This window comes from Physella acuta, unplaced genomic scaffold, assembly GCF_028476545.2.
Source record: "Physella acuta isolate Inbredline_101_S28 unplaced genomic scaffold, ASM2847654v3 ptg002125l, whole genome shotgun sequence".
Taxonomy (NCBI): domain Eukaryota; kingdom Metazoa; phylum Mollusca; class Gastropoda; family Physidae; genus Physella; species Physella acuta.
This window is the reverse complement of record NW_026733626.1, coordinates 2160-74248: the sequence shown is the minus strand read 5'-3', so window position 1 is coordinate 74248 and position 72089 is coordinate 2160. Positions and strand designations below refer to the sequence as shown.

At 38.1% G+C, this 72089-nt stretch overlaps 1 protein-coding gene across 1 annotated transcript; it reads left to right on the top strand.

Moving 5' to 3' along the window:
* Positions 1 to 30827: 30827 nt before the first annotated feature.
* On the top strand, positions 30828 to 48352 carry LOC131932272 (uncharacterized). Its single transcript, XM_059289136.1, has 6 exons — positions 30828 to 30998; positions 37178 to 37409; positions 41458 to 41574; positions 42673 to 42751; positions 43485 to 43658; positions 47768 to 48352. The coding sequence occupies exons 2-6, from the start codon at positions 37209 to 37211 to the stop codon at positions 47866 to 47868; spliced, it is 672 nt and encodes a 223-aa protein (XP_059145119.1). The 5' UTR covers positions 30828 to 30998; positions 37178 to 37208; the 3' UTR covers positions 47869 to 48352.
* Positions 48353 to 72089: the final 23737 nt, after the last annotated feature.

Sequence of the window (72089 nt, the reverse complement as noted above, 5' to 3'; positions counted from 1 at the left end):
TTGACTTTGTATTTTGCGAAACTGGAGTTGTATTAAAAATCAGTCAGTATACTACTTCCCTTTCTTTTGGTGTAATGCGTTTATTATGTAGGTTTCTAAATGTATCTTTAATGTCTATTATATTGTGTTCCCTGGCCCAACTAATTCTCGTGTATAAGGATGTTGCTTGTTGTTTGATTAGGATGTCGTATATTTTTTGTGTGTCTTCCCCAATAATGCTTTTGTTTCCTTGGAATATTGCTAGCGTTTCTTTATAAAAGCTGCCTATGTCATTTCCCCCATAGTGTGGTGTTATGATGTTTAATTTTAAAATGCTCTTTATGTTTAACCCTATGTAGTATTGTGCTAATGGATAATAATGTGATTCTATCCTTATTCTATCCAGATGTTTTAATCGGAAGGTGTTTATTTTAGTATGAATGTCGTGTAGCCCTATACCTCCATTTAATATGTTTTGTATTAAGGTTTTGTGGCTAATGTTTCTATTCGTGTTTTTGAAAATGAATTCTCTAATGTGCTTGTTTGTTTTTTTAATAAATAAGTTGGGTATTGTAGAGTTCGTCGCTACGAAAATTATTTTTGGAATGATATATCTGTTTACTAATGCAGCTCTGGCAAAATGGTTGTATTGCAGTATTGGTATTTTTCCAGATTGTGATTTATTTTATTTTTCAGTGTGGCCCAAGTTTCTTGGTCGTTTTTTTGTGGGATCGCTGGTATAGGTTATTCCATAAATTCTGAGCTTGTCAGTTATTGTTATGTCTATGTGATAGTTATCTTTACCTTTCCATTTACCTGTACCCATTACTTTTGATTTTTCTGCGTTTATTTTTCCACCGCTTCCTTTCCCAAAGTTGTTGCATTTTTCTATTACAATCTGTATTGCTTTTTCTGTTTGTACTAAGAAAGTAGTGTCGTCTGCGTATGCAAGTATTTTCTTGCCTACCGTGTTTGGAATGTACAGTCCTTTAATCGAGTTGTCCTGTCTAATGTTTTCTAGGAGGGGTTCTAAGCTAAGGATGTATAGTAGGGGAAATAAAGGACAACCTTGTCTAACTGATTTCTGTATGTGAAAAGCGTTTGTAACACTGTTGTTTATTAATAAATGACTATGTGCATTGTTATATATTATTTTTATCCATTTTTTAAAATAGTGTCCTAGGTTGTAAGCATCTATTGTTTTTATTAACCATGTATGATCTATTCTATCGAACGCTTTCTGTTGGTCGATGCTAAGAATCGCTAGTTGTGTGTCTTTCTGCGTGCTATAATGTATGATGTCTCTGATTAAGTGCGTGTGGTTGTGTATGTTTCTACCTGGTATGCTATACTGTTGATCGGGGTATATTAATTTAGATATGAAAGGTTCGAGTTTCTTAACTAAAGTTTTTGTCAATATTTAATAATCACTGTTGAGTAAAGATATAGGTCTGTAATTTACAATTTTTGTCCTGTCCGTATCATTTTGGGAATGAGTGTTATATATGCCCTGTTAAAATCTGTAGAACAATCCTCTCTTTCATGTATGCCCTGAAATGTAGCGTGTAAAAGGAGTATTAAGTCATTTTTGAAGGTTTTGTAAAATTCACTGGTTAGTCCGTCTGGTCCTGGAGCTATATTTAGTTTTAGTCCGTCTATAGTCTTGGATATTTCCTCTTTAGTAATTGGCGCGTTGAATTTAGTACAGTCATCGTTGTCTAGCCTTGTTGTGTAATTAAGATAATGTTCTTGTATTTCATAGTCTGTATCTTCCTTATTGAAGAGGTTTTGATAGTATATAGTAAACTGAAGTTTTATACTTTCCAGGTGATTTGTTATGGTCACGTTGTCATCTGTTATGCTACATATCTGTTTACTGCTGCAGTTATGCATGTAAATAATTTAAATGTTGGATCACTTACGTTAAAGCAGCAATCAGTAATTGGAGCTGTCACATCTTTACCATTTAAAAAAGTATAGGGCTAATAGTTTCTATTTAAAACGATTTTCAATTTTTAATTTAAAAGTTGATATCATTTGAAAATTAGAGCGTTCTTTTACATAGACGTCTATTAAAAATATGCAGTTTTACATTAATTTAGTATTTGTTTACTACAACTGATTTTATAAAACTATTAACAGCTATCTAAAGCAAAATATTTATTGCTTCCCTTTGTTAATTTGTGTTATTTAATGGGAAGTAACTAGCTAAATTTAATTTTTAAAACTATATATTTATCTAAATTGAAACTAATATGTGTATGCAATGTTTTGTAAATCTGCTTTCATGTCGTCGCTCTATTTATCTATTTAAATAATGTATTAATTCTTCACATGTCAATAAGAACATGATACGAGTATACTAACCCTCCCCACCCTTCTCCCCATCCACCCCTCGTACAAGAGGCTTTCTAAGGCAGTAAGGTGATTAAGGTCTTAGAATATGTTTTGTGACAAAACGATTTAAATCATCAAATTCTGTAGGTTTTCTGAGCAATTGGAAATACACTTCCGTTTACTAGCGGTAATCGCTTATAAGTTGACAGAAATCTACTTAGATGAGATTACAATTATGTATGAAATTTCGACCAATTAACTGAAACGGTATACAACTTATTGGTACTTTAGAAATCTGAAATGCAGTAAATTACCGTTTCCGGATATCGGAAGGTCACTCAAAAACCAAGTATAGTATAAGTATAAGATATGTTATTTGCACATGAAATTCTTTCTTCCTAACTGCCGTTTCCGGTTAGCAAATACAGCTGAAAATCTTTACCAAAACTATAAACTGGATCAATTATTGTTGTAAGAAATTTCGTCAACATAACTAAAACGGTACTTAAGTTATCGTTTTTTTCCGACACACACACACACACACATACAGTTATACCTAAGTTATCGTTTTTTTCCGACACACACACACACACACATACAGTTATACTTAAGTTATCGTTTTTTTCCGACACACACACACACACACATACAGTCATAACTGTTAAGGCAAATTTTTTCAACTCCAGAAGTTGTAAAGTGTCGAGATATGTCAAAGCCTCGATTTTAATTGCTTGCTCGATTACACTACTTCCTCTACACTCCGCATAATGGAAAATGGGAAGATTTAAAATGGCGAAGAATGTCAAAATCACAATAGGATAAGTTGCATGATTACAATACTTCTTTTACTATGTTTACTAAAAAATTTAAGGTGACTGCTTTCCGTTGTCGTTGTTGTTGTTCTTTTTTTTAATTACTTACAAGCTATATTTTTATAGTCTTTAACATATTTTAATGTTAGAATCTATTATTGCAAAATTCCCGTTACTATTTAGATATATTTCTTTTTTTTTTAAATTATCAATAGGTTATTACTTTCTCGTATATACGAAGTATAGAGAAAGTCTCGTAGTCGTGCAAATAAAAAAATCGAGTTTTTACAAATCTCGACGTTTTACGCTTCACTGATAAGGAAACATATAATTTTGCAATCTAATCAAACATCACTTTTTTACTTTCTCGTATATACGAAGTATAGAGAAAGTATTGTAATCGTGCACAAAAATCACTTGAAATTTTAACAATTTTCACCGTATTACACCTCAGTCCTTCATCACATCCGAAGTATAGAGGACTTATTTTAATCGGGCCAAAATTATCAATCCAGATTTATCAAAATTAAGAGGTTTTATGCGTAATCCAGTCTGAAAAACTGGGCTCTGCAATTCTGTCCGTATGTCTGTGTGTGTGTGTGTCTGTGTGTCTGTGTGTCCGTGTGTAAACACGATAACTTGAGTACCGTTACAGCTAGGTTGATGAAATTTCATATATAAGTATTTTATCAAAATCGTAGATCCGTATCAACTTTTGAGCGATTTCCGATAACCGGAAGTTGTACTTTTTCTACTTTGAATTTTTCAAAAGCCTATAACTTGAGTACTATTTCAGATAGATAAATGAAATTTCACATGTAAGTATAAGATCTAATTCTCTATCTTCTGTCAAATTTTGAGTAATTTCCGTTGCCCGGAAGTACTAATTTACGCTACTTCCGATTTCTCAAAAAACTAATATAAATTTTTAAAGTACTAATAATATTGTGCACTATTATGCACTTTTTTATTTGGCGTTCACTTGGTGTGCAATCTTTTGTCTACGAGATTTTATTCTATTTTAAAAACTTTAAGTATTTAAAATGGATAAAAAAATCATATCTATAGCCCAACTTCCCATCCCGTTATTTTATATAAGAATATTCGAGAAAGTTTAGGGGAGATCACTCCCGGTTTATTTTGAAAATATTTTATTCACCAGTCCACTGTTACAGTGGTGCTCTTGAACATTATTAAATCAAGAATTTTAAAAAATAACAGTTTCATTTGTAAACTAATGTTCAGATTTTAATTTAATATGCATATAAGCAATACAAATTATCAGATATCTGAAAACTTATGTTTTTAGAAATATACTCTATGCATTAACAAGTAATATTTTATGATACCTGCATTTCTTTATACTATAAACAAATGATAGAGCAAAAATATAATTGATTCCCTTATTATCATTATGTCATAAATGGGAAGTAACCTAGTAATTTTTTTTTTATTTTTCACTTTAAATGATATTAAACAATGTTACATTATATTATAGTGATTTATAGTAAAACTTGTTTAACTCACGGAATAGCATATAATTTTCTGGTTCTTTTTGCCGTAAACAAGATAACTAAAAGTGCTGCTAATATTTAATTTGTATTGTTTCTTTAACCAGACTAGTAACTCATTTTAACTCATGAAAATGAAATACTTTCCAAAATGCTCCTTCTCGTTTTTCCGCCCGACCTCAAGATCTTCAATCAGCTGTCGACTGGGTTGCCTAAAAAAAAAAAAAAAGAAAAAATTTAAATTTAAAAAAAAAAAAAATAAAAAAAAAAAAAAAAAAGACTGGGTTGCCTAACAACGCTAGCGGATGGTTTATTTTACAGTGACCCCCCACACCACTACACCAATCACCACGCCAATTGGTTGACTTGTGACAACCCCACAAGTCACTACACCAACTGGTTGACTTGTGATGACTTGTGACAACCAGTTGGTGTAGTGACTTGTAGGGTTGTCACAGGTCAACCAGTTGGTATAGTGACTTGTAGGGTTGTCAGACGAGAATAACGTTATTATTCCGTCTTTATAACGTCCATTTTTAGCGCAATTTCCATTCTGGAGAATTGCGATTATTAACTCGTCATTTCTGGGAATGGATGGATGGATGGATGGATGGATGGATGGATGGATGGATGGATGGATGGGTGGATGGGTGGATGGGTGGGTGGGTGGGTGGGTGGGTGGGTGGATGGATGGATGGATGGATGGATGGATGGATGGATGGATGGATGGATGGATGGATGGATGGATGGATGGATGGATGGATGGATGGATGGATGGATGGATGGATGGATGGATGGATGGATGGATGGATGGATGGATGTCCGCAGCTTTAAGTCGTATCTCCTCCTCAACGAAGCAATATCGAGGGCTAGTTCCGATTTCCCGGAAAAGCCAAAAAAACTCGAAAAATGCAGTTTTTGGCCCATATCTCGGCAACCAGACGACTTAGCGACTTGAAACAATTACCAATCGATTCCTGCCATAATTTAGAACAATATTGCCGAAGAAAGTGTTCAAAAATATCCTTTCGTTCGGTCACAAAAAAAAATTTAAAATTACATTATACATAATACATTACAGTACTATATAGCAAAGAAGGCAGTGGAAGGCGAAGGAGGAGGGTAAATCATGTGACCTGGCTGGCTTAGCAGCGAACTGCGCGAGAGGGTAAATCATGTGACCTGGCTGGCTTAGCAGCGAACTGCGCGAGCAGTTCTATATAGCAATATAGATAGCGCGATAACTAAATACCCCCTACACGTCCCCAAATTTTTTAAAATCTCGTTAATAAATATTTTTAGCGCAATTTCCATTCTGGAGAATTGCGTTTATTAACCCGTCATTTCTGGATGTATGAATGTATGAATGAATGAATGGATGGATGTGTGTCCGCAGCTTTAAGTCGTATCTCCTCCTCAACGAAGCAATATCGATGACTAGTTCCAAAAGCAATTATGTTAAGAAAGTTACGAGGATGAACATAGGCTATAAAAATTCCGGGTTTCTTTCATGGATTTCCCGGAAAAGCCAAAAAACCTCGAAAAAAAGCAGTTTTTAGCCCATATCTCGGCAACCAGACCACTTAGCGACTTGAAACATGTACCAATCGATTCCTGCCATAATTTAGAACAATATTGCCGAAGAAAGTTTTCAAAAATATCCTTTCGTTCGGTCACAAAAAATTTTTTGAATTAATTAAAATTTGGACCGAATTAGTAGGCATTTTTTCCAACCACACCACACGCGTCATCACGTTCAATAGCTGCACCATCACGTTCTATGGCTTCGTCATCACGTTCAGTAGCTAGGCGCGCAATGGTTTTTAGTCATGTAACTCTATTGTAAATAAAACATGTAAAAAAAAATTCATAAAAACCGTTTTAATAACAAGCTTTTATGTAATGATGCACTAAAAAGTAGAAAATAAATTATAGACTACTATTTAAATAACTATAAAGAAAAGCGTGGGTCACTTTAGTATCTATTGGATACCTTTACTAATGTTAAGGAAGACACCCACGCTTTTCTTTATAGTTATTTAAATAGTAGTCTATAATTTATTTTCTACTTTTTAGTGCATCATTACATAAAAGCTTGTTATTAAAACGGTTTTTATGAATTTTTTTTTCAGTACTTTACATGTTTTATTTACAATAGAGTTACATGACTTAAAACCATTGCGCGCCTACTGAACATCACGTTCAGTAGGCGCGCAATGGTTTTTGAACGCAGCCATTACGTGATGGCGCAGCTATTGAAGGTGATGACGCGTGTGGTGTGGTTGGCTAGATATGCCTACTAATTCGGTCCAAATTTTAATTAATTCATTAAAAATCAATTAGGCATCCAATTAAGTCAAATTTAGTTTCAGATTGCATTGTCTTCATGTCTTGACCCACGTGCCAAATGTGAATCGTATCGGTCAAGTAGAAGTTTCCGAATTTTCACTCCTGCGTTTCCGTCAAGACTGACGACAGAGGAAGTGAGTTAAATAAAAGCTTGTAAAAATACTGAAATTTTTTTTAAATAAAAAACGTTTTAATAACTAACCAATGGTTTTACTAACCCTGCTCTTGATTTACGCTACGACAGAGCTATTTTTAGATAACATAAGGAAATTGCGCTAAAATTGTCACTAGACTTTTTAATTAACTTGTTTCTATTTTGTTTTGAATTATTAAAACTACTTGTGTTGCATTATTTATTTGCTGAATATATGATTATTCTCGATTTAAAATTGTTATGGATAACATAAGGAAATTGCGCTTAAATTGTCACTAGACTTTTTATTAACTTGTTTTATAGTAACATTCGATTTGCTAAATTTGGAAAGATCAGGAAATTTCGTGTTGTACAAAGAGTAGAATTTGATTCATTTTCGGGTTTAAAAGATGATTTCACTGTGTAGGTGGGAGGACAGGTTAAATAAAAAACAGCTTTAAAGATTTTCAGCTATTTGTGTTTTAATTGATGTTTTAATAGTCCCTTTTTTTATTGTAACGTCTAGGATGTACTGTTAAACGTTTTCCACACCTTGTGGAAATTCCCCATGATATACTGTATTTTTCCCCTTTTATTTAATTTTTACTTTAGCCTATATTTGTAATGCAAGATTTAAAGCCAGTAATAATTATATTCTTAGCATTATATAAAATTAGTAGTTAAAAACAGTTTGTTTTTTTGTTCTAATTTCAGAATTGTCAGCCATAATCAGCCCAAAACATCTGCTTAAGTGTAGCTTAAGACGTGTAAGTTTTGTAAACGGTTGTAGAAAAGATACTAAGTTGTTAAATGGGCTTTTTTCTTCTTCCAGTGATGAAGAGTAGCTGCCCCCATACACGTCTTCATAGTTTTCTGCACATTTTCAAATTAGCTTTTTTAATTTTTTTATTACAGTAGGGTGTGGAATTGCCCCACCTTCCTTTTTTTTCGTAAAAAAAAATAAACATCAAAAAACTGTTTTTGTTTTGAAAATTCTATATGTATTCTTATACCATCATATACATATATCGTGTGCAAGTATACACCTTATAAAGTAATGAATTAGTGCTTATACATGATTTTATAAATAATAATAAAAGTAGGGTATGAAATTACCCGGGGTTATTATTTTTTTTAGTTAAGTGAGAGTTCCCAGTCTATGTCTTAGCTTTGCTTGAAATATTTCTTTTAACTCGATGTCAATGTATTTTGTAAAATAAAATCTGAATTTATTCCTTATTTCCCATATCGTCGATCTATAAATAGCCGTTGCTACTAGTCTGCTTTCGTCTTCTGTTTTTTAGCTAGTCGTGTTAATTAAGTTAAGTGTGATTGCTTTATATGTTGTGGCTGTTTGATTGGTGATTTTTAATATTTTCGCAAGTCTTTCTCAGTTTCCTGTATATTTTGTTTACACGTTAGACATGTTTTTTTTTTGTGTGTGTGTTTTTTTCCGCTTCAGACATACAATTTACAGCGTCAGTTTGCCTTGCATGTTAGCTTTAGTATTACAGTTTTCATCATCGGTTTGTGAGGACAGATTTATAATAGTAATATTTCTTTCTTACTTGTAGCCTACTTTCATTCATTTAAGATCTAATACAAAGCGTCTAGACCAGGGGTTCCCAACCCCGTGCCCGCGGGCGCAATGGCGCCCACCGAACGATTCGTATGTGCCCGCCTCTCACTATTCGACAGAGACAGAATTTTTTTCATAAACATTATTGAAAGGTTGAAGGGGATGGAAATCGAAAGTTTGAGGGGGGAGGGGTTGCAAATCGAAAATTTGAGGGGGGTGCAAATTGAAAGTTTTGTCTCCGGGTGACGGGAAGGGTCGCTACGCCTCTGGGAGGAGTTAGTCAATTTAAAATAGGTGGTGCCCGCCACCCTACCGATATTTTAGAATGTGCTCTAGAGCAGGGGTCTCCAAACTACGGCCCGCGGGCCTGGTGCGGCCCGCGAGGTCCTCTCATCCGGCCCGCGGAGATCTTTTTGTCCACGGAAAAAATGTTTGTTGGTGATGGCTGAGGAACTTTGCTAAGAAAAATCACATGTCTGGAAGAAACTGGCCCCCGAACTGAAATTTTATAGTTGATGTGGCCCTCGGACTGAAAAGTTTGGAGACCCCTGCTCTAGAGCAAAAAGGAGGTTGGAACACCTGGTCTAGACTCGAGATCTAAATATTAAAATTTTTTTTTTTTTTTTTTTTTTTTTTTTTTTTTACTTTGAAAGTAGGGTTGATATTTTTATTTTGGCATCAGAAGAACCAGTCAGACAAACTCTAGTGTCCAGTGAGGGTGACCAATCAACTGTGACCACTGGTGACTGATGGGACTTGAGCTCCATGACTGGGGTGGGACAAGCACCATCCATTATTTTAAAAACCGAGTATATTGCAGTTTTCCAAAATTGACTAAGCGAGGCTTTTGAAAATTATTTAATCAAGAATTTTAAAAGCTGATAGTTTTGTGTGTAAACTAATGTTCAAATTTTAATTCTATGTACATAAAAGCAACACAAATTATCAGATCTCTAAAAATAATTGTTACTAAAAATAATTGCATGCATTGAACAACTAATATTTTATGATACCTGAATTTCTTTGTAGTATAAACAACTTATAAAGCAAAAATATAATTGATTCCCTTATTAACATTAAGTCGTAAATGGGAAGTAATCCTACTAATTTTTTTTAATGTTTCACTTTAAATGGTATTAAGCAATAATGTCAGATTATAGTAATTTTTCATAAAGCTTGTATAACTCAAAGAAATAGCTTATCATTTCCTGGTTCTTTCTGCTGTAAACGAGATAACTTACACATGGGTCTAAAAAGTGTTAATAATATTTAGTTTGTAATATTTATTTAACCAGACAATTAACTTATTTTTACTCATGAATTCATTTCCAAAATGCTCTCCCTCGTTTCTCCGCCCGACCTCAAGATCTTCAATCAGCTGATGACTGGGTTGCCTCACAAATAACGCTACCAGGTGATTGACTTAGCGGGACCCCCTCACACCACCACACAAGTCACTACACCAACTGGTTCTTCTTCTTCTTCGTTCTTAATTACTAGTGTTGAAAGGGGGATCGAGATTTATCTGCCAGTGGGTTTGAACTCGAGACTTTTTGTTCGAATTTATCAACCATGAGCTTTTTGCCGACTCGACCACGCCTCCAACACAATTAAGCGTTACGTGTCAACTGGTTATGCGCCATTGAGGCCATTGACTCCGATTTCAGCCTGCTTTTCTTTTTGGATTTGCTTCCATAGCCTTTGTCCAACCAAGAACAAACTACAAGGCAGCAGTTGTTTAATTTTGGAGTTGTCTCTCCTAGAAGAGTGGCTGTCCCCAGCTAACGAGCCTCACCTGCCCGAGTTCGCCATTTTAAATCTTCCCATTTTCCAGTATGCGGAATGTAGAGGAAGTAGTGTCATCGAGCAAACAATTAAAATCGAGGCTTGACATATCTTGACACTTTACAACTTCTGGAGTTGAAAAAATTTGCCTTTACAATTATAACTGTATGTGTGTGTGTGTGTGTGTGTGTGTGTGTGTGTGTGTGTGTGTGTGTGTGTGTGTGTGTGTGTGTGTGTGTGTGTGTCGGAAACTGGTTGACTTGTGACAACCATAAAAGTCACTACACCAGCTGGATGACTTGTGGCAACCACACACGTCACTACACCAATTGGTTGACTTGTGACAACCATAAAAGTCACTACACCAACTGGATGACTTGTGGCAACCACACACGTCACTACACCAACTGGTTGACTTGTGACAACCACACTAGTCACTACGTCAATTGGTTGACTTGTGACAATCATAAAAGTCACTACACCAACTGGATGACTTGTGACAACCAAACTAGTCACTACATCAATTGGTTGACTTGAGACAACCACACAAGTCACTACACCAACTGGTTGACTTGTGACAACCACACAGTTCACTACACCAACTGGTTGACTTGAGACAACCACACAAGTCACTACACCAACTTGCCGTGACAACCACACAAGTCACTACACCAACTGGTTGACGTGACAACCACACAAGTCACTACACCAACTGGTTGACTTGCCGTGACAACCACATATCACAACCACCCTCCTATCTAGCACTGACAGAACTACATTGAATGAAATCCCACGTTGTCTCTCAATGGATTGGTCACCATGTATTGTTTACAATTTATATTTGGATCACCTCGTTTCCTGTCGGACATCTGCATAATCGTGTTATCGGCTCGGTGAATAGGGAGGTTGTAGATGTATGCATGTGGGTGGGTGGGTGTAGATGTGTACATGATGTAGGAGGGTGGGTGTAGATGTGTACATGATGTGGGTGGGTGGGTGTAGATGTGTACATGATGTTGGAGGGTGGGTGTAGATGTGTACATGATGTGGGTGGGTGGGTGTAGATGTGTACATGATGTTGGAGGGTGGGTGTAGATGTGTACATGATGTGGGAGGGTGGGTGTAGATGTGTACATGATGTAGGAGGGTGGGTGTAGATGTATACATGATGTGGGAGGGTGGGTGTAAATGTATACATGATATGAGGGGGTGGGTGTAGATGTGTACATGATGTAGGAGGGTGGGTGTAAATGTATACATGATATGAGGGGGTGGGTGTAGATGTGTACATGATGTAGGAGGGTGGGTGTAGATGTGTACATGATGTGGGTGGGTGGGTGTAGATGTGTACATGATGTTGGAGGGTGGGTGTAGATGTGTACATGATGTGGGAGGGTGGGTGTAGATGTGTACATGATGTAGGAGGGTGGGTGTAGATGTATACATGATGTGGGAGGGTGGGTGTAAATGTATACATGATATGAGGGGGTGGGTGTAGATGTGTACATGATGTAGGAGGGTGGGTGTAGATGTGTACATTATGTGGGAGGGTGGGTGTAGATGTGCACTTGATGTGGGAAGGTGGGTGTAGATGTGTACATGATGTGGGAAGGTGGGTGTAGATGTGTACATGATGTGGGAGGGTGGGTGTAGATGTGTACACGATGTGAGAGGATGGGTGTAGATGTGTACATGACGTAGGAGGGTGGGTGTAGATGTGTACATGATGTAGGAGGGTGGGTGTGGACGTGTACATGTTGTGGGAGGGTGGGTGTAGATGTGTACATGATGTGGGAGGGTGGGTGTAGACGTGTACATGATGTGGGAAGGTGGGTGTAGATGTGTACATGATGTGGGAGGGTGGGTGTAGACGTGTACATGATGTGGGAAGGTGGGTGTAGATGTGTACATGATGTGGGAGGGTGGGTGTAGATGTGTACATGATGTGGGAGGGTGGGTGTAGATGTGTACATGATATGAGGGGGTGGGTGTAGATGTGTACATGATGTGGGAGGATGGGTGTAGATGTGTACATGATGTGGGAGGGTGGGTGTAGATGTATACATGGTGTGGGAGGGTGGGTGTCGATGTGTACATGATGTGGGAGGGTGGGTGTAGATGTGTACATGATGTGGGAGGGTGGGTGTAGATGTATACATGATGTGGGAGGGTGGGTGTAAATGTATACATGATATGAGGGGGTGGGTGTAGATGTGTACATGATGTAGGAGGGTGGGTGTAGATGTGTACATGATGTAGGAGGGTGGGTGTAGATGTGTACATGATGTGGGAGGGTGGGTGTAGATGTGTACATGATGTGGGAGTGTGGTTGAGATGTGTACATGATGTACACATCATGGGTGTAGTTGGGTGGAGTAGGAGGGTGGGTATAGGAGGGCTGTATAGATGTCTACACAATGTAGATTGTTTGGTGTAAGAGAATATTGCAGCAAATGTTCTTGTAGTAGGATAGTTGTAGGGGGGTGGGTGTAGGGGGTAGATGTTGTAGGATGGTGTAAATATCTAAACAATGTAGGTGGGTTGGTGTTGTAGGGTGGTGTAGGTGTCTACACAATGTATTTGGTTTGGTGTGTTAGAATATGACAGCAAGAGCTTTTATAGGTGTGTTGGTGTAGAGCAGGGGTTCCCAACCCTGTGCCCGCGGGCGCCCTGGCGCCCGCTGAACGATTCCTATGTGCCCGCTTCTCACTATTTGACAGAAACAGCATTTTTTTCATAAACATTATTTACGTTTTGTAAATAAATTTCTCTGTGTGTATGCAATTTGAAAAAAATGCCAAATAATTTTATTAGTTTGAAAGATTTTTGTTTATTATTTATTAATGCATTATGACTATAAGAAAATAAGAAAATAAATTATGAGAAAATGACAAGTTATGGGGTGCCCGCCACCCTACCGATATTTTAGAATGTGCTCTAGAGTAAAAATAGGTTGGGAACCCCTGGTGTAGAGTATATGGTATAGCATGTTTTAGAAGGAGGGAGGTAGACAAAAAACATAACAGCGTATATGTATAAAGGAATTTGTTTATCACTGAGTATGTGAGCATATGTTCATGTAGGTAGGAGGTTGTATGTAAACTAATTTTTAGAGGGGGTGGTGGTGGTGGCAGTCAAATAAAATAATTAATGTTCTTGTCCGAGGGAGAAGGTCACGATAAGGGTAGGATTTGTTTAATAAAAAGCTACTGGTCTACGCGGAAAACAATTACTAATTCTACTGTCCAAAAACTCATGCATTTTGTTCTTGAGATTTCCGGTAGTAAGACATTTTATATTGAGATAATCTTTCTTTGATATTATTTTGTCTTCGGAAATGTTTCCATTTCATTTTGTACCACTTCAAACCATTTTTTATTACCATAGGGATTTTTATAAAAAATATTTTAAAATTTTCTAATATATTTATTTTTGTTAATATAGTTATTTTTGTGTTTCCTTACGTTTTCCTTCGTTCCCTTTTTTATTTTCATGATTTTTCTTTCCTGCCCTTTTCTTGTCTTTACACAGTGGTGTTTTTATCCCGCCTCTAAATGTGAACAGTATTGAATTTGCTGTACAAACAGACGTTGGCGTTTGTTTGGTGAGCTCTAAAGCGCCTTAGCCTGCACTTTGTGTGAGGAAAATAAACTGCAAGAAAACTTCATCTTTCATGTACACAACGTAAAGCTTAGAACACCCAGATTTATTCCCCCATCATGTTCACGGAGGAAATCAAACAAAAAAAAAACTCCAGACATTCAATAGGTCCCAAAGTGTTTAGAGTTTCTGTTAAATATTTAATCAAAAAGAAAAACTCAAGATATTAAACAGGTATCAAAGAGTTAAGTGCTTTTTTAAATATTTGAACAAAAAGAAAAAAAAGAAAAACTCCAGATATTCAACAGGTATCAAAGAGTTTAGTGTTTCTGTTACATATTTAAACAAAAAGACAAACTCCAGATATTCTATAGGTATCAAAGAGTTTAGTGTTTTTGTTAAATATTTAAACAAAAAGAAAAACTCCAGACATTCAATAGGTCCCAAAGAGTTTAAACTTTCTGTTAAATATTAAATCAAAAAGAAAAACTCCAGATATTCTATAGGTCCCAAAGAGTTTAGAGTTTATGTTAAACATTTAAACAAAAAGAAAAACTCCAGACATTCAATAGGTCCCAAAGAGTTTAAACTTTCTGTTAAACTAGAGTGACTTCCCTTTGGTTCCAGACCAGGCTGCTATTTTGGGTTTCTTTTCTCTCCGTCTTTTCCCCGGCGCCGTGCGGGTGCTGAGACGGAGCCGCTGAGAGCCGGACGGTGTCTGTAATCCGGGGATCAAGGCGCAGTCTGGGACCAGACAGCCTTGGAAGCGAGTCTCTTATTTTGGGGAGTCTCTTAAACAGTGGGAATAATTCCGATTTGCCGGCAACGGCATTGGGTTCATCGATCAGTTAAAGCCTCTCTTGATGGGGTCAAGGTTCACGGCCTTGAGTTTAAAGTGCAACCAGTGTTTCTTCCAGAGAGGGTGGGGGGGGGGGGGGACTTGATAATTTCGGTGGGGGGGGGGGGGTGGACACTGGTAAAGTATATGATTTGTATAAAAATTCCATTTCGTTGGGGGGGGGGGGGCGGGGGGGGGGCGGCTCCCCCCCCCCCCGACCGAAGAGATGACTGGTAGATACTCTGAGTGCAACGGTTTTTCTTTTTTAATTTAAATATTTTTGGATGCTTTTTTTATGAGATCGGCTTGTGAGGACTGGTACAGATTTACAATAATAATACTTCTTTCTTACATGTAACCTACTTTCATTCATTTAAGATGGTTAGCTTATACATAGATCTGATACAAAACGTCTAAATACAATTTTATTTAAGTGGAGCCAAGAAAAGTAAGTTATAATTATTAATATTTAAAAAAAAAAAAATTCTCGCCTCAGACATGCAATTTACAGCGTCTGTTTACTAAAAAAACAATAACTAATTTGCAATCTCTAAAAGTAAGTTTCTGCTCCTTCTTCATAGTCAACCGTGACAACAGTTCACCGTCTACGCACAATGGTCGAGCGATCACTAGTAGTTAAACTTGTTATCTCCCCTGTTATTAATGAATATAGTTACTACCCGCCCAGTAGATAGCGATCTCAAAAAGACAGTTGCCTGCCCTTTTTACGTGGTCAAAACTCGGGCAACCAACCGTGACCAAACAACATTCAGCGTGAACCATATACAGCTACTTGGGAAATTGTGTCCAGCTATTTGTCTCCCCTTATATTATTGAATATTGTTAAATATTAGCATTTAATCTTGATTTATCTCTTTATTTACTAAACCGTGTATCTAGATTTTAATGATTAGTCCAATGTCTAATTAAATTTTAAAACAGATATTCATGCATTGCCTTCGAAGAAAAAGATATCCGGAAAATCGGAACAAAATCGTTGCATTAGAAGTCGGTCACATTTGATTTATCTTATGTTTAAATGCGGTGGGTGTGTTGGTTTCAACAAACAATAAACTGAGTCATTAATGTTACAGAGAGAATGCTACTTGCAGCTGATGTTTTTCACTACGAAGCGGATGGTAATAATTATTTAACTTTAGGGAATATTTTTGGTAATAAACATGATGGAGCTAATGACATCAGTACTCGCATAAAGCGAGTTGAAGTAGTACAATATTCATGTTCACATTTTGAAAATCTTATAGATAACTTTTGGCTACGACAAATGTTTTATTTAGGATAACTTAGTTTTAGAAATTGTAATGTCCTTTAGTTTGTAAGACCTGGGTTTTGTTAGTACAATTTTTTTTTCGTTTTTTATTTTTTTTATTTTCTGATAAATAAGTCTCAAAGTTACAATAAAACTTACAACTTCTTCTTCTTCGTTCTTAATTATTTGTGTTGAAGGGGATCGAGATTTATCTGCCAGTGGGTTTGAACTCGAGACTTTGTTCGAATTTATCAACCATGGCTTTTTGCCGACTCCACCACGCCTCCAACACAATTAAGCGTTACGTGTCAACTGGTTATGCGCCATTGAGGCCATTGACTCCGATTTCAGCCTGCTTTTCTTTTTGGATTTGCTTCCATAGCCTTTGTCCAACCAAGAAAAAACTACAAGGCAGCAATAAAATTCTAGGCTTAGCAGTATAGGGATTTGGTTTACCAAATTTACCTCAATCAACTGCATCCATTATATGAACCTCCTTGACTAAGTCCTCTGTGCTTCCTGTGGATCAAAGGGCAGCAACCACACCTCTCCACCTGACTCTCTATTTTGGGCAGCTCCCTTTTATCTGTGCCCACTTAGGCCCAGAGGTCTGTCTCTTCTTCGACCGTTCTTCTCCATGATCTCTTTAGTTAATCATCATCGACTTGTTCTTTTGTTGTCAACTTGATAAATCATAAACGTGTTGGTCAGTAAAAAGTAAATGAAATTCTCTTTTCGAACCTGACGGTCCATTATGCTAGTGAAGTAGAATATGATTGTCAAAACGTTGTTCTAACAATATTTATTTTGTATTTTATATTTAACCTGTTTATCAATCTATATGTCGTAAGCCGAATTGTCGTAAGCCAATATATCGGTAGTCCATATGTTGGGAGCCCATTTGTCGTGAGCTCATGTGTCGGGAACCAATATGTCGAGAACCGATTTGTAGGGAGACAATACGTCTGTAGTCCATTTATCCAGAGCCTAAATGTCGGGAGCCAAAATGTCGGGAGCCAATTTGTCGAGAGCCAATATGTCATGATCCTACATGTCAGGAACCAATATGTCGGGAACCGATTTGTAGGGAGACAATATGTCGGGAGTCGATTTTATCGAAAGCCTAAATATCGGGAGCCTATATGTCAGGAGCCTACATGTCGCGATTCAATATGACGGGAACCCTTTAGACGGGAGACAATACGTCGGTACTCTTTTGACTGAGCTATTTTGACTGGGTCGTTTTGTGTACACATGTTTAATATGTATCTAGTGACAAAGGCTTTGTAAGCCTTCGAGCTACTACTTGACGTTCATTGCAAAGATCATCAACATCGATATATTTCTTAGTGTAATGCATCATCGAAGTTTCTAAATGTTTGCAGTGAGTAAGTATAACCACAGATGTATTTTTGTTGATATTGTATAGAATATTATGTTGCAAACTCGCTTAAATAGAACTCACATCCGTGTCCCATTTAGTGTAGTTAATTGGACTTTGAATATTTCTGTGTCGGATCTTGTGGGGTGTGTGGGGAGGGGGAGGGAGTATTCTTTATGACTGGAAACTAATGTATAGACTACCACAACACGAAGATACAAATCTACATTCCACCACAATACGAAGATATAAATCTACATTAAGATGGTTATATACAGAATATTAGAACACGAAGATAAAAAATTTATAAATACTATTTTTGTGCAAACGAGAGGAATGTAATATAAGAAGGGAAATAAAAAAAACCCTCCTTAATACAATATCCAATGTCTCGGAAAACACCTCCCCCACACCTCCCCCCCCCCCCTCCCAATGCGGGCGGTGTACAGAAGTTCTGGGATTGTGCCGAATGGCTGTGTTCTTTATGAGCTCGTAACCCACAAAATTAATGGAATTTCTTCAACTTTAGACAGGGGAGTTGTAAGCCAGATAGACAAATGACATTGACAGACACGAGTTTCCTACTGCTGATTGATAAGAGCTTTAATGTATGTACAAAGTCAAATTTGCGTATGGCTAGCAGTTTCCTATTTAAACTACAGTCCATGCTAAATCAAAACTCTTTAGAAAAGAAAAAAATAGAAGACATTTGAGTTTTAACTTTGGTAAAATGTTTAATTTTACAACAAAGTATTATGTTTTTAAAACTAATGTTTTATTAATTCATTTTACATGTTTTGAACACAAAGTATAGGTTGTTTCCCTTAGTTTTAAAAGAGTAAATGGAAAGCAACTAAACTAATTTATAAACAACGTTAAGCATTTATAACATTTTTTTCTCTATATTAAACAACTTTCAAACAACTACTAGATTGATTATTTAACAATGAAAGTTATATATGTAGGGTACATATACATTTTAAAATATGCTTTTATTTAGTAAATTATGAGTATGCATTTATTTTGAAAACCATGTATTAACAAAATTCTTTAATTTTACAGAGACTGATGATTGTAGTTCTTTTTTGTTATAAGTCAGCAAGCTAGTTAATTTGATCTTATTCGAGGCTTCAACAATAACAAAATATTTTGGCAAAAATAGAATGTAACTAATAGCAGCAGTACCTGTAAATATATAGTTGACACAGTTTAATAGGTATGTGCAAGGTCCTGAGATATTGTCAGCAAATGGTATCGACTAATATGTATTTTTAGACTGTTTTAATATGAAAATATAATCACTGAAAATATACCGTTGGGACTAAATTAACTCGACTATTTCACATTTCCGTTTACGGATTGTTCGTCTGCGGACAGAAGTAACCAGCTACTGTTTTCAAAATTGTGTTATTAAAACAGAAATTTATTAGTCGATAGTCCTGTGCTTTTTAGAAAATATTTAACTAATTAGAATTACAATTAAGAACGGTTTAGAAAAATAGATATGACAATTAAGTTGAGTTAATCTATTGTGTGGACTAAAGCCCGTATAGGGATTGTGTGGTTAGCTTTCAGACCAGCATTTTCAATAATCTCGACACGAAAAGATGAACTCACACGAACCCAGAGACATTAAATAGATACTTTCATACAGCGTGGCACAGATTCAAGCAAATATGTACTTCTTGTGTGTACGCTTGTATGCGAAATAAATTATTTTAAATAAGATCGGGCCTATTTACTGTACAATAAAACAGCTGTTACACTTTTAATGCATGCATCGCAAAAAAAGGAATGTTAGCAAACCAAGCCTACAATGTCACAAAGAAATAAATCATTCCGTAGACTAGCATACCAAGCCTACATTGTCACAAGGAATAAATAATTCCGTAGACTAGAATACCAAGCCTACATTGTCACAAGGAATAAATAATTCCGTAGACTAGAATACCAAGCCTACATTGTCTCTATGAATAAATTACTCCGTAGACTTGAACTAGAAGTGTAAAACCTGATGTACTAAAGTGATATGATAGGCTTCAATAATATTTACAGCTGAATATTTACGATTCAATAAAAAGCACTTGAACAATAAGACGGGATTTGTTTGATCTGGTAACGTGTGTTTTTTATCATTCCAGCGCTCTTGGAACAAAGCAAAATTCAAGTCGTTTCCATGTGTTATATCAAAATTATGATCATCATTTTTTCCTATTCGTGTTAAGGATTCATTGGGCATATGAAGGAGAGTTAATTTGTTTTAAACACCTCGGCATACAAGGGGATAGTGTGGCCAGCACTATGTCCAGCTGCCATTGTTTCCCTTACGTGAGAAAGGTACCCATCAGTGAGGTCCTACAGGCTTGAACCGGGATACGAACTCGAGAATTTTGGGTTAGGAGTCGAAAGCTCTACCCTTCGAGCACAACGCCCCCGTTATTTCAAAATATAAGTATGATATCGTAATTTTCCTTTATTAACAATATCTCCATGGTCACGTTTTACAATTAACATATTAAATCATATATACATTGAACCAACTTTTAACATATAAGCAAGATGATCGGTTGATTTGTTTAGTTACTCCCAGAAACTAAAATGTAGTATTAGAGACCATTTAGCTACTGCCCTGTCAATACATCACCCTCAATATCACCCCTCCCCCTCCTCCCACTTCCCAAACATCTCTCCCCTTCTTATACCGCCATTGAATCCAACGCGGCCTTACTTAAGTGAGAGAAACTGTTCAAGGTCTCATTAAAAAAAAATGTGTCTCCGAACGTTCACAAATTTTACACTTGACTAGCTATAGTGTAACTTTATTTAAAACCACTAGACGTAGAAAGAGGGACAAGTTGTAATCAATGTTAATAGTTTCCTGTAAAACTCAACTGTTCCTTACAATTTTTAGTTACTCCAGGAATAACTATTATTTTTTTATGCATTCAAACTGCATAGGAATATATGTATGATTTAGTGAATAGCGATTACTGAAGTTATTTTTTATGCATCCATTTGTCAGTTGCGTTTTGGATTTATGTCTGTTCTTAAATTATCTTTTGACGTGTGTGTGTTGTGAGGGGGGGATGGTTCTTGAGTGTGTGAATGTGTTTTATGGGAGAGGGGGGTACATGCGTAAGTGCCCGTGTGTCTGTAATGCATTATCGTGTGATGCATATCTGTGTGTATTGTGTAATTAATTGTACATTTAGTCAATTTTAGTTTGCCCATACCACAATGTAGCACCCAGTTGCTGCACAAGAAAGTTCTAGAAACGACACATCTGTTACACTGACATCAGTCACCACTCAGAACCGAGTGTCTACAGTGCGTCAGTTCTGATGACACAGCTACATCACATTGATCCAAACAACGATATAACGTTCGCAGTTTTTAAAATCTCTTTAGCGTTAATAAACTGACCTTATAAACTCCTCGTCTTAAAGCATAAGATAGTAAATCCCTAATTTCCAAAAACTAATCCATCGTTAAGCTCACAATTTCATCTCGCCTAAGGTGGATTAAGTTGGAACATTTCTAAAGCTTATTTTTATTCTCCCGCCGGGAGGTGTGGGTGTTTGCTAATTGAGTGTAGACAATGTAAAAACAAAATGCTGTAACAGCAGTTCTTAATTCGAGGATTTAACGTGTAATAAATAGTAAGCTCCATGTAAGTCTCGGTTCTCTCTTATGTTACTCACATTTGGACTTTGCCGTGGTTTTGTAAAACAGTGCTCGGCATTGATGTCATATTCGTGGATTATCGGATTAAGTTTAACTGCCTCAGGGATTTGTTTACAATCCCAGTAAAACAGTGCTTGTAGATTGCTTCAACTCTAGAGAAGCAAAAGGTTCACACATTTTAAATCCCGGTATTTATCTTCTTTTTGACTTATTGATCTAATAGACACAAGTTTGGTTCTTTCGCTTTTTCGATATTTGTCACCATCTGTTTAGAATGATCTGAAAATTTTAGGACAATCAATTTTTCTTTGTGGCGAAACAACAGAAAGTTGAGGTTCTCAAAAATGACAAAAACAAACATTGTACTACAGTAGGAGTAGATTATGTTTATCACAGGGCATTGACACAATAGTGTTTTGTTTTACCTGAGTTGTGTTTCATTTCATCACAAGCTGACCGAGTTTCCTACATCAATGGTTTTAAACCACCGTCACCAACTCACCTGGATATTATGGGATGTCAGTGAGACATCTGAGTAGCAAATAGCTGCAGCTACACCTCTACACCGGACGTTTGGGCAGCTCTCTTCAGTTGAGCCCATGTAATCCTGAGAGTTCTTGCTTCTCTTTCCACCGTCCTCCAGGATATCTTTGGTCTTGCCCTGGGAGTTTCTGTCTAAAGTTTGTCCCGTGAAGTTGCCCACTTCTCAAGACCAAGCCCGACCCATTCAAATTTACAAGATTTATTATCCATGTCATTGGCTGTGTGACTATGTGTCAAGTTAGTCGTGTGTAGCAGACACATACGAATTCACACCACGTAAGCAGAGCAGAAATGATAACATATTTTCAAATATGTATTTGCGATCTTGTTCAGCTTTGTTAAGAAGTGTCTTCAAATTTGCTTATGGAATGACGTGGTTGAGCCTTAAAGCGAACAATTACTAAACCTAAAAATGCTAAGTTCGCTTCCGTGAGTTCACCCAGCTCTGATGGGTACCTGACTGGTTATTGGTGAATGTAAATTCAGCTGAGTTTGGAAGTATCCACACTGTCCTCTCATATCACAGAGCATGTTTACTCTAGTTCATTTCCCTTATCGACCGATACTGTAAATGTACTTTACGTTTCCCATAATTATAAACGTTAATACGCCATTTTTAATCACGTGACCTTGCCTGAGACATGCTAACAGTGCGCATGCTCCAGCTACATAAAAACATCGCTCACTTGCAATACAGTCTCATTTAAACACGGGCGGCAGATATTGGAAGTGACAGTTCTGCATTCAAGAGGTCAAATTTGAAAATCATTTTAATGGAAGCGGACACAATTTTTAATGTGCTGCTGTGGAATCTCATTGTTCAATTTTTATCAGATGTCATGTCTCATTTATCATTTATCATTTATCACTGTATGCGATAGCAACCAATTTGTATTTAGGGTTTTACAAAAGTACGATGAGTTTAGCCTTTAGGTTAAAAAATAGGTTGTGATTAACAAATGGTGTTAAGTTGGATTTGACAAACAATATTCAGGTTAATCGTTAAGTGCACATAAGAAAGCAACGATTTTTAAGGAATGGAAGATGGGGTCCGTAGTTGAACAGTCATCATAATCTTTTCCTGTACGTGCAGAAGACAAATTGGGCAGATAAAGTAGAGTCCATCAGTTTCAGTGAGCTCGGCATACAATGGAATTAGTATGATCAGCACTATACCCAGGCTCCTTACTTTCTCTAACGCGAGGCAGGTATCCAGTGTGGAATCAGGGACGTTCTACAGACTGGGGCCATAGATCCGAACTCCAGGCTCTGGGATTAGCTTTCTAGCGCCGTCACCTATTTAAAAAATATTTGTTAGTAATTATTGACAAAATTAATACTTAAATAATGAGGAAAAAAAATAATAATCTGATTGCTTAGCATTTGTCATGCTTGGCTGATACATCCACATTTATATCACATGAAATACTCAGTTATATAAAGGAAGACTTAGTGTTGATAGGTTGGACAAACCTGATGCCTGGTTTCATTGGGACAAAAGACACCTATATATATATATATATATATATATATATATATATATATATATATATATATATATATATATATATACATATAAGACTCGTTCACCGTGTCCTCTCGTGGATAATGTCCCTATGACTCAATGACATCTAAAGATACACCTCCGTCATAAGCTTAGACCTGTGGTGTCTGGTTTCCTTGGAACTCAACGACATATAGGCCCTACAGATATAACAAGTCCTCTGTGTTCTCTTATGGTTCATGTCCCTAGGAATTCAGGGTCATCGAGAGATATATCCTTTACAAGCCTACTAGAGGTCTGGTGTCAGATTGCCTAGTGACTGAAGGATACACAAATTCATTGTGTCCTCTCGTGGCTGATGTCCTTAGGTCTTGAAGGACATCTGGGCACAGATCTCAGACACAAGTTATCAGTGTCCTGCCGTGGCGGATGTCTCGAGGACCTGAAGGTGATCTAGAAATATACCTCCTTCATAAACTTAAACCTCTGATGTCTAGTTTCCTAGTAAATAAACGACATCTAGAGATGTACAAAGTCCACGGTGTTCTCTTATGGCTCATGTTCATAGGAATCAAGGTCATCGAGAGATATATCAGTTACAAACCTACTAGAGCTAGGGTGTCTGATTGCATTGAGACGGAAGGATGCACACATCCATTGTGTCTTCTCGTGGCTGATGTCCTTAGTTCTTGAAGGACATCAGGACACAGATCTCAGACAAAAGTTTTATTTGTCCACTCGTGTGATGTTTGTAGATCTTGAAGGACATTTCGACACAAATCTCAGACACATGTTATCAGTGTAATCCCGTAGCTGATGTCCCTAGGACAAGGAGGACATCTGGACACAGATCTCAGACCCACGTTCACTGTGTCCTTCCGTGGCTGATGTCCCTAGGACTCAAATCAAGACACAGATCTCAGACACAAGTTATATTTGTCCTTCCGTGGCTGATGTCCCTAGGACAAGGAGGACATCTGGACACAGATCTCTCCCATCAAGTCCATGTCCGAAGTCTCACTGAGGGCACCCCCAATCCCCCCCCCCCCCACTGATATATCGCCGACACCAGCCCAATGTGTCGACCCATATCTAGGACTCTGGTCTGACTGAGAACCCCCCCCCCCCCCCCCCCACACTGATATATCGCCAACACCAGCCCAATGTGTCGACCCATGTCTAGGACCCTGGTCGTCTGATCTCCCACGAAGCATCACCAGACACACGCACTGACCACAGACTTCCGGTGCCAGTGCTTATAAGCCCTACTGATTGGCACCTAATTTAGCCAGGTAGCTAATTCCTTCGGCTCCGCGGGGAGAGTAAGTTTAATCGGAGGGGACAGGTCTATTTCTGTTGCTATGGGTTACGCAACTCCAGTGAATGAATCTTCACGGAGGAGATTGTGTATCTGTTCTCAGAAGAATTCAGCCCAATCGACAGGATAAAAATAGACTACAGAAAAGAGTTAAGGTTAATATAAGATATTGATTTGGTGTGGGTGTGTTCAATTGAGTGTAACTGCAATGATTGTGATAATATTGATTGTAAATTGTACGACGAATTCAGTGAAATTAACAGGATAAAATATGGACAAAACCCTATCACTTTTATCTGACCCCCCCCCCCTACAATCACTGCTATCGTCGACCCAATCATCATTACTATAATTTTCTCCATCCATACCATCCTTAACCCCATCATCTATCGCATCGCGATAATTTCATACCATCATACCATCATTTCTACCACCTTATACACCATGATCTATCTCATCAAAACTAACCCTATCTACCGCATCACCACCACCACTTACCCCATATCTACTTTATCATTGTGCACCATCTTAGCATAGTCTACCCACCATCAACGTATACCGTGACGAGCTTGCTAAGAAGCCTTTAATCTCAGAGATTTGTACGATACATAGCTACATAGTTTAAAGACAATAACACCTTTACCCCACATGTCGCTTATTATAATTATATACAGCCTCAGTTGTTTTAAAAGACAATTTCTTTAGTAGGTCTGATTTGTATTATAAATGTCAAAACAAATAATAGCTTTTGAATATTTTGTTTATTCAAAATCAATTTTTTATTTCGATCTTTTTTTTTTACTAACAGTCTAGAACAGGGGTCGGCAACCTGCGGCTCGCGAGCCGCATGCGGCTCTTTTGATATCAGTTTGCGGCTCTCCAGCTCCTTGCACAAACACTAATAATCTTAATAAAAAAATAAAATATTTGAAATAAAAAAATGTTAGTGGCTCTTTAAAACCAGGGAAATTTTGAAAATTGTAACTTTTGGCTCTTCCGCTTCAAAAGGTTGCCGACCCCTGGTCTAGAAAATTATATATACATTTCGTAGTCCTTGATTGACTACAAAATTGTACCCTATTCCAATTTTGCAGCTAAATTACAACAGTATGATATGCATAGGTAACTCGGGCTATAGACAAGACTTAGTGAAGCAAAATTTTACCTCCCCGTTTGTCACATTACCTTCTAGTCTAGTCAGAGCGAGATTAAGAAAACGAGGCTGGTATAGAGACCACCCCCTCTTCTCCTCACCACTTCCATAACTTCTCGCTGATCGAGCGATATATAATAAAAAACTTGTGCATCACATAATATCATTTATACCGTTTTGTCTGGATTGAATCGATATTATACAAGAACAATAAAAAATCATTAAGCAAATTCTGCAACTTTGTCCATCATTTCGTGGATACGATGGATCATAAAATCTAAATCCATCTGCATCCATTTCACCCCGAGCCATCACTGACGTACAGGGGGAGACAGGACAGTGAGGCTCACCTCTTCCAATTACCTCCCCTTGTCAGCGGCTTGTACGTTTTATTGTCTCCCTTTAGACGTTACAGCATCAATCTTTTCGGGTTTTTTTTTTTCTTTTTTTTTTCTCTTAATTATGATTCGACTTTTACCAACGTTATAGGGTCTGTTAGTTATCTAATTAGTATGTCAAAATACCGAAGGATTTTTTTTTTCTTTTTTTTTACGAGGATTATTTAGGCAACAATGTCCATGTTTCTAACTTTTTAAATATTATTTTTTAAGCATATAAACATATAAAAGTCTACATTTGTGTAACAATTTTATTTAGTTGGATATTTCATTAACATGGCCTTAAAATAAAATTGTCGATATGGTTATCGGCAATCTTCAATCAAACATTCACTAGTATCAATATTACAAATAAATCTACATCTCAACTTGTAAAAGTAATCCCAACTCTAAAAGTAACCCTCACTACATTCATTTGAAGTTAAGCCTTCTGTATTGATACTCCCTGTTAAATATACATCCGCATAAGACATTTAAAAAAAAAACGACGTAGAGATATACGTGTGCTTAAAAGTTTAAAATGTTGAATGAAATCAAGGATTTTTTTTTCATAAAACTGGTTTTATTTTCATTAACTTTATTTAGAAATTTCGGAGAAATAAACAGAAAAACTGAACAAAAGAAAACACTACTTCTAAGTTCTAGTACAAAACATGCCAATCTGATACAGAAATATATTTTATTCTACCAAAGCAATACTTCCGAAACAATGTGCCACTATTTTCCTTTAAGATGAATCCTTATATTAAAAAGTCGCACTATTTGTGTAATATATCGATCGTCCTATGGCCGATAGTTTATTGGACCGTGCGCGTTTGAAGGCATTCATCCCACGGCGCATGCGCTAATATTTAGTCTGTCAGCTTGTATGAGTGTCTCCCTTCTGCTCGTTCTGTGACGTCACCGTGCCTTATTTCTCAATTCAAATTAGCTTTTCTTTTATCGGGGCGGGGAATCGGCTCTTCAATGCGCGGCCCGTTTTTTTTAAAAATCGATGCAGAAATATGGCGTCGATGTAATCGTCAGACGGCAACTTAAAAACTTGTCCCGGATTTTCTTGATCTCAAGTTACAGTTGCGTCGTGGTAAGAGTTTCCTGTCGGGGCGTGTCGTGTAGGGGCGAATGGGTTGGATGCTGACGTGTACGGTACAATGTTGTATAGGTGTGTGTCGTGTAGGAGTAGATGCTGTCGTGTCGGGGAGAGTGTGGCGTAGTGGTGAGTGGTGTTTCCTAGAAGCCAGACCGTACACGCTGTTATCTATATATACTACTAAAAGTCAAGTTTGTTTACATGTTTGAATATTTATTTGTTTGCCTGATCGAAAATTGTGATATGTTCGACTCTATCTGGAAAGCTGTAAAATGGTATGCAGGTAGAGAATAATTTTTTAATGCAGACAGACTGTTGATCACAAATTTATTTAAAGACGTTAATTAATTAATTGATTTATTCATATGCAGATTAACCCATTTTTTAAAAAAAGATTTGAAAAGCCACTAGACTCGACGGAAACAGTGACGTCACATGATGTGTTTATTTTTTTACATCGATAATGGCGGCCTATCGAAGAAGATTGTGTTCCCATTCCAATGTTTAACGCGTTCTGAAGCTAATTTTCTGTCGGCTTTAACTTTAACAATACGTCCGTTTGCTGTATTTATTACGTTCCAACACTTATATCAATTTTCAACTGTCTTTTTCATTTAGTTTTACAATAAATTTCTCTAGATCTAAAGATCTGCTGTCGAAGGAAAGTTATGAATCTAGAATCTAGCCTAGGGCCTAGATCTAGATCTAGGTCACTAGACTCAATGTAAATTCTAGATCTAGATTAATGTAAATTCTACATCTAGAATCTATTTCGGGCCTTAATTATTTTATATAAATCTTTGTTTAGCTTCAATGATCATCTAATTCGAGAATACATGGGCTTTTTTTGTTATCTACGTTCTATATCTAGATAAAGTAGGATTACTCACTAGCTTGGAGGCGTGGTCGGCTGCTAACAACAATATGGCGTACGGACCGGACGCATGTCTGCCGATCATTTTTAGGCCATGTTTACCACGAACAAAATGGCGGGTGTTCACATTATTTAAACATTGTATAGGTGGCCAGGGCTAGATATGCCAGAAAAGCATTTTAAAATTTGCTTTGGAGAATGAAGGCTAAATTTTAAAGTCAGTGTCATAAACATTAATAGAACTTTTTTTTTTTTTACGTTTTCAATTATTTTTTCTTAAGCCCTATATGTGAATGATAAGGTTGACTATCAGGACCTCGCGGGGCACAGGGCAGGTGAAGTAGGGTTCATCTGTTTCTTTGTCCTAAGCAAATTAAGGGATAGTGTGGTCAGAGACATGCTCGGCTGGAATAGTTTTTGTTGTCTGAGACTTGGCGGGACACTGGGCAGGTGAAGTAGAGTTGAGTAGGTCACCTGTGACGTCAGTATATGAAGGGATAGTCCGAAATCGTTGTTTTCGGTGTTTTTAAAAGATAAAAAACATATTTTTGAATGTGGGGTCTGTTTTTGTGACGATAAGTGACACTGCAGTAGCGTAGCGAGGAGGGGGGGCGGGAGGGGAGGGGAGGCGGGGGGGGGGAGGGGAGGCGGGGGGGGGGGGACATATGTTGGGGCGCTAAAATGGTTTGGAAAAATAAATTGAAAGGTTGAGGGGGGGGTTCAAATCGAAAAGTTTGTCCCCGGGCGCCGGGAAGGGTCGCTATGCCTCTGAGTGACAGACGTGATGTTTTTTGATGGATGACCCCCGAAGCCCACAGTTATCCAACGGATGACGGGTATTCTAGTTAAAAGTTAAAAGTCAACTATATTCATCACGTCGGTAGTGAATAGAACTGAGCACAGCATAACGTCATATGCAAAAGTCAGAAAAAGGCAAACTATCCGGAGTGAACTTGTGTCAACAGACGATTGAAGGGGGAGAACTCCGTTCCCAGAGTTTCTTCCAGGCATCTCTTCGGGCCCCCCCCCCCCCCCCCCCCCCGAAGAAAGTCTAATGCCCCCCGAACGAAATGAAATTTATATAGAAAATATATACTTTTAACAGTGTCCACCCCCCCCCCCAAAGAAAGTCTACCGCCCCCCCCCCGAAAATTTCAAGTGCCCCCCCTCCCCCCGGAGAAAAAAGTTTGGAAGAAACACTGTCCGTTCTTTTTGGATACAGGAGTTACGGGGGATTTTTCAGCTGATACTCTGCAATGCGCAATTTGAGTGATATAGAATCCAAACCTTTACCTGTGTAGAAACAGTGACTAGAAAACTGCGAAACGAAAAACTGCGAACAAAATAAACACAGAATAAGCACTTGTACATTGTAGCTCAAAAACAATTTTTTTTCATGAAATGTGAAAAAATTATCGTGTATTAGGAATTTTTCCGTTTTTGCATTTTTCCAGTGCATTATATTAAATTGATTAAATGTGGTTTACAAAGTTTACTAAACTACCATGTGATGGCTTATTTAAGCTAATACAGAGATTACATATGCCAGCTGGTGTACTGTCTGTTTATCCATCTGTCGGTACGTTTGTCTCTTTGTCCGCTAACCCATCTGCCGCTTGAAAAAATGCATGTGTGTACCTGTCTATCTATGTCTGTCTCTTTGTCTGTCTGTCTGGCTACCATAACAAAACAGCGTGTTACTCCTCACCTCTGTCATGTTGACATCAACCATAACCTCCTCCCCCCCCCCCCCCCACCACACACACAATCAGACACGTAATTATCTGATGTTGTTTTAATTACAGTAGCTCTCACATGACCAGATATAACGCCCTAAGGCGGCCTCGTTTTCGTCACCATCACTGTGTCAATCTTAGACACACTAACAAACTAAACTCAACAATCACAATTCTGAGGCTCCTGTCTTGTGTCTGTGTGTCTATTTCATTTCTTTCAGACACAGCCACACACCGTCGGTTTAGCTACTTCCATTCTTGTGTGTCTGAACTTCGTCTCAATCCGACACACTGCTGTCAACGATCTCTGCCTGTGTCGGCCTCTGCCCGACACTCCGACACACTGACGCACTAATACCGACACTCGCTGCCTGTCTATGTATACTGGTTATATCCGACATGACATACCGACACATCAGTTAACAATCACTGCCAGTGTCTGTACACAACCTCTGACCGACACACCGACACAGAATTGTCTACAACCAATACACACCCAAACACCTATGTCAACAATCACTGCTTGTCTATGTATATTGTATTTATTCGACACAATGACACACTTATGTTAACAATCACTGCTTGTATACGTATACTCCCTATGTCCGATACCATGGCACACCGACAAACTAATGTCAACAATCACTGCTTGTCTATGTATATTGCAATGATTCGACACAATGACACACCGACACACTAATGTTAACAATCACTTCCTGTGTATGTACAAATCACTGCTGGTCTACGTATATTTCCTATATCCAACACAATGATACAACAACATACTAATGCCAACAATCGCTGCATGTGTCCATACGCAGTACACCGCCTGTAACCGACACAGTGACACACTAATGTCAACAATAGCTGCCAGTGTCTGTAGACCGCCTGTAACCGACACACCGACACACTAATGTCAACAATGATGACCCAGCCTAGTCCGTGTTTTGCCTGTGTAATCAGACGGTGTGTGTGAAACAACAGATGTCTCCTGTAATTAACTCGTTGCTCGTGCCTGTGTGAAATCTTCCTTCAACAGCGGACCTTTCAAATCAAAACAGTTGAATCATCCTCGATATTCCAATATTTGTATTAGATTTTCTTACCGTACTTATTTCAACAAGGTAATGCATTTCATCCGTTGATAATTTTATAATCAAATATATACTTTTTAAAGGTTTCTGTTGTCTTTTCTCTACCTTTCTTTTTCGTGACCTTTAAAATGACGGTTTTAACATGTTATTTCTTTCCCTTTAAGCCTGACAAAGAGTAAACGCCCTTTTCACGGATTGAGAGTTGTCGTTCTTATTCATGTTTTTTCAAATATCTTTGTGTAATTTTATTTTAACACCACTAATGTTTTATTTATATTTATTTTTTGTAAAAGAATATGTAAATTCTAGACTTTTTTTCCCACTCTTTCTGCAATAAAAATGTATTTAAACATAATTATACGCGAGGCTTTTCATTATGCATAGGACACTGATTTAGCCTTGACCCCTTTTACATGTGATTTTTTTTTCTAGCAATGTATTGATTTCCAGCGGTCGCTTTATTCAGAAAATTTAAACTATGTAAATTACTCATGATCCAGATTAACATTATGTGATCAAAGTAAATCTTTTTAATTTTTTTTTATCATTTTTTTTATTTTATTTTATTTATTTTTTTTTAGATTTTAGACGATTTTAGAAAACAAAATGCGTGTTTCTTTATTACGCGTTGTGAGCGCTCCTACAATAAGCCACAATCACCGATCTAGCATCGGCGACAAGTACACAAAAACAACATCCGCCTGCAGCTATTCCTGGAAACAAATGCCATTTTATTACGCCATATTTAACTTAGATGCGAGGCTTGTATCTGAATGCCATATCTAATGATACGTTACGTTTCCAGACCCCCAAATATCCGGCATTTTGTTTTTTATTTGTCTGTAATTCCAGAATATTTTTTTGTTCACCCCCCTTCAGACAGTGTAACTTAATATTTTTTAATCTCATTAGCAGCTAAGCTTGGAGTTTGTCGCCGACTGCTATAGGGCGAACAAAATACATTTGTTAACAGAAGTGATAAAATGGGAAGATCAATAAGTGTTGTACCGTTGTGTGTTTGATCTATGCAGAGTACATAGACGGTGGCTGATTTGTTGTTTTTTTATTATTAGTAATTACATTTTCTGCCGGTGATTTCGTTTGGCTTTTTTTTTTTTTTTTTTTTTTTTTTTACATAGGGCTGATTAGCATTCACTACCATATCTTTACAAGCATCAACGAATGTAGTATTAGGGGGTCTTCCTTAAAAGACGTCACATTCGTTGGTAGGACATAATTTTGTAAAGTTGTGTAATGAGGGAGGGTGTGTTCAGATAGTTTGACGTCATACTTGCTTTTTTTTAAAAGAACAAAAAGGTTATAATTAAATTGAATTTTAGCCGGGTTTTTTAGCGTTTTTGAAAACTTTTTTTTGTAAATGGTAATATAAATCGATTATTATACTTTTTGTTGACCAAACTCATCGAATATTTTAGAAAGAAACCTTTTTTTTTTAAATTACATTTTTGAAGGAGAGGGGGTTGTAGGTTTAGGTATAAAGTCATTCTAGGGAGGGGTATATTTTTTTAACGACGTTTGACGCGGGTATGGGAAGGGGGATAGAAATCGTTTAAAACAATTAATTTCAATCATGGATTACCCCATAGTGGTGTGGTTGGATTCTTTTAAGTAATACACTCTTAATTAGTGTCGAAAAATATGATTAAACACAGTGGCGGAACTAGAAAAAAAGGGCCACCCCGCAAACATTTTTTTAGGCCCCCCCCCCCCCCCCATATAATATATATTATATATATATATATATATATATATATATATATATATATATATATAATTCTCTTCTGGGAGCCGTTAGAAAACAAGCTGCAAGCGCCTCCTTGCAGTCCCCTCTCTTTCTCTCTATCACTACCACCCCCACCCCACCCCCACATTGTCTGGTAAGTTGTGGTCACGCTAAATGTTTACAAAGCTAAATGTTTACAAATCGTAGAGCCGGGTTTCTATTAGGGGCAGATAATTTAGTTCGATTTTAAACTTACAGGAGGTAACTAAGAAATAACTAAGAGGAGGCTGCTTTCACGGGGGGGGGGGGGGGAGGGGGGGAGGGTCGGGGTTAGGGGAAAGGGGGGGGGTTAGTGTTTTAAAGCAAATATTTTCAGTGGCAGCATTGGTACTGTCGAATTCACACATTATGAATGACTGAAAAGTAGAAAATAAAACAACTAAATAGCGGCGTATGATACGCTGCGGGTCGGCTCGTATATAATATTATACTCAAACACAAAATACGAACATAGGATACTCATTGCTGGCCTGTTCGTGTTTTGAGAAATACCCGGGGTTGTTTTTTTTTAATTAAAAAAAATTACAACATCATGTCATATGTGTAAGTGCATTAGTCTTTTTTTTTTCCTCTCTTTTACATTTTTTTTTTTTTTTTTTTTTTTTTTTTTTTCAGTAATAATAATTTATTTGATAGATTTTACACAGCATCAAGGACATGAACATCAATTGCATATATAATAATCAAATGGAGAAAATAAAATGGCATAAGAACTAGACTACCTCACTTTAAATTAGTCTGTTTTGTGAAAAATCAGTTTTATATTATCTCTGCTGTAATACCTCAAACATCTTATCGGTCAAAAGAATATATAACATGAAAGCTTTCTGTAAATAATGGTGTCTCGTGTCATGTTTATTTTTATGTTTTTTTTGCATTTATATTATTAATTTTAAATACATATTCTTTTTATACTGTGTCATCTTAGTAAGTAATTTATAAACAAATAACAATGAAGAGAAGTAATTGATTTTTAATTTGTTTAGTACACATCGATTAAAAGGAGCTTATGAGCACCCTTATTTGACTATTTAAAAAGGGAAATAAGTCACGGAAGTGGTTTGAACGTTTGCTTATCTTTGATGAGTTTGATTGTACGAGAAAGAGGACTCGGCTTTCACAGAGGTTTAAAAACGAAGGAAAAATTAGCGTGGGGTGGTGTCTATAGAATAAAGATAATCCAACCGCAGCTACGGTAATCTTTTTTACAAAACAAACATCAAGTCAAAAATGCAAGTAATTTTTTTTAACTATAACAATTTTTTTATGGTCGGCCGTGGGCCCCTAAATGGCGTGGGCCCCCCCCGCATTGCGGGGTCTGGCGGCACTGTAGTTCCGCCCCTGATTAAACATTTAGATTGTGTTTTTTTTAGTGTTTAAATAATTAATGTTCGTATTATATCTCATTTTTTTACCTCCCCCACCACCTCCCACTTCCACCTTTTTCTCCATCTAGAATAACGCTTGAATCCAGATCAAACTCCATTCCAAATATTTGTCTAAAGTTAGATCAGTATTACAGAGTTTGGTTGTGGGGTATTAACGCTAACCTAACTCTAACCCAACACAATTTGTCTAAAGTTAGATCAGTATTGCGGTGTTTGGTCGTGGGAGTATTAACGCTAACCTAACTCTAACCCAACACAATTTGTCTAAAGTTAGATCAGTATTGCGGTGTTTGGTCGTGGGAGTATTAACGCTAACCTAACTCTAACCCAACACAATTTGTCTAAAGTTAGATCAGTATTACGGTGTTTGGTCGTGGGAGTATTAACGCTAACCTAACTCTAACCCAACACAATTTGTCTAAAGTTAGATCAGTATTACGGTGTTTGGTCGTGGGAGTGTTAACGCTAACCTAACTCTAACCCAACACAATTTGTCTAGTGTCTAAAGTTAGATCAGTATTACGGTGTTTGGTCGTGAGAGTATTAACGCTAACCTAACCCTAACCCAACACAATTTGTCTAGTGTCTAAAGTTAGATCAGTATTACGGTGTTTGGTCGTGGGAGTATTAACGCTAACCTAACTCTAACCCAACACAATTTGTCTAGTGTCTAAAGTTAGATCAGTATTACGGTGTTTGGTCGTGGGAGTGTTAACGCTAACCTAACTCTAACCCAACACAATTTGTCTAGTGTCTAAAGTTAGATCAGTATTACGGTGTTTGGTCGTGGGAGTGTTAACGCTAACCTAACTCTAACCCAACACAATTTGTCTAGTGTCTAAAGTTAGATCAGTATTACGGTGTTTGGTCGTGGGAGTATTAACGCTAACCTAACTCTAACCCAACACAATTTGTCTAGTGTCTAAAGTTAGATCAGTATTACGGTGTTTGGTCGTGGGAGTGTTAACGCTAACCTAACTCTAACCCAACACAATTTGTCTAGTGTCTAAAGTTAGATCAGTATTACGGTGTTTGGTCGTGGGAGTGTTAACGCTAACCTAACTCTAACCCAACACAATTTGTCTAGTGTCTAAAGTTAGATCAGTATTACGGTGTTTGGTCGTGGGAGTGTTAACGCTAACCTAACTCTAACCCAACACAATTTGTCTAGTGTCTAAAGTTAGATCAGTATTACGGTGTTTGGTCGTGGGAGTATTAACGCTAACCTAACTCTAACCCAACACAATTTGTCTAGTGTCTAAAGTTAGATCAGTATTACGGTGTTTGGTCGTGGGAGTGTTAACGCTAACCTAACTCTAACCCAACACAATTTGTCTAGTGTCTAAAGTTAGATCAGTATTACGGTGTTTGGTCGTGGGAGTGTTAACGCTAACCTAATTCTAACCCAACACAATTTGTCTAGTGTCTAAAGTTAGATCAGTATTACGGTGTTTGGTCGTGGGAGTGTTAACGCTAACCTAACTCTAACCCAACACAATTTGTCTAGTGTCTAAAGTTAGATCAGTATTACGGTGTTTGGTCGTGGGAGTGTTAACGCTAACCTAACTCTAACCCAACACAATTTGTCTAGTGTCTAAAGTTAGATCAGTATTACGGTGTTTGGTCGTGGGAGTGTTAACGCTAACCTAACTCTAACCCAACACAATTTGTCTAGTGTCTAAAGTTAGATCAGTATTACGGTGTTTGGTCGTGGGAGTGTTAACGCTAACCTAACTCTAACCCAACACAATTTGTCTAGTGTCTAAAGTTAGATCAGTATTACGGTGTTTGGTCGTGGGAGTGTTAACGCTAACCTAACTCTAACCCAACACAATTTGTCTAGTGTCTAAAGTTAGATCAGTATTACGGTGTTTGGTCGTGGGAGTGTTAACGCTAACCTAACTCTAACCCAACACAATTTGTCTAGTGTCTAAAGTTAGATCAGTATTACGGTGTTTGGTCGTGGGAGTGTTAACGCTAACCTAACTCTAACCCAACACAATTTGTCTAGTGTCTAAAGTTAGATCAGTATTACGGTGTTTGGTCGTGGGAGTGTTAACGCTAACCTAACTCTAACCCAACACAATTTGTCTAGTGTCTAAAGTTAGATCAGTATTACGGTGTTTGGTCGTGGGAGTGTTAACGCTAACCTAACTCTAACCCAACACAATTTGTCTAGTGTCTAAAGTTAGATCAGTATTACGGTGTTTGGTCGTGGGAGTGTTAACGCTAACCTAACTCTAACCCAACACAATTTGTCTAGTGTCTAAAGTTAGATCAGTATTACGGTGTTTGGTCGTGGGAGTGTTAACGCTAACCTAACTCTAACCCAACACAATTTGTCTAGTGTCTAAAGTTAGATCAGTATTACGGTGTTTGGTCGTGGGAGTATTAACACTAACCTAACTCTAACCCAACACAGTTTGTCTAGTGTCTAAAGTTAGATCAGTATTACGGTGTTTGGTCGTGGGAGTATTAACGCTAACCTAACCCTAACCCAACACAATTTGTCTGATGTCTAAATTTAGATCAGTATTACGGAGTTTGGCCGTGGGAGTATTAACGCTAACCTAACTCTAACCCAACACAATTTGTCTAGTGTCTAAAGTTAGATCAGTATTACGGTGTTTGGTCGTGGGAGTGTTAACGCTAACCTAACTCTAACCCAACACATTTGTCTAGTGTCTAAAGTTAGATCAGTATTACGGTGTTTGGTCGTGGGAGTGTTAACGCTAAACTAACTCTAACCCAACACAATTTGTCTAGTGTCTAAGTTAGATCAGTATTACGGTGTTTGGTCGTGGGAGTATTAACGCTAACCTAACTCTAACCCAACACAATTTGTCTAGTGTCTAAAGTTAGATCAGTATTACGGTGTTTGGTCGTGGGAGTGTTAACGCTAACCTAACTCTAACCCAAAACAATTTGTCTAGTGTCTAAAGTTAGATCAGTATTACGGTGTTTGGTCGTGGGAGTATTAACACTAACCTAACCCTAACCCAACACAATTTGTCTAGTCTCATCTGACAGCCCGGAATTACAGACCCCATGGCCGGAACAGCTGTCCGCCTAACGACACGCTGCCTGACAGTCTGCCTGCTGCTGCTGCCTGCCGTACACGTCACTTCCGCCGTGGCCAGCGACAGGCGGCCATTATCACGTGACAGCCACCGCCCCAGTCCCTGTTGTCTCCCCTACCGGTTTCAGGCGGTGATTGCGTCACTCCAGAGCTTCAGCGTGCAGGCGAGGGTGAGTACTGTAATCTGCGTGCATGGGCGACTCGGGTCGGGATCATAGGGGGAGGGGCAGGTTGAGAAGATGTTAACTGGCATGATTCAAGAGCCCCCCCCCCTGCCCCCATCTGACCCACTCCCATCTCACCCATCCTTCATCAAAACCACCATCATCTCTCCCGCCCCTAACCCATCTCACACCCTACCTTACCCACCCCTATCTCACCCAACCCCACCTCCCCCACCCCTAATCTCACCCAACCCCATCTCCCCCACCCTTTATCTCACCCAACCCCATCTCCCCCACCCCTAATCTCACCCAACCCCACCTCCCCACCCCTAATCTCACCCAACCCCATCTCCCCCACCCCTAATCTCACCCAACCCCACCTCCCCACCCCTAATCTCACCCAACCCCATCTCCCCCACCCCTAATCTCACCCAACCCCACCTCCCCCACCCCTATTCTCACCCAACCCCATGTCCCCCACCCCTAATATCACCCAACCCCATCTCACCAACCCCTAATCTCACCCACCCTGACCCATCTCACCACCCCCCCCCCTCCATCAATCCCACACTAACCCTCTCGATTTGTACAGAAAACGTTTAAAAAGCAACTTCAACTTAAGAATGAGATCGATGTTTTATGTCCTCTTATGCTTGTTCAGTCCTTTAACCCAACTTTGAACAAATTATAAGTCGCTCAACTATGTTATAGTTTGAGAATCCCTGTATCATTTACAGCTTAGAACCCTTTTAACATTAATCCATCCCCGTTAGCCACTCCCCAGTGGAGTAGCGAAGTGGAGGGCGGGGGTACACCATTTAGGGGGGTGACACCAAGGCAAAAAATAGCAAAATATATAGAGATAAATGATAATTCCACTTAATTAAGGGATAATTCGAGTGTTAAATAGTCTTTTAAGAGGTGCAAATCGAAAGATTGAGGTGAGGTGCAAATCGAAAAATGAAAGTATATCCCCGGGAAGGGTCGCTATGCCTCTGGGGGGTGACACCAGTAAGTGCCGCACCGGGTGAGACCAGACCTAGCTACGCCACTGCCACTCTCACCCCCCCCCCCCCCCATTTAAAATCCGTTTTACAAAAAACTACGTTTGTGATAAGTGCTCAACACATATGCGATTCAGCACAACTACATGTAAACTTTCGGCTAACAACCAACTAAATGCGAACAAATACAACTGTATTACATGTGATAATGGGTCTCACTTTGTTCCATTGTATACATTTTTATTTTGTATTCAGTGCGAGTTACGTAGAGAGTATAAGTAGTCTCCATTGTTTAAAATAAAATACTTAAAAAAAACTTTTTAAAAAAACCACGTTTTTCTTGTGGACTAAAAAGTAGAAAATAACTATTTACATACATTTGATGACAAAAAACGTGGGTACGTTCACCATCAAATTTCCCGACCCATCTGCCCGACCCACGTTTTTTGTCATCAAATGTATGTAAATAGTTATTTTCTACTTTTTAGTCCACAAGAAAAACGTGGTTTTTTAAAAAGTTTTTTTTAAGTATTTTATTTTCTCCTTTTTAGTCCGTTGCTACACATGAAAAACGTGGTTTTTAAAAAAGTTTTTTATATAGTTTATTTTCTACTTTATCTAATGACTTGATTAAGTATGAATTGACTAAGTGTTTATAAATACACGGACTAAAAAAATCTTGAGCGACCAGGATTCGAACCTGGGTTGTCGCGGCCACAACGCGAAGTACTAACCACTATACGATCACGGCCAGCGCGCTCACATCGATTGGGGCCGAAGTAACTGTGTCTATAAGCCTCCAGTCTTGTCGGTATCTTTAGAAATCATGTCCTCAATTTTATGGTCCTTGGGGCGTAATTAAATTAAGCTAATTACCGTCTCTAATTGCTAGTTTTTATGATTGCATCTGAAATTGTTAGGCGAAAGTAGCCTACATGCCAAATTTCAGATCTATTGAGCAATCAGAAGTGGGTTAATTTTCGATGTCAATTTTAACAACAAACACACGCGAAGCTGAGTTAATAAAAACGTGTTAATAATAAAAATCTTCAGGCGCTTTTTTTCTAGTGAAGAGTTTTTATTTTACCCGTGTTGGTGTTAGTGTACACCAGGGGTCTCCAAACTACGGCCCGCGGGCCCTCGAGGTCCTATCATCCGGCCCGCGGAGATCTTTTTGTCCACGGAAAAAAACGTTTGTTGGTGATGGCTGAGGAACTTTGCCCAGAAAAATCAAAGACATGCCTGGAAGAAACTGGCCCCCCGAACTGAAATTTGATAGTTGATGCGGCCCTAGGACTGAAAAGTTTGGAGATCCCTGGTGTACACAAAGCTTGCCAGATAAAACTGTTCTGACAGAGTTTCAAATGTGCATTAAATCTGGCATATGGCAGTTGGGAAAAGCGGGTAAATTAACACAACTCTCACGAAACGGACATTCAAACTCCTCTGATGGTGTGATTTTGACACGATATTTTGCAAATAAAAAAACAGAAAATGTCTTATAAAGGTCAGGTTCACATTAGTTTTGTTTATTCGATAAATGGCCAACGTTATTTTCTAAAGGTTACGTTCCATTGTAGGACACCACGACTTTAAGTTTATTCAAAACTGCGATAGTTAAATCAATATAAAAATGATTGATCTACTGGATTAAAGGTTAGCCCTAGAGTTTAAGCTTTCACATCAATCCTTGTATTGATAGTTTAACCATCTTATCGCGATACTTAAATGATTGATTTTGCAGAACAAAGGTTTATACGAGGGTTAAGGTTAAGGTACCTTTACGTTTAACAAAGACCCATTCAAGAAGTGGTTTTTGGTTAAGGACGGGGGCCGCCATGATTCACGGCGATCGAAGACAGTCTGGTGGCGAACGAAGAAAAACGAACCAAAGAAGTAATCTACACCACACAGATATGGAACCGTCAGATCATTTGTATTGATCCACTTCCGGGTTAAAGTTTGCTCAACGTCTTCTATAGAATTAGCCATCGACTGTAATATCGTGGGGGCGGGCGGGAGGAGGGTGGAGGAAATGTGAAGTGTTGGCTGGATATATATTACGTCCAAGTTAGATTCGAATTCAAGAAAACTCGGTTTGACGTTCAATACGTTTATTAGGTCTCACATATCACATTACAGAATAGCCCCCGACCTAACCACTACCAACTAACCCCTGACAACCATTCACTCCAGCTTTTATACCGCATTCGACCTTGGGATAACAATACACAAACACACCGGGGTTACCAATATTCTAGGGTAAACTCAACTCACACACTCACTCTCCCCTAATTCTAGATCATTCTATCCTATTCTAGTCTAACCTACAAATGACCCGTAACAATATATCATTGCCAGATGGGCCATTCATATATATATATATATATATATATATATATATATATATATATATAATATATATATATATATATATATATATATATATATATATATATATATATATATATATATATATATATATATATATATATATATATGTGTGTGTGTGTGTGTGTGTGTGTGCGTGTGTGTGTATGTGTGTGTGTGTGTGTATGTGTGTGTGTGAGTGTGTGTGTGTGTGAATGTAATTGTGTATGTATACTGTGTATGTTGTTTTTAGCAAAACTACCCGCTTTTCTTTACACCCATTTGACTTCATTGTCTTTTAGCTACAATTACCAAAATATTTTAATGTGCCGATGTGTGCTGTTCCTGTAGTTATGTGTGCTGTCCATGTGGTTATGTGTGCTGTCCATTGTAAGATGTGTGCTGTGGGTGTGTGTATGGTTTTTATGTGCATATGGTAAAAGCCCTTAATATATAAATATGTATCAATATGTCCTCATGTCGTAATATTTGTATGGATATTTGCTGTTAAGGTGACATATTCAATAAATTACTATCTATATATGTTGTATGTTATTATTTAGCATTCTTAACCGAGTATGTTTGTCCATATCGTTTAAAATTAAACACACTATTATCTTCCACCAACTTGGACCACCATTTCATGTCCCTAACGTTTGAAACAACATCCTCTCTTTCAGCAAGTTACCCGACTCTACAGGAACTGGGAGGCGAGAATTCAAGTCCACGAACAGGCAACCTTCACGGAAACCGGCATAGAACAAACACTTTTCCGGCTCATTTTGGATTATAAAAATGTAAATGGACTGCATAATTCTCGCTTCTATCTGCCGGATAAATAGTGTATGTTTCATATCAGTCAGGGGAGATAATGTCGTAGTTTTGGTATCTTTGACGCAGGGTTATTTACCCTTTGTTGTTTATGAACCAGAGAAAAATAACGAAGTAAAATTTCAAAAACATTAATTTATACAATACTTAGAGGAAAATATCATTTGCATAATCTTTTTGACATATTTAACACTATTTTTTTAAATTGTTTTGAAAAAAGGTGAGTGTAAATGAGTGTAAATATTTACATCTCAATTTTTTACAAGACTAAATTGTCTAAATCAAAAGAACAGACTGACGTCGTTACTTCTAACTAAATGTCCACATCAATTATATATAAACATCAACAAAATAGCCTCTCTTCAGCACATCACTTTAACACCTCTGTAACATCACTGTAGTATGACGAAAAACCTCACATAACTTTCACATCACCCTTACATTAATCTTACAATATCATCACAACAACCTCACTATCCCAACTTAACCTCAAAACATCACATCACACTCCCAAAACAACCAGACGCTCACATCACAGCTGCATAACACATCTTACTCATATCACTACATCACACACATCTCACACATATCACTCACCCCACACACATCACAGCTACATCACATATCTTACTCATACCCTTACATCACACACATCTCACACATATCACTTCCCCCACACACATCAGAAATACATCACATATCTTACTCATACCCTTACATCACACTCATCTCACACATATCACCCTCCCCCACACACATCACAGCTACATCATGTATCTTACTCATATCATTATATCACATAACTCACACATCACCCTCACCTAAAACCTATCATTATATCACATAACTCACACATCACCCTCACCTAAAACCTATCACCGTAACACCATCTATCATCCTCCCCCTTACATAACACCCTCCCCCTCCCCCACACCTATCACCCTGACCTCAAACGTATCACCCTCACATCATCTATCACCCCTTCACATATCACCCTCCCCCATACCTATCACCCTCCCCTCACACACCCCCTTCCCCTCACACTATCCCCCTCACATCCCCAGGGCAAACAGTACATGATCCAAGCTGGGACATGTGAAACGAGTCCCATAACCTCTGGCATGTTGGAGCCTTGTATGCCAGGTAGGAGTCAACGTGACCAATTCGGTTAGCCGTACCCACCCCCATAGACTCACCATCAAGATTCAAACATTAGAACAGCACAGTCCAGTACCTTGAATGATGATCAGAAACAGGAATCAACAATGTTTTTAAGTTATTGTATACATTTGGGGCACAGTTTTATTATTACGTTTGGTTTATACGTAAGGGATATACTTTGGTTGCGTTAGGTTGAGATGTATGGTAAGTTGTTATTGTTAGAGCTAAAATAATATTTTTACATTTCAAGTTAGTTAAATTTGGTACGGACAACCGATAAGTAGTAAATAATCTTTACGCAAAAAAAAAAAAATTATAAGATTATAGATCTTTATCTGTAAAAACAAAATTTAACTACCGATTTCGAACATGACGAATCATAGGATAAGTGAAGTAAAGTTAACTTGTTTCTGTGACCTTGGCATATGAAGAGATAGTGTGGTCAGCACTATGCCCAGCCGTTGTTTTCTTTTCCTAACGTGAGTTAGGTACCCATCAGAGTTGGGTGGACTCAGGGACGTTTTACTGACTTGAACCCAGATTTGAACTCAAGACTTGTGGGTTAGCAGTCTAGCTCTCTACCGCTACGCCACGCTTTCCCGTAATCATTTTCTATATTTTCTAGTTAACAGTTTAGCGCTCTACCGTTAGACCACACCGTCCCCTATCCTAATCTGTATTATCACCTCACACTGTGTGTTTTTACCTGTTTCAGCTGACTCCACCTACCTGGGCAACTCTTACCTCGGTCTGTTCGCCAACCAGGCCAACTTCGACGCCTGGTATTTTCGCCGCACGGATCAAAACCGCAACATTGAGATGACCATCATGGTGACCAAGGACAACTGCGTGCCCATCATGGAGCATATAGCTGGCACGATGGGTGGAGGTTGGTTACTTTAGCTTCATCCCGTTATTTTTTTGTTTATTTTTTTTTGGGGGGGTGGGGGGTGGGACCTTTTTTGATTGAGGCTCGGATTATTTATTTGTTGTGGCTCAGATCATTTATTCATTTGATTGTGGCTAGTATGATCAGTGTTTTTTCCAGACTTTTTTCTCCGAGGGGGGGGGGGGGGGCGGTAGACTTTCTTCGGCGGCGGACACTGTTAAAAGTATATATTTTCTATATAAATTATATAAATTTCATTTCGTTCGGGGGGTGGGGGGGGGTGTTTCTTTGGGGGGGGGGGGGGCGGACACTGTTAAAAGTATAGATTTTCTATATAAATTATATAAATTTCATTTCGTTCGGGGGGGGGGGGGGGCGGTAAAATTGTGGCTCGGATCATTTTCATTTATTTTGGCTCATATCATTTATTTGATTGTGACTCGTATAAGTTATTTGGTGTCGGCTAAACTATTTGTTTTGATTGTTGCCTGTATCTTTTTATAAAAAAAATCTTCAATGATTTTTGCTATGGTCCTTTATCTGATTGTGGGTAGGTCAACATTCTAAATCTAATTCGGGTTCATTAGTTAAGTGGTTTTTGGGTTGCTATTTTTACTTGTGACTATTTTCCTTGTTTGACAGAGGTATCATTTGTCACATGGACAGGGCCGGCGCTACCTATAAGGCGAACTAGGTGGTCGCCTAGGGCGCTGTCCGTAGGGGGGCGCCAAAATGGGTTGGAAAAACAAATTGAAAGTTTGAAGGGTGCAAATCAAAAGTTTGAGGGGGAGGGGCAGCAAATCGAAAGTTTGTCCCCGGGCGCCGGGAAGGGTCGCTACGCCTTTGATAATACGGGGACGCTTTTAATAAGTTTTGCCTAGGGCGCTTAATAACCTGGCGTCGGCACTACACAAGGATCCATTGATGTGATCGTGAATCAGGTCTTTGTTTGACTGTTGTTAGGGTCTATAATTTGTAATGTAATCGGCAGTCCGTTTTTTTATGTAACTCTTTTTCTTTATTGGATTGTGACGCTGGTCCTTTGTTTTATATCTAACGCCGCCATATCCCCGCCCTGACTAGCGTGAAGATGTTGGGTCATAATGACCCCGTGTTATTTATGCCGATGTTTCTAGAATGCGGGGGTGAGGGGGTTCAATGTCCTTTTGATGAAATGTTGTTGTGTTGTGTTGACGGGTGCAACAACACTCGGGACAGGGGTGGGTTATTTGATTAGCGCCAGACGAGATCAGGAACAGGGAAAAAATAACGGCATTATGGGATATGGGTTCTCGGAGAGATTCGGCTACAAGTTGTATCGGAGCCACGTTATATCGAGAGATTTGAAGGCTCGGCATTTTCAGGATACCGTTGGGTAGCAGGTTTTTGGTGCCCTATTTGGTTGGGCACATTTGGATAGCAGGTTTTTGGTGCCCTGTTGGGTGGGGCTCATTTGGTAAGCAGGTTTTTGTGCTCTGTTGTGTAACAGAGCCCCTTTGGGTATCAAGTTTAGGGCCCCCAGTAGTATGATAGAGCCCGTAGGGTATCAAGTTTAGGGCCCCCAGTAGTTTGATAGAGCCCGTAGGGTATCAAGTTTAGTGCCCCCAGTAGTATGATAGAACCCTGTTAGGTAGACTTGAGTAGAACCATTTTAGCACACATCAGCAAACAACTATTCCAACCATAATGAACAATTGAAAACAATGCTTGCTTGTAAGGAACAATCAGTACTTACCCATAATGTGATTTTTTTCTGCTTTAAGCATTGTGGTGAGAATTTCTGCATTGTAGTGTACTCTGGATTTAACACCCCACGCCACCTCCCTCCCCCCACCCTTCGTTCCCCCCACCCCACGAATAAAAATTATCCACTACGCCCTAATTTTAACGAATGAACTCTAGACCTCAACAAAGAATTATCGCAAGGTACTGAAACAAATCACTCTCACCCCTAATACATTTGTATCATCTAGAATCTAGTTGATCAATACTTGGACTAAAAGCATCCCCTTTTGAGTACCCTCCCCCATTCTATACGAGTACCCCCCCCCCCCCCCCTCCTTACATCATCTACGAACCTATTGATGACAGCTAACCATATTTACCATACCGAGAGGGTCGCTCTGATCGTTTCCTTGCGTAATGCCCCTGGTGATCGCGCAATAGTCGACAGGGGCGATCACTCTATCGACCACGGCATTGATCCGGCTAATCTCCCCTGATTCCCGCAGTGGTATGTACACAATTGCCACTTTTCGTCGACCTTTCAAGCCTTTTTCACGGACGTCAGCGCTGTCTCATAGTCGTCATGGAAATATTGCTGGTTTTCATCTAATAGACGTCATATACATAGATTTTATTTTATGACGTCATGGAAACATTGCTTGCTTTCATCTAATAGACGTCATACAGATTTGATTTTATGACGTCATGGAAACATTGCTTGCTTTCATCTAATAGACGTCATACACATAGATTTCATCTTAAGACGTTAAGGAAACACAGCTTGCTTTCATTTAATAGACGTCATACACACAATATTTCATCTTATGACGTTATAGAAACATTGCTGCCTCACATACGTCATGGAAATATTGCTTGCTTTCATTTAATAGACGTCATACACATAGATTTCATCTTACGACGTTAAGGAAACATTGACAATTCAAAGACGTATTGGAAATATAGCCGTTTATAGACGTTATAGAAACATTGCTTTCATTTAGTAGACGTCATACACACATACATTCCATCTCAAAAACGTTATGGAAACATATAAATCTCAAAGACTTCTTGGAAATATAGCCATTTATTGACGCCATACACACATAGATTTCATCTTATGGCGTTAGAGAAACATTGCTTTCATTTAATAGACGTCATACACACATACATTCCATCTCAAAAATATCGACATTTATTGACGTCATACACACATAGACTTCATCTTATGAGTTATAGAAACATTCCTTTCATACATCTGGCAAAGAGCGCATACAATATCCTCGGCTATATTCACAGATATCTCTTTTTATTATCAGCATTAGACGCTAATGGAACTATGCAACTATTTTTATCCTTCTTATTGAAGGGAAAATAGATCTATGAATAATTTATTGTAAAAAAGTTATTTGTAGTTTATTCTAGATTTAGGATTCAACTTCAATAAATATTCTAAACAATTTATTTTTTAATACGTAATGGATTGTTTGAAAGTAAAGCGTATGTTAAAATAGCCGGTGCCTAGGTTTATAGCTCGAGATATTGCTTGTTTTGAAGTGTTATATGGCTGTGGGAAAATAAAATAAAATAGTTTGATTCGTCGTTAATATTCTTAGTTTTTAGGCACACTGCTGTGCTGCACTTAAGCAAAACATTTAACAATCTAATTATGTATCAAGCTCATTTATACTTCAAGGGTTACTTTGTTAAATAGGCCCGACTACATGCAGTTTACATTTGCGAATATTAAAAATAACTGCTTAGTTTTTAACATAGGCTGCTATATATATATATATATATATATATATATATATATATATATATATATATATATATATATATATATATATATATATATATATATATATATATATATATATATATATATATATATATATATATATATATATATATATATATATATATATATATATATTATTAACAAACCATGAATCATGTGTTTAATATGAGATCGAAGGTATAATCTGACTCCAGTTTTCCCCTTAAAACCCTAGAATAACGTTGTAAAACGATGTATTTTGTTTATATTATTATGCCTGCTGAGCGAACCAAGATAATAAACAAATATTTTCCTTATAATCGAACATATGAAGCTTTATTTTAAATGGATACAGATAGGATTACTTTGTTAAAATATGTTTAAATAAGGGAAATAACCAAAGAAATAAAAAGAAAAACATTTTCTTATCTACTTCCCTTTAAGCTAAAACAAAATGGCAATTTTTCTTTATTTTTGAATTTTCATTTAAATACAAATGCGAATAAAAGAAATTTAACAAGGGGACAGAAACCAGTGACCATATAAAACCATTGTATTTATTTAGTTTCTTCCCTTTGATCATCATCTTGTTTTTGTTTCTTTCAAGCGCCCGTGGACAACTTGGTCCTGTTTACCAACGTCACAGAGAATGTCAACAATTCAGAGTTTGAGATCCCGTATGTGTGTCTTGGTGCGAATCCTATGTAAGGTGACAAGCAGCGTTGACATCCCATGTCAGATGTCATCTGACAGTGACATCCTATATCAGACGTCATGTAGCAGTACATCCCATGCCAGATGGCATTCGATATTGGTACATTGGTTTATTATGTAAAAGATGTCATATGGAATTCGAATCCCATGTCAAATGTAATGTCAGTGACATCCTATGTAAGCTGTCGTCTATCTGTATTGTATATGGAATGTAATAAACATACGTTATTTTAGCTTCAAACAAAACATTTCAAAATTGACCTGAAAAAAAAAAACAGAAGAAGATAACATTACGTCAACAACATCAGTACCATAAATCTTCGCATTAATAAATGACATCAAAGGAGCGAATGCCATCACAAGCTTATGAGATTTATTTTTGACAGATTGACATCACCTACACATATGACATCATGAGAATACGTCGCATCGCTTGATAATAATATCAAACATATAAGGTCATGTTTTATCTAGTAATCTTTGTATCTATTAGATAAACTAAAGTTCAAATGTTGTAAATATTTTAATAACAAATAAATAAAAATATAAAAGAACTCAACATGGAATAAAACAACAAGCTAGCTTTTATTTTTCTTGAGAGTAAAGCTCTCCCCAAACACGCTTATCCCAGTGTTACTTCCTGCGGACCACTCCCCTCCCCAACCTTGACTGACAGCTAATACCAGCACATCCAAGAGTTCAAAGGTCACTGTATGTGTAGGCATTTGTAGAGCACACATCAGTTTCAACATCGACACACAGCGTACGCCCAGCACACTTACCAATCAAAGCATGCCGGGAATGTACACAAAAGTCATAACAATGTTTTATTGTGACACGAATGGGGGACAGGATTTTGAAAAAAAACTTAAAATGAAAAGCATGTTTGGAATTTGCTAAAATAAGTGACGTTTATAATATCTAAGCTCCAGAATAATGCCGAGAAAGCGATGCAAGGAAACTACGGACATGTTATGTGAGGGATACATCGATGAGTCGGTATCAAATTCATTACCTTCTATTTGACATTGTAGTGGCAGGTATGCTTTCGTCCTTCAATGTTATTCAATTTGCGTTTATTTTAATGGAATTCCTCCCCCATCCACACACTATATTTAAATTACTACAGCTCGTCAAAAAAGGCCACCTTTAAACATGATTTCAACCGATTCTCCTAAAATAACCATTAAAAAATAATAATACGATTTTACATATTAACAACACACTGAAGGAACGGTGTGAATCAGCGGTACAGCACTAGAATGCTAACCCGAAAGTCTCGAGTAAAACGGCCCTCAGTCTACCCAGCACTGATGGGTAACAAACTCAAGTTTGGAAAAGTAAAGGCAGCTGGACATAGTGATGACCACCTAATCCCTTTCATAATGCCGAGGTCGCAGACACAGGTAAACTTTACTTCATTACACTATAGACCGTCATATAATAATTACCTTCGAGTTTCTTTTAGGATTTTAATCCTACATTTTCCCCATGAACCTTACAACTACTAATTCAAGAAACATGTTACAGCTTTTGACACCACCTCTACCCCCGTCAATCGCCTTTATCCCATCGCCACCACCTTCTCATTTCCCCCTCCCCTTCCCTTGTAATACACTGTCTCAACATTACTTTTAAATTTTCATTTCCCCTCAACGAGTTTGAGGTCGCGAACAGACCGCTATCATTAGTAGCTACATATAGGACACCATTTTTAAACCTCCCCCCCCCCCCCTCCCGTTAACAACCTCAATTCCCCGCTCCTCGCTCCCCACCCACCCCCACACAGGGGTAACGACCCACTCTGGCACCCGGGATATTTATTCATTTTCGCCCCTCGTATTTCTATATAGTTTTCAAGTTTGTGATAAAGCGCCTCCCCCCCCCCCCTCCCTCACTCGGAAAGGTTGGTGGTACTTTTTACCAGTCAATATCCCGTAGAAGTTTTTATCTAGGTACCACACAGCTGATGTAGAAAATAATTTAAATCAGTGTTTAATCCTAGTAGCCGTTTACTTTCTGAACTTTTGGTATAATTCAATACCCCAGCTTAAATTGAGCTTTTTAGTTTTTTTCTAGCCCTTTTGGCGCCCTTTAGCGTTGGCGCCTGGGGCGGCCGCTCCACGCTCTAGCTATGCGACTGCGCTCGCACTCGTAAAACATCAACTCCAGTATGTGATCTCAATGTTATTTACCTCAACTCTACTTCCATACAAAATAAAAGCCTATTCTAATCGACCTTCTATGTTGTGTGACGGCTCTCACCATAACAAATCCCCGTCAATTAGCGATGACAGACTAAGGCGGATAACTCTCATCAAAATGTCAACAGTGGGGAGATTACGTCCCTTGATGCACTCCCGTGTGTCGGGGTTTTCTAAAAGCTAACTTTAAAACAAAAGGTCAAGGATAGACAAGCTAAAATATGAAGTTCAGTTGTTGCATATTATATGCAGTGCGTCTCAAATCATTGCAATGTAGACAGAAAGTATTATTGCAATGCCAAAGTTAGACGCAAGCACACGATATAGTCACAGAAAAGACAGAGTCGTTTTAGCCAAATGGGATCCGAACCCACCACTCCACACGGCTCCTAACCGCCGAGCCTCCTGTGAAGTCAGGTGTTAAGTTCTGACCCCCTCCCCCTCTATTTAACCACAGTACCTCTTATCTTACTCGAGTTACATACCTACAGCGTGAGTACCATATACCACACATAGCACATCTAAGGCAACTACGCTAACAACACAGTGAAACCACTAAATGAACACAGACGTCTAAAGTATCCAAACAAGTATAGACGGCTATAGCCATAAACCAAACATAGACGGCCAAAGTATCTAAACAAGTACAGACGGCTAAAGCCATAAACCTAACACAGACGACTAAAGTATATCAGCAAGCATAGAAGGTCAATGCTGGGCCATGTGCGTCACTAGCTAAACCTTGATGGCCAAGATTGGGGTATCAATTAACGAAGATGGCCAATATTGAGGTATCAATTAACGAAGATGGCCAATATTAAGGTATCAATTAACGAAGACGGCCAAGATTATCGAAACATAGACGGCCAACTCTGGGTTCTATATATATATATATATATATATATATATATATATATATATATATATATATATATATATATATATATATATATATATATATTATTCGTGTGTTGCTAGGTAGTTTTATATGTGGTGTTTATTAAGCACTTGTTTATATCTGCCTACATGGAGTCTAACACAGCTGAGGCTGATGAAACACGAGGACCTCGAGAAAATCATTATGACTTAATGCCACGGAAATGGGATTGAGCGAGGTGTACAAAGAAAACTCATTTCCGTTTCTGGAGTTGTCATAGGGCAATAATTAAGATAAAGGGGGGGGGGTGATTAGCAAAGATAGAGAGATAGTAAGGCGAGGAGAAAACATATAGAGAAGGGGGGTTAGGGGTGCGATTAGCAACAATGGAGAGAAGGTAAGACGATTAGGAAACATACAGAGAAGGGGGTTAGGGATGCGATTAGCAAAGATGGAGAGTAGATAGGGAGGAGGAAACATACAGAGACGGGATGGGGTGGATTGGCAAAGATGGGGAGAAGATAAGAAACATACAGAGAAAGGGTGGAGGGGGGTGGCAAAGATGGAGAGAAGGTAAGATGAGGATGAAACATACAAGCAAAACGGTTGCTTTTGGCAACTATTACTAGATCTAGTTGACCACTACACAAGTTGGCGTTAAAATGTTTATAACTATCTGACGCTGGTTTGGTTGACCTATAGCGTGACTACAAAAACTGTAACGTTTTATTTCTTTGCTCGAAATACCCCGCATTCGTTAGATTTTTATTGTATTAATCAAAATATCAATTGGTTGAGTCTATGTTGTGAGGCACAAAAAATGGCATATTAATGTCAGATTAATTCCGCTGTAGACAGGTTTAGAAACTAAATATGTTTCTTCAGAAGGTAAATTACATGTAATATTACCCGCCGTGTCTCATCCTAGATTGCTGAAGTTAACTCGAAAGTGTTAACAATTCATGAACGGATTTGTTTCAGTGTGGAAGACAAACTTATTAATCAAATGAAATCGGATATCGTTTCAATTTAAAAATACCAAACGAATGATTGGAAAATGTTTTGCAAATTTAGCAGGATCAGAAGCGGATGCGAATGGAGACACGTATGATATGAAGTGACTACTCGGAAAAAGATTTTTCGGCTGAAGATACGAAACAATAGTTCTGCACCAATTTGATATGACAACTTGCACTTGATTTGTTTAGTTGCCTTGTTGCTGATGTAGATTAGTGTCAAAACTAGGTTTTTATTTATAAGCAACTCCTTCATAATGACTGTCTTCAAATCCATCAACAACAAAAATTTCAACAACGTTGTAAATATAAATCCAAATTAAGCAATGTGTAGATATGTAGGCTATATGTGCACGATACATTACTATTTAATTGCGACAAATAAGCACATAAAGTCATTTTATTTTTATATTAACAATGCAGCTAAATGCATCAGTTCATGACTTGTTTTGGCTACAATTAATTTTTTCTAAGACATTGACCCAGCTAATATGTGACGTTAATTAAAACACATTGATTAAGCTGATCGTGAGATTGAAAGTGCAAGAAAAATGTTCATTAATTTGAAAATTTAAGATTTTTCAGATTTGATTTTGCTATAAAAAAAATAATTAATAATCAGGGCGTTAAAGACACTAACAGCTCGACGAATTTAAGTAATTAAATCCTCGACATTAAGAGGAGATCAAACAGTTAATAAAACGATGTTCCTTCAGGGGACGTAATCTCCTGCAAAGTTTTTTTTACTTTGTATTTTGTGAAGAATGGGACGGCACTCGTGAGAAAATAATTAGTTCGCGTTTCTGAAGGGTGCTTGTTTTGTTCTTGTAGCTTGCAACATCGACGACCATAACATTACAGAAGGAGATGATGAATTATTTTTTTAAATAGTTTACTTGGATGAGAAAAACACATGTAATAATCTAAACTTTGAACACTTTGTATTTGATGGCTGTCATACCCATTTAGTATTTATTAATTAAACGTTGATCAGAATTCAAACGCTATTTTTAACTCTGACTCTAAACTGATTTGAACTAAGACTAACATAATTACTAAACATCCGTTACACTTACACATGTTTTCAAAGCCAACACTTTGTTGTAAAAATGTAATTGTCAGCTTGTTACAAATATTTTATGTAATTACTCAATTCATGAGATTTCGCCAACTCGTACATTATAGAGAGAAATAGGGCTGCTAAACAAATAAAAACAATTATGAAGCTGTCAACGTTGGGCTATTAATTATTATATGAGACCAGGTTTATTTCGTCCTAGTATTTCACTTTCTGTAAATAATCATGGTTAAATAAGTTGAGAGTGGTAAGCCCTTGTCTTGTTTTACTTTCTGTACATTATTGTAAAGTCTGTAAAGGGTTATGTGGATTTGTCAAGTTTTACTTTCTGTACATTATTATAAAGTTTGTGAAGAGATGTTCACTCATGTCATATTTCACTTTCTGTACATTATTGTAAAGTCTATAAAGAGTTGTGTGCCTTGTAAAGTCTGTGAAGAGTTGTTCGCTCATGTCATGACGCTGCTGTTCTGGAAGTCAGGTGACAACACGTATAACCCCTGTGACGTGACAGTTGACATGTCAAGCTTCTGACAGATTAACCTGTCATGTTAGCCATTAAAATGTCACGTGGGTCATTATGCCTTGCGCAGAAAAAAAAAACGTAACAAAAATCAGAATTTAAGTTTTAACTAAAGCAACGGTTTTATTTCGTAAAGTAAAATGTTTGTTTCAGAAAGTTGAGAAAACACAAGAGCGCTATCAAACTTATCAATGTTGAAGAATGTATTAGGTCAATTTGATTTGTTTTGCATTAATATACATTTACATTACAAATCTATTTTCATTTTATGTTTTGTCAGATTTTATACATCATTTACTAGCTAAAAGATGATAGATTCAAAACTTATTGAAAAAATGATTCATGAACAAAATATTTCAACAATTAAAAAAAAAAAAAAAAAAAAAAAAAAAAAAAAAAATCAACGATAAAAAAAAAATCCTATAATTCTACTAATTGGCTGAGTCTGTGTAAACAAAAAGATAAGCCTATTATCCTAAAAAGGGGTGTACAGGAATGTCTACGCCAGCATCCCATGTTTTCCTAGACTGGGTTTCATCCAACTCAAAAAAAAATAACCGCCCAAAAAGATGATGCTAATAGCAAAAGCCGATTACGTAACGTGTCGAGATCTTCAGGTGTTGAGTGATTGCACTGTCGCATTCTCCTGACATCTCATCCTTAGAGATAAACAATTTCACTCCGTGGCGGATCTAGGAGGGGTGTAGAACGACGAGGGGGGTGTCCGCCCTGGATGAATATTTTTTTCCACTCAAGTATAAAAAACGGTCAAATCTAAACATATGAAGTGTGAAAATGTAAAACGTGCATAAAATAAGATTCTCCTATGCTGTTATTTTTTTGGTATTTCCTTGATTAGTGTGTTTAACCTCATGTCGTCTAGATTGGTGCAATTGCGTGAATTAACATAGATCACATAGGTGTAATCAATACTTTGATGATATTGCTTCGCTTTAGATTAAATCGTGTTGCATTTAGTTTTTAATCTAATTTTACAGCAATCGCTGTGTAACAAATGGTTAGCTCGGGTCTAAAGTTTCACGTTGATGGGCGGGGCATTAATCCTAAGCCGATCGTTGATTGACAGCTGATGCCAGTTGATTGACAGCTTCAATTGTCACATGAGGTGTTTGACTGACAGATGTTACAACAATGGTTCTTAACCTTTTTTTTAGGGGTACCGGACCCCGCTAGTTTTATATGCGCATTATCCGAACGCTTCTTAATAGTTCTATCGTCAGCACTGACAAAATCTGATCGTTAATTGGGTGTGTGTCTTGACCTTCGCTGAACCCCTGAGACTGAAAAACTGAACCCCGAGGGTTCGATCGGACCCAGGTTAAGAACCACTGTTTTGACAGATGCTGACGTTATGTCAAGTTCTTGACTGACATATTCACTGACAAATAACTCTGTTTGAGTTTAACTTCCACTATAAGTAATACATCCTCATATAGCATCATGGATGAAAGCTAAACTGACAGTTAAACTGACAGCTAAACTGACAGCTAAACTGACAGCTTTAACTTATTTTCACGGCCCAGAAGCTTGAAATTAATACAGCACGAAAGACCAAAAGTCCAGAAAATTGTTAGACCAAAAGAGCAACTCAAGAACATTTCAGAAGACTAAAAGTGTAAAAAAAAAATTAAAAAAAAAAACAACAGAAATCTAATGGACCAAAAGTTCAAAAGACTGAAAGACCAATAGACCAAAAGTCTAAAAGATCATAAGATCAAAAGACCAAAAAACCAATAACCCAAAAAAAAACACAAAAAAAGATCAAAAGAACAAAAGACCAAAAGATCAAAAGTACAAAAATTCAAAGACCAAGCGATTCAAAGACCAAAAGAACAAAGAACAAAATACCAAATGATCAAGAGACCTGAAGACTAAAAGACCAAAGAACAAAAACACTAAAACGCATTTAACGCCTAGTTTATTGACCATGCGCCGTGGTTTAACTGATCAAAGCAGGTCGAGAAAAATATGTTCATTTATTTCATTGTATTGGCCTCCGTGCTGTGTAAATAACACACTTGCTGACACGCACACATTAGCACTTGCATTAGCGCTCACCATTCACACAGATTTGTGGTATTATTTCACTAGTTACATTAAAGAGGATTTTTGTAATCTACATTGCCGGTGAGTTGAGGCTGATACAGGTTAGAGAGGTTTAGTGTTGTAGGAAATCATCACTAGAAATATTAGATTGTATTATAAGGATAACTATTCTCTTAAAGTTGAAAACCAAATCTTTAAAAAATACGTATTTCAGATATAAAAATTTCTAGTAGTACGAATATGAATTCATCGTTTAGCGCATTATACACTTCCATATTTTAAATAGAGTTAATTCGAGAAGACGAAGAGTCGGTAAGTATTGCTACGAATTAACTCCTTTTAATTTAAGCCAAAGAGAATACTAGTAGTTGTCTTCCCTTGTGTTGCGTTATCGAAAACAAAGTTGTGAGGTAAGATACGATTGCCTTGAACAGGCAATTATTTTGGTTCACTATAAGTTAATAAATAGATGAGGTGATTTACTTGAGTCTTGAGTTCTAAAACTGTGATACATAGGAACAGATATTTAAAGAAAGAAAGACCTGGAGATGTTTTCGCTTTGAAATAAGTCAGGTGGTGGCTATGATAGGAAAATCGATGTTGACTTTATTTTTTTCGTTAACAACTGATATTGAATTAACTAAAAAATCCGATGGTGACCGCACTAAAAAGTCGATGGTGACTCCATTTAAAACACCAATGGTGACTGCACCAAGAAAACCAATGGTGACTCCGCTAAGTAATTCAATGGTGACTCCATTATAAAAACCAATGGTGGCTCTACTATTAAAACAAAATTAATGGTGACTCCACTAAGAAAACAAATAGTGACTCCATTTAAAACACCAATGGTGACAACACCAATGGTGACTGCACCAAGAAAACCAATGGTGTCTCCGCTAAGTAATTCAATGGTGACTCCATTATAAAAACCAATGGTGACTCCATTTAAAACAGCACGAAAGACCAATGGTGGGTCTACTTATGGTGACTCCACTAAATCAGTTTTGACTCCACTGAGAAAATTAATGGTGACTCCACTAAGAAATGCCTTTGTGACTCTACTAACAACCCCAAGTTCGACTATCGCTCCCAGGTAAAAAAAAAAAATTCAATACCGACCTCGCTTAGAAAACCTACAACAACAAAGTAGGTATATCGGGCGACATAAAGACTTGAACCAACAGCTTGTGTATTGAATATGAATTTTCTATTGGGGGATAATCCGGGTTTATTTGCTTAGATGGGTAGGGTCGGGCTTAGCTAAAGTAGACGAATCGTCAGGGGCCGTTTATCTACATAATACCGCACGAACGGTCGAGTATTTATAGTAAATAAATAAATCGTTACTCCTTGCGTGGATATAAAGCGATATATATCAATACGTTGTCCTTCTCTCCCCGCCCCCCCCCCCCCCTCCCCCTTGGGAATAAACACATACACATGAAATATTGACGGAGGGAAACATCTGTATAAATTGATGTCGTTCTTAATGATATTTGTGTTATAATTATTTGCGTAACTGTGATAAATACTCAGGAATCTGCATAATGAAATTCATCTGTAATTCATTATCATATATATTGTTGGTAATTAATTATATAGTTGTGTTTAGGGTAGCGAGAAGGTTGGGGAGGGAACTCGTGTAGATGTAAGGTTGTTGGGGAAATAAAGTCAAGAGTTGTTGCAGCTGAGTTGAACTGCAGTTGTTGCGGCTTAGCGGTGTGTAGTTTGTGCGGAATGGTGCCCGTGGATTATTAAAGGGAGATCTAAATCTGTCAGTTAAAATGGTGTGGTGTTGTGGGAGTGTGGGTGGAGATGACAGAGACAGTGTGGTGTGGTGTGGTGTAGGTGGAGATGACAGAGACCCTGTGGTTTGGTGTGGTGTGGTGTGGTGTGGTGTGGGTGGGGTGGAGATGACAGAAACAGTGTGGTGTGGTGTGATGTGGGGTGGTGTGGGTGGGGTGGAGATGACAGAGACGGTGTGGTGTGGTGTGGATGTGGGTTAGGTTGGAGATCATACATAGAGACAGTGTGGTGTGGTGTGGGTGTGGGTGTGGGTGGAGATGACACATACAGTGTGGTATTTTGTGGGTGGGTGGGTGGGTGGGGGTGGGTGTGGGTGAAGATGACAGATCCAGTCACCTGACAATAACACTAAGGCGACATGTAACAACGGCATGTATTAAATTAATATGGCTAGTTAATGCTGTTGATGTGTTTGATGTGAATTGGCTAATGTAGCTGCGTTACTTTATAATGTGATTGCGTTAGGATGGTCAACTGGGCTGGTTTATGATGGATAATGTGGCTTCATGATGGTTAATGTGGCTGCTTTATTATGCTTTATGTGGTTGCATTATATCAGTTAATGCGGCTGCGTTATGTCGGTTTATGTGGTTGCGTTATGTCGACTAATATCGCTGCGTAATTATAGTTAATGTCGACATAGAAGAATAATTTGTCTGTATAAAATAATAATTGCAACTCTGTTAAGATTAAGATAATGAGGTAAGAGTGACCTTTACTAACTGTCCTCAAGGCAGAGTTGACAAAAAAAAATCTATAAACAAAAAATTGATGAAAATAAAGCCATTTTCAGACAAACAGCGGGACAGTGTTAGATCGAAATAAATTAGCCTAAAAACGATTGATAAGAATAGAGAGAAGAAAAAATAATCTCCAGCGCGCGGGCTGAAGAGCTGCACGAGCTATGACGTCACAGGGGCATCCGGCGAACGTTTGGACGGGGAGAGCCCGCTCCGTCGCTTCGTAACGACTTCTACCTCAGCTATTTTAGAGTAGCATCGTAGGTCTTTTCCCGAGCTACCGAGCTATTTTTAACCCGGGTAAAAATTTAAAAAATAATACCGGAAAAAAAAAGCGAGCAAATGGAAAATTCCGATCACTGGCTGTGGGCTGCGGAAAATGTTGGCGGATTGGATTCTCTCAAGAGAGGATAACTCTCGTGCTTTTAGTGTTTATTTTCCTTGAAACGGAGTTGTCTGTCCTAGCGGCTTCATCGCCTTTGGATTTAGATCTAAGTTTCATTCGCTGTAGTCTCCCTTGATGGTGCGTGATCAATTGCGATTAACGGAAGTTTAAGATTGTTGTGTGTGCTTTCTTTTTGGAAACGTCAAGTTTACTAAGGTTGATAATATACCAATCAATGTGTGATACGAATATAAAAGGTAAGAGGGCTTATTCTTTATTTTTATCACAACTGAACTTATTTTTTCACTGAATCATTATCACACCTCATCACAAAAACACTGATTTATTTTTCGTTTAACAACACATTTGAATATCATTAGGGTTAGATTTAGAGTTAAGTTTTAAAATGCGTTTTCGGCAACAGGTTAATATTGTAGTTAAGACTAACATTAGGGTATGGGTTAAGGCTTGTGGTATTGTCAATGTTATAGTTACTGATCACTAAGGGGTTAATTTAGTCAGAGGTGTCGCGAGGCAGGGGCGGGAGGTGCGGACCGCACCGGGTGACACCATTTAGGGGGGGGGGGGGATGACAACAAGACAAAATTGCAATATATGTAGAATAAATGTTTTTTGCCAGTTCAGTGGATGGTTAATTAGAGTTAAAAAGTATTTTACGTACATAATGACGATCCCGACAAGGAGTGGGAGAGGGGGATGATATGACGTAAACATGCAAACTATAGAGAAAACAATGCTACACCCAGCTGTATTAACAACCAACTATAGATGAATATCATTAGTATTAAATGTAAACACTTTAAAAAGCTTTTGCGAGAGCGGGGGGGGGGGGGGGGTGCCGCACCGGGTGACACCCGACCAAGGGACGCCACTGAATTTAGTTGTTACTGTATAAGAGACTGCTGATATAACGTACTTTTAAGAATTTACCAAAGATTGGCTTATACTAAAATTGAGAAAAAATGTTTGGAAAGATTTCTTTGTTGAACTTTATTGAATGGACTTCTGTAATACAAAAAGTGCAAAGTGATCAAGATACAAGTACTCAGATGTATATATGCATATATTTATATACACACACATATAAACACATACACACAGACACATAGACACACGCACACACACACACACACACATATATATATATATATATATATATATATATATATATATATATATATATATATATATATATATATATATATATATATATATATATATATATATATATGTATATATGTATATATGTATATATATACAATCCATATTTATAGTTTCCACATCATCCGGAGTCTTGTTGTTAAGTTGACAAAAGCTACACAAACTGATGTAATCCAAATCCACTTAATGAACTCATGTGTCGTTATGGGTCGTATTACCCCCCCTCATCTCAGGCGTTAATCCTCTTACTAACGTTAACCCGATGCCAGTGGGTGCCAGTGGCCTCCACCATGGCGCTATGACGCGCGGCTTAACCTAAATCCTAACGGCTAAAGCCTCTAAGCTGGACATTTATACCTAACGAGCGTCGCATGGCACCGGAAATTACGTCGTAATCTTCACGTGCACCCACAACACTATGTTTAGACGTTGTTTAGATTCTAGCTTAGGGGTATATTCCTGTTCACACATCACCTCCCTCACAAACACAGCACGATGTTGTTTAGAGTTAGTTTAGACAACTGTCATGATTCTAGCATAGGTGTATATTCCTGCATATTCGGTGGGGGGGGGGGGGCGGTAGACTTACTTAGGGGGGCGGACACTGTTAAAAGTATATATTTTCTATATAAATTCTATAAATTTCATTTTGTTCGTGGGGGGGGGGGGTCTTGGCCCTCCCCCCAAAGAGATGCCTGGAAGAAACTCTGTGCTCGTGATTCTAGCATTAGGGTGTCTTCCTGTTCTCATGACGGTATTCCATCCGTCCACCCCCCCCCCCCACTAACACATCTTGTAACAGTGGCGGAACTAGAAAAAATGGGCCACCCCCGCAAAAAAAAATTTTGCCCCCCCCCCCCCCATATATGTGTATATATATATAATATAAAAATAAAAAAAAACATAAAAATAAACATAACTCGAGACACCATTACTATATATATATATATATATATATATATATATATATATATATATATATATATAATATATATATATATATATATATATATATATATATACATATATATATATATATATATATATATATATATATATATATATATATATATATATATATATATATATATATATATATATATATATATATATATAAACACACAATACGAACATAGGATACTCATTTCTGGCCTGATCGGGTTTTGAAAAATAAAATTCAATTAAATCTAATCAAAACAACATGTCATGAGTGCATTGGTGTGTTTTGAAAATCTCTGTTTTCATTTGTATTTGCCTTATTACTTCTAATCATTAAGTCGGTCAAAAGTATATAAATCATGAAGCTTTGTATAAGTAATGGTGTCTCGTGTTATGTTTATTTTTATGGTTTTTTTTAATTTATATTATTAGTTTTAACTACATTTCATTATTATACTTATTTTTTTTAAAATAATAATTAAGATAAGTAATTGCTGTTTAATTTGATTATTACAAATCTATTAAAAGGAGCTTATGAACACCACTATTTGGCTATTTTAAAAAGGGAAATAATTTATGGGAGTGGTTTGAACGTTTGCCTATCTTTCACACTACAGCTCATCAGTGTTTCTTCCAGACTTTTTCTCCGGGGGGGCACTTGAAATCTTCGGGGGGGCGGTAAACTTTCTTCGGGGGGGGGGGGCGGACACTGTTAAAAGTATATATTTTCTATATAAATTATATAAATTTCATTTCGTTCGGGGGGCGGTAAAAAATTTTCGGGGGGGCAAAGCCCCCCCCCCCCCCGAAGAGATGCCTGGAAGAAACTCTGCAGCTCATGTGTATATTTAAAAAAACATTTTTACGCAACAGCATGTCTTAGCTACTATATAATATCACTACTGTATTATATCTGTTATCTGTTTGTTATTTACAAAACCACTATCAAGGTGCCAGTGACGAAACTAATATATATGTATATATATATATATATATATATATATATATATATATATTATATATAACACGCTATCATTCGTATATTTATTTGAGACGTTTGCCTTGTTTTCTAGAACAGTGGTTATTAAATGTAAACAATGTCGGCACTTTATTTCTTGGATATTAGTTGTTGGAGCGCTAGTTCGTCAACACTACCACCGATACGAGCCAGCTTAGTTGTTGAGGCGCTATCTATTCGCTTCTTGTAAGGCTAAGAGCGGGAGGGGAGGTCTGAGAAAGGAACTTAAAATGGACAACAAAGCACTGATGTGCTTTTATCCATCAGTACCAAATTTGGGATGGTCTCAAAAAGCCGTCTTAACATCTAGCGGCCTCTCGCGCAATCGATGTTTTTTCAAAAGAATTTTGCCGACAAACAGCGTGTGTTTTATTGTAGGAAAAAGAATATATAGGAGCGTGGGATGGTGTCAATAGAATAAAGATACTCCAACCGCAGCTACAGTATTCTTTTTTTCAAAACAACAATCAGGTCAAAAATGCAAGAAAATTAATTTTAACTTAAAAAAATTATTATGGGCGGCTGTGGGCCCCCTAAACGGCGTGGGCCCCCCCGCATTGCGGGGTCTGGCGGCACTGTAGTTCCGCCCCTGTTTGTAACACTCCCCCACACATAATAGCATGTTTGGACAATATTCGATATTCTAAAATAGGGGTATCTTCCTGTTCCCATGATGTTATCCCCTACTCCCCCACGCAAATATATACCCCACCCCTCATACACACAACAATGTACCCCACCCTCGTAGACCCCCCCCCCCCCCCACACACACAACACGATGGTGAGACAATGCTCGATATTCTAGCATAGGGTTATCTTCCACGAAGGTATCCCCCCACCTCCCCACCCCCCACCCCCAGTGATCGAGATAGAAGCATCAGGGCAGCTCCTTATTCCCACGATGTTATTTCCCCCCCCCCCCCTTCCCCCACATCTCTGAAAGCGCCCCTTCTCCCACCACAGACCTAACACTTGTACTCACCCTTTCCCCCCCCCCCCCCCCCCACACCTCTAGTTCTCTCCACCGTCATCCTACCTGTTCACACAGTATAACAACAAATCTTTACTTTCGCTTTCATTTAAAATGAGGGTAAGTGATTGAATCTAGGTCGACGAAATATTCAACTATAAGTAGACTACCTGCGCAGCGTTTGTTTACCTTTGGGTCTGGAAAAGTGAGCGATAAATGCCACTCCCCTTTTCCCAAAAAACAAACTTTCATAACATTTCCGATCGATTAAACATTCCCATTTACTGTAGGCCTACTCTTCAACAACTGACTATTAACGTTGTCAGCTGATACTAAACCTACTTTCCACCCAAACCTAACTAATAGTGTTTCTTCCAGACTTTTTTCTCCTAGGGGGGTGGGGGGGGGGGTGGGGTGGGGGGTGGGGCTCTTGATATTTTATGATGGGGGGTTGGAAAACATTTCCCGGAGGGGGGGGGGGGGGGGGGTTCGGGGGGCGGACAACTGGTAAAAGTATGTTTTCTATATAAATTCCATTTTATTCGGGGGCGGGGAGTAGACCTTTTTCCGGGGTGGGGGGGGGGGGGATAGGGGCGGAGCAATATCGAAGAGATGCCTGGAAGAAACACTGCTAACACTAATCCTAAAGTTTTAAGGCATTAGTTTTAGCACCAACACCTATGTAAACTACTGGCAGAAGTAGACACATACAACATACGAATTCTTTCATTGATAAGGCTTGGTGAATATGCGAAATAGAAGTTACTCTTGTTTCTTTTTAAATGAAATACAGTTTAAATCTGATCCATTTAAAAATATTAAAATATGAGATGATGAGCTAAAAGGTGTCATTGTGTTAAGTTGAATTCATATCAGGGTTTTTTTCTGGTAAAAGTGCAGATATAAGTTAACGAGTATAGTTAGCTGAGAGACGGCGTGGCCTAGCGGTAGAGAGCTAGACTGATCAGCACACGTCAGTACAATTTCCTTGAGTCCACCCAGCTCTGATGAGTACCTTACTTACATTAGGGAAAGTAAAAGCGGCTTGGCGTAGTACTGACCGCATTGTTCTTTCGCATGCCGAGGTCACAGAAACACCTGAACTCTACTTCACTTGCTCTATAGACCGTCAGGTTCGGAAAGTGAGCTTAACTAGATGCTAAAAGTGTGAGGGAATACGAGAAACGAAAGCAGTTTCAAGTCAAATTGTTGTTACATAAATCGCCCTTGATGCCTTGTATGAAACACAAAACATGAAACACAAAACTTGAAACACAAAACTTGAAACACAAAACATGGAACACAAAACATGAAACACAAAACATGAAACACAAAACATGTAACACAAAACATGTAACACAAAACATGAAACACAAAACAAACAGTTATGTTTTGATGAAGAAAAAAAAAACTTTCTTCGTTGAGTTTTGTTGATGGTGGTAATTGCCCTAATTAGCTTATTACGTAAGAAGCCGACCAATCAAAATATATGTCAAACGGTTGAAAACTCGGTTAGTTCGCGACATCATAGGCCTAACCTTAATCACAATTGTTGAAGTATATAATACAGCAGTTTGTGTATGTTACGTGAATATTGTTTTACCTTTGAATATTGTTCATGTGTGTTTTCTTTGTTTACGTTGTGTAACCATTATTAATATCTCTGTGAGTACTTAAACTGTGTAGGCCTATTTATGTGTATGTTTGTGTTTATATGTGTTATAATATGTATATGCAAGCGCTAGTGTGTTTATGTCTATGGAATGTGTTTATGTGTATGTAAATGTATGTGTACATGTATGTTAATTTGGCGAGCGTATGCTGTAAGCGTGAGTGCGAGTCTATGTATTTAAACATGTTTAAGTATGCATTATAGTGTATATGTGTACGTGCGCGGATTTGTGTGTTTGAGTATATACACTATGTAGGCGTGCGAATGCATCACTTTGAAAGTAAATCCTTACTATTTCAAAACATAATTTATCCTTTAGATGTATAATCTTTTTATATCCAGTGATCCGGTAAAAGATGAGTTTAAATGCCAGAACGCTTTAATGTTCAGAGAATGATTGTGTGCTTCAATTTGTTTTAAATCTTTCATTTTTTGAGACCTTAATGTTTGCTTTATTTTCAGCTTCAAGATTTCAACCATTACGGTTTTATAATCCCGTTATAGCCCGCTTAATCCGGTATTCGTTTCATTGTTTTAATCTCGTTGTTTATATAGGGTATGGGTTCTGGGGTGGGGGTGGGGTAACAAGAGGTGGAGGCGGGTGTAGGGGAGGTGGGTGGAGGGGTGGAGGTGGGTATAGGGGCGGAGGTGGGTTTATAGGCGGAGGTGGGTTTATAGGCGGAGGTGGGTTTATGGGCGGAGGTGGTTGTAAAAGGAGGAGGCAGGTTAGGGGCGGAGGTGAGTTTAGGGGCGGAGGTGGGTTTAGGGGCGGAGGTGGGTTATGGGGCGGAGGTGGGTTTAGGGGCGGAGGTAGGTTTAGGGGGCGGAGGTGGATGTAAGAGGTGGAGGTGGGTTTAGGGGCGGAGGTAGGTTTAGGGGCGGAGGTAGGTTTAGGGGCGGAGGTGGATGTAAGAGGTGGAGGTGGGTTTAGGGGCGGAGGTAGGTTTAGGGGCGGAGGTAGGTTTAGGGGCGGAGGTGGATGTAAGATGTATAGGTGGGTTTAGGGGCGGAGGTGGGTTTAGGGGCGGAGGTGGGTTTAGGGGCGGAGGTGGATGTAATAGGTGGAGGTTGGTGTAGGGGAGTTTAAGTATTTAGAAAGTTTTTTTCTTTTTTTTTTTACATTAGAAGTCCTTCTTATATCTACTTTTTAAATGAGCCCTCTAATATCTTCTGAAGCCCACGCATCAATGTGTGCCTTACAATTCGATCGAGAACTCTAATGGGCACTAAAAAAATTAGCTAAGCCTAATTAAAAAAAAAAAAATTAGCCGGCCGTTCGTCGCGTGCAGATTTCCAGTGTTGAGATTTCGTCTCCACGGATTGGACAAACACCTGTCAATCACGCGTCACGTGAGCTATGACGTCCATGGAGTGGGCATCTAACGAGACGAATAGCCGAAAAAAACAACAAATAGAATTGTGTCGGAAATACAACATGATGGGAGATGGCATTATGGGATTTGATGGGAAAGGGGGGGGGGGGGGGGGGGGGGTGAACAGGCTTATGGGATCAAGAGGCAAGTGGACAGATTTTTCTCCATACTAACACAGCTCATTCGATTTCAATCGGGTCTTCTTTCATAAAACCAATGATGTCATGTTTTTTTTTTTCGATGTGTGAGGTGGGGAGGGTAGGGGGGTGGTTGAGGGGAAGGGGGAAAGGAATGAGGTTAGTGGTTTAAAGTGTCGGCTTCAACTTCATTTCCGGAAAATACAATTCAATTATGTCTTCGTTTATATTGAACCCGGTCGTTGAATGCACAGATATTGTTAAACACGCGAAACATCATCGTTTTGTTACTGGATGACATGGATGGCATGGATGACATGTATGACATGTATGACATGGATGACATGGAAGACATGGATGACATGGATGACATGGATGGCATGGATAACATGGATGACATGTATGACATGTATGACATGGATGACATGGATGACATGGATGACATGGATGACATGGATGACATGGATGACATGGATGACATGTATGACATGGATGACATGGATGACATGGATGACATGGATGACATGGATAACATGGATGACATGTATGACATGTATGACATGTATGACATGTATGACATGTATGACATGGATGACATGGATAACATGGATGACATGTATGACATGGATGACATGGATGACATGGATGACATGGATGACATGGATGACATGGATGACATGTATGACATGGATGACATGGATGACATGGATGACATGGATGACATGGATGACATGGATGACATGTATGACATGTATGACATGGATGACATGGATAACATGGATGACATGTATGACATGTATGACATGTATGACATGTATGACATGTATGACATGGATGACATGGATAACATGGATGACATGGATGACATGGATGACATGGATGACATGGATGACATGGATGACATGGATGACATGGATGACATGGATGACATGGATGACATGGATGACATGGATGACATGGGTGACATGGGTGACATGGGTGACATGGGTGACATGGGTGACATGGATGACATGGATGACATGGATGACATGGATGACATGGATGACATGGGTGACATGGATGACATGGATGACATGGATGACATGGATGACATGGATAACATGGATGACATGTATGACATGTATGACATGTATGACATGTATGACATGTATGACATGGATGACATGGATAACATGGATGACATGTATGACATGGATGACATGGATGACATGGATGACATGGATGACATGGATGACATGGATGACATGTATGACATGGATGACATGGATGACATGGATGACATGGATGACATGGATAACATGGATGACATGTATGACATGTATGACATGTATGACATGTATGACATGTATGACATGGATGACATGGATAACATGGATGACATGGATGACATGGATGACATGGATGACATGGATGACATGGATGACATGGATGACATGGATGACATGGATGACATGGATGACATGGGTGACATGGGTGACATGGGTGACATGGGTGACATGGGTGACATGGGTGACATGGATGACATGGATGACATGGATGGCATGGATGACATGGGTGACATGGGTGACATGGGTGACATGGGTGACATGGATGACATGGATGACATGGATGACATGGGTGACATGGGTGACATGGAAGACATGGATGACATGGATGACATGGATGACATGTATGACATGGATGACATGGATGACATGGATGACATGTATGACATGGATGACATGGATGACATGGATGACATGGATGACATGGATGGCATGGATGACATGGATGACATGGATGACATGTATGACATGGGTGTGGTGACATCACGATGACAGCAAGTAGGCAGAGCTTCGTTATGGAGAGCAGAGGGACACCATCGTAGATCACTAACACCTTCTTACATGTAACAATAACATCATGTTTTATAACTGACTCCATTATATGGCACACTGGTACCATCTTATATGAATGACGTCTTATATCATTCACATATTATATCACTGACATCGTATGTAACTAAGATCTTATATAACTGACTTCATCATGTGACACACTGACACTATCTTATATGAATGACATATTATATCACCGACATCGTATATCATTGACATCTTATATAACTGAGATCTTATATCACTGACATCTTATATACCTAAAATCTTATATCACTGACGCCATCATACGTCACACTGACACCATCTTATATTACTGACATTTTATATCACTGACGCCTTATATCATAACATCTTATATCAATGATATCATATAGCAATTGCCTTATTTCACCATCTTATCTTAATGACATCTTTTATTACTGACATCGTATGTTACTATCACTGTTTATACTGTCACTATCACATGTTATGCGGTCAACGTCCAATATCACTTACACCGTCACACTGACAGTATCCAATGTCATACTGACATAACCTGCTGGTCTAAACTACCGTGCGAACAACACCGTCTGTTACCAATACAAAACAGCCCCCCCCCCCCCCCCCACACACACTACATCACGTGACTTCCCTCCCCCACAGATCTATACATCAGGTGAACTCTGGCACCGTCTGACGTCACTTCCTGCCAGCTTACAGAAATCTAAATTTAAAACACGCCCTTATTTAAATGTGTATCATAATTGTTTAATTGCTCTTCTCATAAGATTACCAGCCGCACATAAAACAATTAGAGATTCTGTATTTGACATTTTACAAGCAAGCCGAATGATGTTGTGAAATCACGCGATCATTTTGTAAACACAAACTTGAAAAAAAATATATATATATATATATCCAAAAGAATTATTAGAATAATTCGTAGTTAAAGAAAAATAATGTTTTAACTTAAACATGAAAAACATCAATTCATACGTTATTAAATTTTTCGTTTGATTTTTTTTTTCCATGCTACTATTACATGTCTCCATTGGTGATTGTATTTTTCGAACTCTCTGATTGATGTGTATTGATTTTATCTGATGATTTTTACGATCGTCTCCAGTAGTTCGCTAACAAACGGAAATATCGATGTCAGTTTGAAGGTGTTTTTATTTTCTCCTGGGGTAGGGGTGGAGTGGGAGAAGGGTGTGGGGGGTTGGTTGTATGTAAAACATGAACATACGTAGACCTGGATGCCAGCTATTCATGTGACCGTTACGCGGCCTACATATTTTGTCCTGGGCATTCAACTTTCTGTCTGCTAGACTAAATCAATTATGTACTCGGTACCTTTTTTCAATATTTTAGCCAGGTACTCAAAAGCGCTGAGTAAACTCATTGGCGTTCAAATCGATTGCAACGCTATTTAACATCCAGTGCTCATGAGCTTAAAACGAGGCTGTATTGCACGAATTAATTGTCTCTGTATTCACACGTCAACATTCTTCACTTAGCATCTAAGCCGTCTATCAATGTCAACTTCCCTTTGAAGACACCTAAAGAAAATCACAATAAAAACCTACTTGCGTAGTTATAAACTTCACTTTACATTCATTCATTTTGTTTTTATTGTGTGTTACTGTACGAGTAAAATACGAGACCCAAACACATCTAGCGTAGGGAAATTAAACATAGCATGGAAAGCGTTGGAATTTATAAAAAAAAAAAAAGCGAAAAATACCTCGATTTGTCAACAGAATAAATGACCATTAATGAATGTTTTATAAAACGTCATTTTAGTTTATCTTTTGTACTTATTTATGGTTTATGTACACACTTTAATTTGAGAAAATGTTTAATTTTGGAATTACACCTTGGCTTGTCAACATTAATACACGTCTTATAAATCGTCCTTTTAGTTTATCTATTATGTGTATATGTAGTTTATTTTCCGGAACGGTTACATTTCCAATCACCACCCTCGTACACCTACATCCACCCGCTACAGCATTCACGTAAAATCGATAATTACATGAAGTTTTACATTACTGCTCTCTTTGACGGAAGTTAAAATACTACACCGCAAAACGTAGATATCGGAGAGGGATGGGGTGGGGGGATGATTTTAGAGATGAAGTCGAGTAGGATGACACCATGGACTTGGGTAATGTATGACACCATGGTGTTTGGTCACAAACACATGGGGTGACACTTTTTTAACACCAGTATACAATATTCCACTGAGCTATCCTATAATAAAATCTTCCCCTGTGTGACACCAATCTATATATATATAATTCTCTTCTGGGAGACGCTAGAAAACAAGCTGTAAGCGCGCTCCCTACCACCCCCATCCCTACATGGTCTGGTGAGCTGTGGTTCACGCTAAATGTTTACAAGCAGAGCCGGGTTTAGTGACGACTATTAGGGGCAGATAATTTAGTTTGAAACGATTTTAAACGTAGGGGGGAGGGGGGTAACTAAGTGGAGTTTACTTTAACGGAGGGGGAGGAGGGGGGGGGGGGGTTATCGTCCTTAACGAGCTACTTATAGTGTTTTAAAGAAATATTTTCAGTGGCAGCGTTGGTAGTGTCGAATTCACAAATTATGAATTACTGAAAAGTAGAAAAAACAACAACTAAATAGCGGCGTATGATACGCCGCGGGTCGGCTCGTATAAAATGTTTCCTGTGTGGGACTCATAATTAAGACTGGCCTGTAATTTTCGAATATATATTTTACCTGTATGAACTGATATATTTAAGTATTAGAATATCATTGTACAGGTGTATTTGTTAGAGATTAGCAACAGAAGTTTTTTATTTTCTTTTGCTTTTTATCAAGCGATTGTCAAAATCCTCTCAAATTTCTAAAGTGGATTCTCCATACACGAATTTCAAACTACAGCCTTTGTTGTTAAGTGTGTTCAAGTTAAACGGAGCATGCGCGGGGAATCAAAACACGATATGATTGGCTGAAATAGCGTACTTACTGCGAGATCTAAAGACGTATTTATCTATGAAATAAGGAAGTACTAATCCATGGCATAAAAACGTACTTGTCCATGACATAAAGATGTAGTTTATACATGATATAAAGGTGTACTTCTCCATGATATATAGAAGTACTTATCCTTGAAATAAAAACGTACTTGTCCATGATATAAAGACTAAGCTTCTGCATGATATAACGAGGTACTTTTCCATGAGATAAAAACGTACTTATCCAGGAAATAAAGACGAACTTATCTGCGAAATAAAGGAGTACAAATCCATGACATAAAAACGAACGTCTCCATGATATATAGACGTACTTATCCATGACATAAAGACGTCCATCCATAATAGAAGAGTTATTTATCCATGATATATAGACGTACATCCATAGAAGAGTTATTTATCCATGATATAATGACTGTTATACTTATTGTATCACACACAACGCGCGAAAAATGAGTGTGTTCATGTCTGTGTATAGCCAGCTCCAGGTATCAACGTTAAAAACGATTTCTAAAAAAATATTTCCCTGAATTTGGTTTCGATTCTATTGTATATTAGAGCGTCTTCATAGTTCTTGCTGAAAACATCGTATAATCTCCTCGTTTTACATGAAGTAACTTGATATATGCAGTAACTTATTTCTTGCGGTAACTCGTCCCATGCAGTAACTTGTCATAATAATATACAAAAGCTTATTCGATGTGTTAACTTGTCTTTTGTAGTAACTTGCCGCAGTAGCTTATCCAATGCAGTGACTAATTTTATGCAGCAACTTTGGCATTTGGAGTAACTTGTCTCAGTACCTAGAGATAAATTGCAACTTTTGCTGGTCGACCTATAGTTGTAATTTTGTTCAAGTCTTGCAAACAAGTTTTTTGATTACGCTGTCTCTACGCAATGGAAAATTTAGGCAGGCAAATTATTTTCTTAGAAACTTACTTAATATTTTACATGTACTGAATACGTGTAGAGTACCTTTTGAATTGTGGGGATTTCCTTTTTAAAAAAAAAAAAATGTAGGTTCTAATGAGTTAGATCATCGCAAGAAGTTATTCTTATCTCAAATTCTCATTGGTAAAATTATTCTATGAGGGGGGCATTGTTATTCTATAATTATTCTAGTTAGTTAATTATTTAATTATTTAACAGCAGGCGGGTGGGCTAGTTAACATAATCGCCTTATCACTGCACGAGCGATATGATTATAAACTTGATTTTAAAAATGTGCATTTTACAACTTTCTGCACTACGACCCCCTCCCCCCTTCCCCCCCCCCTTAAAAAATTATACTGGCATCAATCACCACGTGACCTGCTGTACCTTGCCCTGACACCTTTGTTTCTTACCGCCCTCACGGCTCTTTA

Bases quoted from the DNA above. Each gene is read 5' to 3' on its own strand.
- LOC131932272 (XM_059289136.1), top strand. From the start codon at position 37,209: ATGGCCGGAACAGCTGTCCGCCTAACGACACGCTGCCTGACAGTCTGC. The intron at 42,752-43,484 runs GTAGGAGTCAAC...TACCTGTTTCAG, and splicing joins GTTGGAGCCTTGTATGCCAG to CTGACTCCACCTACCTGGGC. The intron at 43,659-47,767 runs GTTGGTTACTTT...GTTTCTTTCAAG, and splicing joins AGCTGGCACGATGGGTGGAG to CGCCCGTGGACAACTTGGTC.